Source organism: Myotis yumanensis, unplaced genomic scaffold, assembly GCF_028538775.1.
Source record: "Myotis yumanensis isolate MYYU_CA2020_CCGP unplaced genomic scaffold, mMyoYum1.0.hap1 SCAF_18, whole genome shotgun sequence".
NCBI lineage: Eukaryota > Metazoa > Chordata > Mammalia > Chiroptera > Vespertilionidae > Myotis > Myotis yumanensis.
Window position 1 is genome coordinate 8,473,479 of NW_027223769.1, and position 70,843 is coordinate 8,544,321.

Consider the following 70,843-nt stretch of genomic DNA (forward strand, 5'->3'; position numbering starts at 1 on the left):
GAGGGAGAATTTTTGGTTTTCAGATCTGAAAAGCCCAGCGCATGTCTGCTTTGAAGGGACATGCAGTTCCTGGACTTGGTGCCTTGCCGTTCTGCCTTCCTTCAGGTCAGCTTCAGCCTCGTTCCTCAATGTGACCCCCAAAATGATGGCCAGCATTCAATGCAGGTTCAGCTCAGTGGAAGAGAGGTTCTTTCTCCTAAATGGTTGAAAGAGAATGGCTGGGCTAACTTTCCTTGGCCTAGAATGAGACAAATGCACATGTGTGAACCATTGCTGTGGTCAGAGGGAACTAGGCTGATGGCCTGGATTCTGGGTCACACAGCTACTCCTGGAACATGAAGTGGGGAATGTGGTCAGCTCCACCAAACCACATCACAGAGGTGGGGTGCTTTCAAGAAGGCCAAAGCAACAAATGCCCACCTCTAATTGCTGGCTCGTTCTTGAAAGGGGATTGCAGTGCACGTTGTAATAAAACTATAATCTTCAAGTGCACTGATCAGTTCTGTCTTCCCCCTCCCTCTTGAGCACTCTGCACCCTGCCCCAGTTGTGAGGTTCCCACATGGGAGTGTGTTGTAAAAGCCAGAGCTAGGCTCTCAGTAGATTTCCTGTAAGCCATCAGCTCTCCAGCCAAGTGGGGGTGGGGCAGAGCCTCTGCCAAGTGAGCTGGTTAGAATCTCAGAGCAGGATTTTGCAGGGAGGTTGGAGTTGCAAGAAGGATGGAGTGGTGGATTGAAAATGCATGTTTAATATAATTTTATTTTTGCCAAGTAATACTTGTTCAATGGAACACAGCTGCAAACAATTAGCAACGTGTCAAAAAAGCATGCATTCAATGGCTGTGAAGTGCTGGTTAGGGGTGTGCTATCTTAAGGAGAAAGCCCTCACATAACTTTTCATAAACTAAATGACTTCACGTCAGAGGCCCTGTCCAGTGGAAGCTCACCCTCTCCACCATAAACCCGAAAACCAGAGGGAGCTGAGGAAAACCTTCCTTTTTGCCCCCTAACACAATGCTCCCGGAACCACTTACTGTATTTACCAGCAGGTGTAACAGTCATTAACAGTCATTGCACTGAACTAGATTATATGAACTCGATGTTATCAAGTACTCTAGCAACAAAACTGAGGCTTTGTGATACCCCCCTTCCAAAATAAAGCACGCAAAGTATATTTATAACTTTTGGCCTCACAAGCTTTCTTTAACCTTTGCTGACAAGAATCAAATGTACAGGTTTTTTACAGGATAATATAGGGCAAATATAATTAGTATTGAGCGAGCCTTCCCCTCCTCCAGTTCATACAGTTTCTAAGATCAGAAATCCTAATTATATTTTGGATCAGTACACTACCACCTAAATGTAGATGAAGTATTCCTGCCCCGTAAAACAAGAAGAAAACTCCAGCCTAGCCCGTGTGGCTCCGTGGTTGAGCGTCAACCTATGAACTAGGATTCCAATTAGGGCACATGCCCAGGTTGTGGGCTCAGTCCCCAGTAGGGGATGTGCAGAAGGCAGCTGATTGATGATTCTCATCATTGATGTGTCCATCTCTCTTTCTCTGCCTTCTTCTCTGAAATCAATAATAATATTTTTTTTTTAAAAAGAAGAAAATCCTGACTAGCATAAGGTGCTGAATACTCTGACTGAGCCAAGCATTATATCTTGTCCATCTGAACCAGTTTTGTTACTCTTTATCTCATGACAGAATAGTTCTAGTTTTTGTCTCTGATTTAATACATCAAAAAGCTTTACATTTGACCAGGCTGATTTTAAACCACATCTCTGGAAGTTTAAGCAGCATTAAAGATTAACTCAAAATTTTGAATCATTACAAGCTTATTCACCAGGAAGCAAAATATTTTCTATAGTACATGCAATTGTGTTCAGCAGAACAAGCGTAGTCTATCATGTCACTAGATCGGCTACTCACAAGCTTATTGATCTTAGGGTCCCTTCATACTCTTAAAACTTAATAAGTACCCCAAGGAGTTTTTTTATGTTTATGTAGGTTATAGCTATTGACATTTACCATATTAGAAATTAAAACAGAAAATTCAAAAAATATGTATTATTTTAAAATAATAATCATAAAAATCATAATATTAATACAAATAACATTTTTTCATAAAAATAACTAAAATTTCAAAAACTATTGAGAAGAGTGGCATTGTTTGACAATTCTGTAAGTCCTCTTAATGTCCAGAGTAATAGGAGGCAGATGTGTATTCTCATATCTGCTCTGTGTTCAGTCTTTCGTGATATCACATCAGGCAGCCTCTGAAAACTCCACTGTGAATTCAGTCGTAAAAGAATGAAAATGAAAAAAGCAATTAGCATCTTAGTACCATTATGAAAATAGTTTTGACCTCACCGATCCCTTAAAGAGTCTCTGGACCCCGCAGGGGTCTTCATACCACACTTGGAAAATTGCTGTACAGGTTTCACATACCTGAATGTCTTCTGAATTGGTTTTCCTCAATGTGTGGTTTTTAAGGGAAGAAGGAAGAAAGGGAGGGAGGAACAAACAAAGGAATTCCTAACATTAAATTGTCTAAAATAACCACTAAAATAATAAAAACAGAGTATATAATTTCCAGTCAGCCATGTGAGAAATGTATATGAAAATATGAGAAATGAAAAGAAATAAAAAAAAAACTTAACCCCAAAGGAAGGCAAGAGGAGAAAAAAAAAAATTAAGATGAGGAAAATTGAAAGCACAGAATAAGATGGTAGATGTTTCATTTTTTACTTTTTACTGTGATGATTCATTTGGCCAATACAATTGTTATTTGGCCAAGTATAGTATGTATGAATATTTCAGTATGTGTTTATGCTTCAACGGAAGTGTTTAACAATAAAATGGCAGAAATAAATTGATTTGAATAAATAAATTGAAAATTATTAGTATATAAATATAAATGAATAAAATGTTATAATTAAAAGACAAATACAAATTGTCTGACCAGATTACAAAAAATCCAACCACTCTATATACTGCTTATTAAAAGACGCATTTAAAACATATGGATATAGGAAGTTTGAAAGTAAAAGTATGCAAAGATATGCTAGGCAAATACTAACAAAAAAGCACAACAAAAAAAACAAATTAATGTGGCTATATTAAATATCAGAAAAAAATAGTTTTTAAGGTAAAAGGAATGATGAAAAGTTTGATTCACCAGGAAGACAGAAGTACAAGAAGAAATAGACAAATTTACCCTCATAGAGGAGCATGTAATACATGTTTCATGTAACTGATAGATCAAATAGACAAAATAAATAAAGGTTATAAAGATTTAAATATCACAAATTAAAAAGTTTGATCTAAGGCACATGGAGAGAAGACCAGAACACAACAATTGCTGAATCTGTATTCTTATCACACCTAGAACATTAGATTGACTATATCCTAGGCCCGTGGTCGGCAAACTGCGGCTCTTTGGCCCCTTGAGTGTGGCTCTTTCACAAAATACCACGTGCGGGCACGGGTACAGTGAGATTGAAACTTTGTGGCCCATGAGCACAAGTCGGTTTTTGGCCTGGGCGAGTCTATTTTGAAGAAGTACTGTTGATATTTGGCTCTGTTGACTAATGAGTTTGCCGACCACTGTGTGACCTAGGCTAAAAAGTAATTTTCAACAAATTTTAAAGAACTGGTACCATTCAAACAATATTCTCTGACCATGGTGCAATCTAGTTAGAAATGAATAACAAAAGGATCAAGAGAAAAAATCCATATGCTTGGAAAATTAAGAAACATTTCTAAACTCAAGAGTCAAAGAAAAAATTTTATGGAAATTAGAGCTGATTTAGAACTCAAATAATGAAAATTATGCAAATCAAAACTTGTAGTATTCCACTAGAACTGCTCTTTGAGGGAGATCTATAGTCTTACATACTTATATTAGCAAAGGGGGAAAATTAATGAGCATCCAACTTATAAAAGTTAGAAAAGGAACTGAAAAGACTCAATACAGTAGAAAAAAGCAAACAATAAGATAAAATTAGACATTAATAAAACAGAAAACAAAAATAAATGCTAGAGAAGATCTTGTTTTCTTGAAAAGAAAAATTAACAGACTCTGGCAAGGCAGATCAAGGAAAAAAGAAGACACAAATACAGAATGTTGGGGATTAAAAATGACATAACTACTCAAAAGTATCCTGACTCAAATTTCTTTCTTTCTTTCTTTCTTTCTTTCTTTCTTTCTTTCTTTCTTTCTTTCTTTCTTAAAGCAAATATCCTCTTTGGATTATATATATATATATATTCATTTTAGCGAGAAATAGAGAGGGCGAGGGAGATAGAAACATCAATGATGAGAGAGACTCGAGGATCAGCTGCCTCCTTCCTACACGCCCCCTACAGGGGCTCAAGCCTGCAACCCGGGTATGTGCCCTTGACCAGAATCAAACCTGGTACCCTTCAGTCCAAAGGCTGACGCTCTATCCACTGAGCCTAACTGACTAGGGCCTGACTCGAATTTTTCACACTAGCACTGACTCTTCTCTCAAGAACTCTTTCTCCTCTTGCACGTTTTATAGACCTGAGCCAGCAATTGCTTTGATTGGGGGGCTGGTCCTTGGGGCTCATGTGCAGGATTCTGTCTGGCTCTCCAGACTCTTGACTATGCTGGACATTCAGACCCAGTATATGGAACCCACCCCAGCAAATCAGGGCCAAGGATATACGAATGAGCTCTGTAGTAGATAAGTGAATGCTAGTATCTTATTGATACTGAGTGGGGAAGATAAAGAATTCCAGGACTGGGATACTCCAGGATAACAGAGCTTGTGGCTTACCATGAAGCAGTTTCAACCATAAATAAGGAAATGTGATAAACTCCTGGGAATAACATGAAAACACCCACCCAAATGAATGAGTTGGATTTGAGATGCTCACTGTTCTTCTTTGCTTCTTAAACTAGGCACAGGAGAACTCGACCCACTTGTTTCATTGTTCCCCCTTTTTAGCCTTTGTAAGGAAGTAACAAGTTTGTAAATTTAGTCTACTGTGAAGCTGACATTGGTCAGACTTAAGCTCCCATCTCTTCTCTTTGCAGATGGTTCCCCAACTCTTATCCTCTGGCACATTGACAGTAAGGCACCCAAGCTCTGTAGCTTCTGTAGCCTTTCATCAAAGGCTTTGTGGACAGCTGAGGAGGAAAAATAGGAAATCAAGGGGCTGATGCAAGTATCAAAAGCACTGAAGCACTGAGCAACACCTCACATACCCACCAGATTTGACTTCTCATCGGAAGAACCCCGTCAAATGAGACACATTGTAGATCCCCAAACAGACTGGGAACTTGAAGAGGGTCACAGTGGCCAGCCCCATGGCTCTCCAGCACTCCCAGGTATCCAGTTGGGGCAGGGAGAGCATGCTATGCATGAAGTACCAGTAGCAGAAGATGGTGACCACCATGGGGATGAAATAGAGGGCAAGACACAGCTCCAACCTCCCAGGAAGCACCACATCAGCAGACAGGGAGGCCTTTGGCATCACTCATCCCATTGTTGGTTGGTAAGTTATAGGGAAATGATCACAATGCTACAGGGTCCAAAGGACGAGGTCCAAAACCTGAGCAGCAATTACTCCATGCACAGGCCAGCGGAACAGCTTGTACTGCAGGGGGAAAGCCGTTTGCGGGTAGCCATAGTCAGTGAGGGCACAGAGCGTGTCCCCCAAAGGTCAGAAGAAATCCCATGCAGCCTCAGCAATTTTGAAGTGCAGCAGCAGCAGAAAGCCCACCAGTGTCAGGCTGGGCAGGAGGATGTGCACAGGTGCAGGGTGGGGCTGGTGGAACCGCCCCACAGATATGATGTAGACAAAGAGAAAGCCCAAGCTTCAGAGACTTGGGGTCATCCTTTCTGAACAAAAAAATGATGGGTCAGAATCCTCTCTGAGCATGGGTTTCCCAGCCCCAAATCAAGGTGAGTCCATTCTCAGCTTCACTGTATCTCTTCTTCTTGCTCCACCGAGTGTTACATTCACCCTTTCCCCCTGAAGAAAGCATATGTACATGAGATTTATGTCACTCAAGAGTCACCTTTAATCTTCTCTAAGTTATCATTAAGGTAGACATTTAAAATAAAGCTTTGAGTATTTAGCCTGTTACTGGTAACAAATGACTGATGCCCATCTGTCCAGCACATTCCTGAATTGGAGCTTCTTATAGAGGACCAAGTGAAATAGAGAGGTTCCCGCTCAGCTGGGACTGAGTTCACCTTTAGTCTTCCTCCTGCTCTCACCAGTGCCCAACCCTCACCAGCAACATCTCTCCATTGCCTTGTCCTTGCCACTTTCCAGTTTCTATAACCTCTTCCCTCATGGAGAGTAAACCCCACACTGCTCCATCTTCCTAAGTTTATCTACATGCATTCCTTCTAAGTCCAAGTCTTTCTAGGGTTGTAATCCCAATTGCCTCTTCCCTGAGCACAAGCAAAATTAGGTGCCTTGTCTTTTCCTCCAGGCAGATAGATGGCTTTTCAAATACAACAGGTCATAGAAGCAAATTGAACCTTATCCAACTGGACCACCTTTTCTCTTCCATGAACAACAGGCTTTTATACTTAGAGAAGAGTCACATGTTTAAAAAGAGGAAGGTCAGTAGTTGAGCTCTTTATAAGGAAGCTTGGCCCTCTGGGTATCCCTCCAAAGTTTGTCCTCACCAAACTTATTTTTCCCAGAATCCAGATCTTTTGAGCTTCCTCCTCTTTCTGCATTCCAAGTAATCTGTTCTCTTTCCTTTCCCTGGACACCTATTTCTAGCAATTTTGCACATGCATCCACTTCCTGCTTTCTGCTCTTTCTTCTCCTGTTCCCCCATCTTTTCTCTCAAGGACCCTGACTTCTCACTGGTAACCTCACATCAGCTTGTGTAGGGTCCACATTGTTCCATGATGGTGTCTCAAGGCAGACACATGAAGATACGGACACAGAGGATGCTCTGTCTCTCCTCAGGGAATGTGAGTGTCTTGCTACTGACTGCCTAACTCTGCCAACAGAGACTCTTGTTCTTTCCCCTGGAAAGTGATTTTCAGCCCAATTTCTCCAGAAGAAATGATCTCTTCCACTTAGCTCATCACTCTCCACCTTGGTACCCAAGTGGTACATTCCTGCAGTGGCCCTCCCTAACCACATAGTGCCTGTCCTAAAATGTGCACCCAGCAAGTGGTTTTGACGTTTGATATGCATGGAATTAAAGCAACATAATAATCTTTTGCTCTCTACCAAATTACTTTGTGCCATTTTACTGCATGCATTTGATTGAGGAACATAAACTTAATGGAAAGGCGGAGATTGCTGGATAAGGTTGCTCTTACTATCTTAAAAGGTTAGGGAAGGAGCCACTTTTATCCATCACCACCCACAATCATTCAGAACTGATTCCCAGAACCCTCTCTTCTAGCAGGTGCCAGGACCATGGGCAATTTCTAAGGCTAAGGAGTCTCTCAATAAGTCTCCTGTCAGATTGGAAAAAGGCAGGGACCCACCCCTTCTCAAGAGGTGCTAGTGTTGAATCTAGGTAACGTTGGTTCTTCCGGAAGTAAGTGTTTTGAAGTTTGTCCTTATAAAAAACCTAGCATAGTCCCTTGCGTATAATAGACACTTGAATGCAAGGGGTGAAAGGATGAAAGTTGAAATTACTTGCTGATACAAGCAAAGAATATGTCAGAACCTATGCTTATTGCCTTCTCTCTTTATCTTCATTCTGTCAGCCAAGTTAGTAATGGGACATCCTTGGTGCTGGGGTCCTAGGGTCACTTGGGTAGAAAGGGGAATTCAGACTAAGATGTCTTACAGAATCATAAGGCTGCATTGACCTCACAAGCAGCTGCATCATGGGAGTGGGCAGTGCAACCTCCCAAGTCTAATGCATCTAAGTCAAAGTTCAGATTTATTTGCACTATTTATGCATGTGCGCTTCCTCTCCACAATGCCAGACCTTTCTCCATCACTCTGCTTCCCATTCATCAAGTGCCCTGAGCCCTTACTCTGGGAACATGAGTGAATAAGACAGATAGTAAACAAACCAACCAGGCAATTTCAAGTGAAGGAAGGAAGCAAAAAGGGAAATCGAAATAGAAACTAGCAAGGGCCTTTTTTTTAGAGAGAGATGGCAAAAAAGGCCTGGGCTGACAAGGGACATTTGAACTGATGAGTAGGAGCTAGCTGCATGAAGAGCATTCAAGGTGGAGGGAACAGCAAGTCCCAAAGCCCCGTGGTGGGAACAAGCTCACTGTGTTAGAGGAACAGAAAGGCAACCAGTGTGGCTGAGTAGAAGGCAGGTCAGGCTGCTCAGCCTGTTGGACTGTCGGGAGAGGACACAGGAGTGAGCTTGAGAGAACTGACTTTCATCTGGAGTTGGTTGACCTCAAATGATGGCTGTCTCATCTGTTGATTTTATCGTCTTCTCCTAGTCTTTGATATGTCCTGATAAGCTGCTGCAGCCAGTCAGAATCTGACAGCCCCTTCGTGGTTCAGAGCCCTCCTGATATATTGACAACACAGAGCCTTTGCTGTCCTCTTCAGCATCCTGCAACAACAGATGAGGAGAAGGCCAGACATAGGGATACTAAAAAGGGAATGACTAGGAAACACTTTAGGCTGATAGGGAACCGAGGTGTCCAGCAACACATACAGCAGCATGCAATGATGGGAAAGTAAAGAGAAAGGAGGGACGAGGGCCCAACCAGGGAACTGGGCTCGAGGTGGTCACTGCTCTCATTTACCCATTAGCTGGGTCCACTGCAGTTCAGCTGTACCTCTTTGAAACCACACAAACAATCTAACATCAAGACAACTTACCTGTTAGGAAATTGTACTGCCCTCCACCAGCTACTGCCTCACCAGCCCCACACTTCCAACATCTCAGGAGTGGAGTCCCAGGTAACACAGGCTTTGCTTTCCCATCCTTTCAGCTGCTCCGCCCCAAGACCTGAGAGGTATCTTTGACTCTTCCTCTGTCATTTACTCCATCAGCAAATCTTTAAACTAGTATATCCCAAATCCAACCACTCCTCACTCCACCTACTGCTACCACTCTCGTTCAGGCTATCATCACCATCTCTCACCTGCATTCCTTAATAATCTACCTTGTCCACTTGCTTCTGCTATTGCCCCCTTGAATGTGTTCTCCACACAGCAGCCAGAATGATCCTTTAAAACACAAGCAGGTGGTGGGAATGCAGACTGGTGCAGCCACTATGGAAGACAGTATGGAGTTTCCTCAAAAAACTGGAAATGGAACTCCCATTTGACCCTGTGATCCCACTTCTAGGAATATATCCCAAGAAACCAGAAACACCAATCAGAAAGGATATGTGCACCCCTATGTTCATAGCAGCACAATTCACCATAGCTAAGATCTGGAAACAGCCTAAGTGCCCATCAGCAGATGAATGGATTAGAAAACTGTGGTACATCTACACGATGGAATACTATGCTGCTGTAAAAAAGAAGGAACTCTTACCATTTGCAACAGCATGGATGGAACTGGAGAGCATTATGCTAAGTGAAATAAGCCAGGCAATGAAGGAAAAATACCACATGATCTCACTCATTCATGAATAATAAAGACCGTTACAAACTTTTGAACAATAATAGATACAGAGGCAGAGCTGCCTCAAACTGATTGTCAAACTGCAGTGGGAAGGCCAGGGAGGGTTGGGGGGCAGGAGGGAGGGGGGTAAGAGATCAACCAAAGGACTTGTATGCATGCATATAAGCATAACCAATGGGCATAAGACACTGGGGGGTAAGGGAGGCCAGGGGATTGTCAAGGGCGCGGGGCGGGGGGGGGGGGTTGGAAAGGACACATATGTAATACCCTTTGTAATACTTTTAGCAATGAAAAAAATAAAAAATAAAAAAAAATAAAGACATTACTATAAAAAAAAACACATATATTTTCAAAAATCAACTCTGTGTTTTGCCTACTCACAACTGTAAACTTAGTTTATTCTTGTATTACCATTTATTAATTATTGTATTATTTTCCATATGAACAACTATAAACCTACTTTTGCTTCACCCTGTGTATATAAATAGCAAGGATGTATATTGCAGCAATGTTTGTATTAGAGACAAACTGTGGAGGACTGAAATACCTATCAATATAGGACTAGTTAAATGAAATATGGTATGTTTATGTTAAGAAGTGCTAAGCAGTCATTAAAAATAATGAAGTAGACATGCTGACATGGAAAGATGTTCATGACCTATTGCTAATTCTGAGAAAAATAAGTTGCAAAACAATAAAATGCTGTAATCCCCCCCCCCCCAAAAAAAAAAAAAACACAAGCAGGTCACATCCCTCCACTACTTAAAATCCCATAGTCTCCCCATATCTAGTTAAAGCCACAGTCCTCAAGTGGCTTACAGATCCACTGTGTCAGCTTCCTGCCTCCCTCCCCGCCCCCACCCCGCCCCACCCCCAGCCTCATCTCCTACTCCTCTATCTATTTCCCTGTTACTTGGACTCTTCTCTGGGGTGCAACTTGGTGATATCTTTCAAGATTAAAAAATCCTACGCTATCTGACCCAGCTGACCTTTATGAGTTTATTGTATAGATAGACTGTTGTGTTCACAAAGGAGAACATTTACCACAGAGTTTTCTCTTTGTTTGTTTGTTCTGTGATAGTACAAAACTGGGAATAACTTATATTCACCAGTAAAGGGTTTGGTTAAATAAAAACTATGGGGCATCCAATAGTAGAAATACTATGCATCTGTTACAAAGAATGAGACAGATCTACATAGACCAGTGGAGATCGAACTCTGAGATGTATTGTTATATGAAAAAAGCAAAGTATAAGAAAAGTGAGTTGTAAGAGAAGGGGACATATACCCGCACGTGCACCTAGTGAGGACTTGCAGAGCAGCCCCAGGGGACAGTGCTCACTGATGCTGGGCAGCCAGCATGAGCAGGGCTTGCTGCATGAAGCCGATGGCAATAGATTGAGAAACATACACAACATCAGGCCAGGGGAAGACAGAGACTGGAAAAGCAGAGTATGGGACAAAGAGTGAGGGCAGTCTGAGAAGGCCTCTCAGAGGAGGTGATGTTGAGCAGAGACTTGTAAGAAAGAAGATTTTGAGGTGTGAAATGTTGTGGGCATTCAGTCAAGGAGGTCAGGGAGGCCAGAGTGACTGCAAGGGACTGAGTGAGGGGACAGTTGTGGGAATGAGGTCAGGACAGTCAGCAGGGACCAGATTGTGGGGCCTTGTGGCCGTGTCAGGATGTCGAGTGACATCCGGAGTGCGATGGGCAGAGGTGTACTGTAATTTGCTTCACATTTCCAAAGGAGTGGATTGGGCCCGCAGTGGTTCTCAACCTTCTGGCCCTTTAAATACAGTTCCTCATGTTGTGACCCAACGATAAAATTATTTTCGTTGCTACTTCATAACTGTAATGTTGCTACTGTTATGAATCGTAATGTAAATATCTGATATGCAGAATGGTCTTAGGCGACCCCTGTGAAAGGGTCGTTGGACCGCCAAAGGGGGCGCGACCCACAGGTTGAGAACCACTGAATTGGGGGAAGGAATACCCAGGAAACTGTTAGCAGTTTGTCTTCGAATAGCCTGTTACACAGTTAATTTTTTTTCCTGAGTATATGTGTGTAATCTTGCTCAAAAAATAAATTAAAAGCAAGAAAAATATTCATAGCTAACATTTATTGAGCATTTATTATGAGCTATCTTGCTCATCACAGTAGTGAACACCTAGAATTAAAGTGAGATAATTCGTGGAAGTGACAGTGCAGTCCACACGGCCCAGCCACAGCCTTTTCTTCTGTTGGGTGGCCCAGATGGGAGAGTTGATAGGGCCCAAGTAGACAGAAAACAAGAAAAAAGGCAGAGCCAGCAGCCTTGCAGCCATTGGAGCTCTGAGCCATACTCCCACCCATACTTGGCTTTGTCTGGTTTCTGGGTGTTTGCCAGTTGATCGGATATCAAGCAATGTTTCTTCGCTGTTTTAATGCATCAAAGAGATTTCTAATGGGTTGAGCATCTCTCATTAGAATGCAGGTTTTCTTAGCTCATAATCATTGTAATGGTTTTAATTGCAGCAACAGAAGCCAACTCTGGCTAATTTAAGGATTATATGATAAAAATGTTATGGCTCAGAGATCTTCCAGGAAAGCTGAGAACCAGGCTTGCAGAATAAAGGAAGCTGCACAGCCAAGACCACATAGAAGTCATGCCACTGACACAATCCAATGAGGACACAGCGGCCCCTCCCCCGCAAACATGCACACACTGACCACTGGGCCTTAGAGCCACATTCTACTGGTGCTACTACTGCCACCACTAGAATTAATTCTCTACTGTCCCAGCTTCTTGTACCATTTTGTAGCTTCAGATTTAGAATTTGGAGAGATGCACCTGAATGTGTAAACATAGGAGGGATGCATGGAAAACAAGGTCCAAGCATTGTCAGCTTCTCTAGTGGGAGCTGGGCTCTGTTCCCACCAAGGTTCGGAATTCATACTTGAGCAGTTCCCTAAACATGGGAAAGGATTCAGGTGCTAGGCAACCAAAGGATGACCAATGTCCTTAGAGCAGGGCATCTCAGAAGTCAGGCCACTTCTATTTTTTGAGGTTCCTAGTATATGAAAAAAAGTGATGAAATGCTAAAATGGGATTATAATAGTAGAGCAGCATTCTTAACATGAAATTGTACTGTTCTGAAAATAATTTTAGGGTTATATTTCCTTGTTTTTTGACAGAATTCATTGAAGTGTAAAGTCGGAAATGAGCCACAGGTCTGAAGTTGGGACCTGTCAGGATATCTCTGCAAGTCTACGAGTCTACATTTAATCTTATCTGGTGATCATGTCCAAAGAGTAATTGTGAGGCCTGGGCCAGGTGCCCTCCAGGCCTGTGCTGTACCAGACCCTGGTGTGGGCAAATGATCCAGTGCTGCCAGGCTTGGATCCACTCTCGGGCAGCAGCCCCTCTCTACATCTGGTCGTTCAAAAGCCAAGAGCTGCCCTGGATGTCATGCAGATGCTAAAAGCCAAAGAGGCAAATGACTGCACCCTGAGGCCATCTAGAATCAAATATAATCATGCTATTGAATGAGCTGGACTTGACAAGATTAAAGTACACCCTAACTTTATTCTTCCCTTACACCCTGTCAATCTGCAGCTTGGATGCTTGGGTGCCATGGCTTTTTCAGACACCCTTTGACAATAAAAAGACCAGTCCAGCTTAATAGTCACACAGCTCCAGGCCAGTGTTACATCAAAATTCCCAATTCTATTCCAGTATCGTGTCTCCCTTCCGGCTCTGCAATGCCTCGGGCTCGCAGCCTGCGGAGGAAGGATGGCCACTGGGATTTCTCTTTTTTGGCTCCATCTCATCTCATTGTCTCTCCCACTCTTTAGCTTTTATTTTGAACCCACATAGGGCTCCACCCTATGGGTAGAGAGTAGGCATGAGGGGCAGGACTAGCTGGCCTGGTACAGTTATGACCTGAAGCCGAAGTCCTCTGGTCGAGGCAGACATCTAGTGCCGGCTCATTCTCCCATGAGAACCTTACAGGTTCTTGGACTTCCCACTGGCATGGTCTCTGTGCCTTCCTTGGATGTGGAGTGTCTCCTCTGCTTGGCCACATCTGACACTCTCAGCTCCTGGGCATTCCTCATTGGATTGCATTGCTCCTCTAAGCTGACCCTTGGGAGGTATCATTTTTAAAATGACTCTGGGCTGGCTCCTCAGCAAAGGGCCCTTAGTTGGTCCAAGGGAGCTACACACCTTTGTCCCATTGTTGGTGGCCCAGCAGCTCACTCTTATTTTGCTCTGCCAGACCCAGTGAGCCACGTTCTGATTCCTCCCAGCAAGCACCTGGCAGAAGCCGTCACCGCTGCTACCTTGGAGTCCCTCTATTGCGTTCTCCTCGCCTTCCCACTGGGGTCAACACAGTGCACTCCAGAACAGTCCTCCATGTCTGCCTCTTCCACTTCCCAGCTCCTTGTATTTGGCCTAACTGGGGTCTTGAGCGAGTGCTGACAGAATTCGTTCTCAGAGTCCGCATGGATGGTCCAACACCTCCCATTCGTTCGGCTGTGGTGGTGCTTGGTATCTGTTGATTGTTCTTGGCTGAAACTAAAACAGCAAAGGTTCCCTTTTCACACTCTGTATTCATTTCACAGATGTAATCCTCAGTGCTGTCATCTGTAAAGACAGCAGGATGGTGCCAACCCCTCGAGATTATTTTACAAGTTAAAGAGATCATCTGTGGGGGAAATCTTTGCTGAATTGCAAAGCTGTCGACCAGTTCTGCTGCACGCTTGTCTCACAGGCCACAGCGATGGTCTCCATCTGTGTCAGCCACAGTGTGCAAGAGGAAAGGCGCTCCCAAGTAGGACGCCTGCCTTCACAGAAGCCAGTTTTGCGCAATCCCCAGTGCACCAGTTATCACTTCACCTCTTCTCCCTCACTGAAGAAAGCTTATGAGCCAGACTCTTGGTGCTACAGGGACAGCCTTGGCTCTGTGCCATTTTTTCCCTAAGTTACCATTTTAAATTTTCTTTCTAGCTGTTATGATAGGAAGCTCTTCCCCAAAGGGTATGACACTGTACCTCAAAGGCTGTTGTCATGTATCTCAAGCGTCCACAGGAGCCCTCTAATTTGGGAAAATCCCATGCCTGCTTTTGGAGGGTGTCTGGAGACCAGTCTGGGGAGAGACTGATAGAGCAGTGCCAGAAATCTGATCATGTTTTGAACTCACTGCTGATAATTTCATGTGACTCCTCACAGGAGACCGGTCAGATAGGGCTTTGTCTGGGTGTAATTATTCTGATAGTCAACCTCGGGGTGTGTTTTGTTGTTAATCCTCACCTGAGGATATTTTTTTATTGATTTTTTAGAGAGAGTGGAAGGGAGGGAGGAAGGGAAGAGAGCAATAGAGAAACACTGAGAGAGACATGGATTGGTTGCCTTCCGCATGCACCCCCACTGGGACCCAGGATCAAAACTGCAACCCAGGTATGTGCCCTTGACTGGGAATTGAACCTGAGACCCTTTGGTGTTAGGGCTGATGCTCTAATCACTGAGCAACACCAGCCAGGGCTTGTGTACATTTTTTATCTTATATCAGTGAGAGAAATGGCAGTGTCCAAGGGCATGTGCTGGCCCTACCCGGGGGTGGGTGGGAGCGATAAGACCCTCTCACATATATTCTGTGCCTCTGCCCTGGTGGTCATTTCTTGATGGTGTGTTCTGCTCACATTCCCCCACCTCACGGGAACACCACCCTCATTTTTCTTAGAGAAGACACTCTCTGTTTTCAATGCCTGGGATTTGAGGAATGGGCACTTGGAGGCCTGACGGTGTTAAATGATTTATCCTCATTATCCCAGCTAATCTCACAGGATCTCTCTGATTTTTCATGCAACTTAAATCTCTGTGCCCTCTGTTCTACCTTGGTCAGAATCAAGTTGGTGAATGTTCGTCCATTATAAGTGCTTTAATTTTTTAAAATTGTGTAATAATGCACAAAGATATCTCTATTATAAAATAATACAACAATAGAAAGTAAACTGTGAAATGCCACTTTACTTCTCCCTTTCTCGAGGTAATCTCTCTTTTGTTTATACCCATATATGCACATCATAAATATGTACTTTTAAAAAATGCATAAATGGAATAATACTACATGTATTGTTTTGAAAATCTATTTTTCATCTGGGGGTGATCTTTCCATGTTAGAATATGCAGACCCAGTATATTCTTTCTAACAGTGACATGGTATTTTGTTGTTGTTGTTAATAACCTCACCTGAGGGTATTTTCTCCATTGATTTTTTAAGAAAGAGTGGAAGGGAGGGAATAGGAGGAAGAAAGAGAGAGAGAGAGAGAAATATCGATGTGAGAGAGATACATCAATTGGTTGCCTCCCGAACATGCCCTGATCAGGCTGGGAATCAAACCTGTGATCCTTCAATGTGCAGGTTGATGCTTCTTAACCACTGAGCACCACCAGCCAGAGCGCTACATGGTCTTTTATTTTAGGACCATCTTATCATTTATGCAACCATTTAGGGTTGGTTTTCATAATTCCCAGTTCCTTTGCTGTAATAAATAGTGCTTCAGTTAATATCTAGCTAATCATTTATCTATCTATCTATCATCTATCTATCTATCTATCTATCTATCTATCTATCCATTTATCTACATGTGAGTATTTTGGCTAGATAGATTTTTACATATGTAATTGATATAACTGCTGGATTAAAGAAATATACTTTAAAATTTTTGATAGATATTTCCGTATTATCTTCCTGAAAATGTTCAGTAATTTACATTCCCACCAATTGTGCATGAGAGTACCATATCTATGCACCTTCTCCAACACTGGATATTTTGAATCTTTTATGTTTTTGCTAGTAAGATAGGTAAGATGATGATACCTTGTTGTAGATTACATTTCAAGAACTCTTTTTTTTTCACTCCCATTTCTTTTTTAAAATTATTTATTAGTTAAGGTATTACAAATGTGTCCTCATCCCCCCCATTAAACCCCCATCCTCCGCACCCCACCCCCCCTCATGCTTTCATCCCCCTGTTGTCCATGTCCATTGGTTTACCTTATATCCATGCATACAAGTCCTTTGGTTGATCTCTTCCCCTTGCCCCCTCCCTCCCCTACTTTCCCTCTGGGGATTAATGTCAAGAATTCTTTCTAATTAAGTGATCCAAATCTATTTCAGTCAGTGTGGGAAAAGATGGACTATTCAATAAATAATGTTGGGATAGTTGCCTCTTCATTTGGAAAAGTGTAATTAAATAATGAAAGCAAAATCCAGGTGTATTAAATATCAAATATATTTTTTAAAACTATAGAAGTTGTATAGATATTACATAGAATTACTTTTAAGCCTTATAAATGAGGGGTTTTTTTCTAGCATTATGTAAATGTAAGAGTCATCAAAGAAATAACAATTTTGAGCATATAAAAATATGTTATGGAAAAAAGTATTATTAACAAAGTAAAAGACCACTATGTTTCTACATATACAACTGATAAAAGTTTCATTTAAAGGTTCAAAGAATTCCAGCAAATCAAATAAAAAGGAGGCATAGTATAGGAAAAAAAACATAACTATATATAATATGTGAATATTTTCTACCTGACTTACTATCTGAGAAATTAAAGTTAAAATAGTACTGAGTGCATGGTTAATTTTATGTGTCAACTTGGCTGGGCCACATTGCCCATATATTTGGTCAAACATTATTCTAGATGTTTTTGTGAGGATGTTTTGGATGAGATTTACATTTGAATTAGTGGTCTTTGGGTAAAGCGATTTCTCTCCATAATGTGGGTGGGCCTCTTCTAATCAGGTAAAGACCTGAATAGAACAAAAGGCTGACATCCCTGAGCGAGAGGGAACTCCCCAGCTGACGGCCTTCAGAACTCCTCTGCGACTCTTTTGTGTCTCCAACCTGCCAGCCTCCTCCATCAGATTTTGGACTCTCCAGGCCACCAGAGTGAGCCAATTCCTTACACCAGTCTCTTTCTAGGTATATATGCATCCTATTGGTTCTGTTTCTCTGGGGGACCCTGACTGATACACTGAGATACTAAATTTTAAATATCAACTTAAAAATTAAAATATTATACTAGTATTATCCCTGTTGGCAGGGTAATGGAGTTTCTTACAGACTGTTAGGGGAGAGATGGTTGATTTAGCTGGGGATGGTACTTTTTCAGTATTTATAAAAATTTCACATGTATATACCATTTAATACAGCAGTACCACTTTTAGGGGATGCACACCTGCACAAGCATTTATGTAAAAGGGTGTTCCTGTAGCAGTTTCATAATAGTGAAAAATAAGAGATACTTTTTCTTTTTCATTCGCTTGTTTATCAAATGACTATTCTTTTTTTAAAATATATTTTATTGATTTTTTACAGAGAGGAAGGGAGAGGGAAAGAGAGTTAGAAACATGGATGAGAGAAAAACATCGACCAGCTGCCTCCTGCACACCCCCCACTGGGGATGTGCCCGCAACCAAGGTACATGCCCTTGACCGGAATCGAACCTGGGACCCTTGAGTCTGCAGGCTGACGCTCTATCCACTGAGCCAAACCAGTTAGGACTCACTATTCTTTTTTTTTTGTATTGTTTTAGGAACCTGGGTAGGTAGTAATGAATAAAACAGACGTGGTGACCGTTGTCAAGAGCTTCCCAGTCAAAAAGGAGGAATCACATATTAAGCAAATGAACAGACAAATATATGATTCAAACAGTGGAAGCTCAGTGTAAGATAATATCAAGGGGGGAGGGCTACTTCAGATTGGGTGATCAGAGAAAGCCTATCTAAAGAATGACGTGGGTGGAGCGATCACTTGGTAAGTTATATAAAGGTGTAATCACTATGTTGTACATCTGAAATTAATATAATGTATTCAAACTGTAATTGAAAGAAAAGTGTTATTTAAAGTAAATATATATAAAGATTGTTTATATATATATATATACATATATATATATATATATATCCTATCTAATAAAAGAGAAACATGGTAATTAGCCCTACCTCTACTACCCTTCCCATTGGCTAATCAGGGCGATATGCAAATTAACTGCCAGCCAATATGGCAGCCGGCAGCTAGGCAGCTTGAAGTGAACAGGAGGCTTGCTTGCTTCAGTGACGGAGAAAGCCAACGTTCCCCACCTGCCTTTGCCGGCCTCTGAGCTTGCAGTTTGAAACATTGTTACAAATATAGAAGCTAAACAAAACCTCAGAAACCTGCTTTCAGCCAGCCGGGATCTCAGAGCTGGAGTTGAAACACTGTTTCAATTATAGAACCCAAACAAACCAGATACCTGCTTTCAGCAGCCAAGGCCTCAGAGCTGCAGCCAAGCCTCAGGCTAAAGCTGGCCCAGAATAAAAAAATAAAAAGAAAAAAAGGAGCGGTTGAGAGGTTCAGTCACCCGCCAACCTGAAAACGGCCCTCAGCCTCTCACCCAGACTGGCCAGGCACCCCAGTGGGGACCCCCACCCTGAAGGGGGTGTGACCAGCTGCAAACAGCCATCATCCCCTCATCCAGGCTGGCCAGGCACCCAAGCGGGACCCCCACCCTGATCCAGGACACCCTTCAGGGCAAACCAGCTGGCCCCCACCCGTGCACTAGGCCTCTATCCTATACAGTAAAAGGGTAATATGCCTCCCAGCACCGGGATCAGCGGAGCCGCTAGGCCTCCCGGCACCAGGATCAGCTTGACAGGGGGCAGTGCCCAAACCCCCTGATCGCCCTGCAGTTCTGTGTGTGACAGGGGGTGGGGCCACAACCTCCCTATCCGCCCTGCTCTGTTTGTGACAGGGGAAGGCACCCCAACCCCCTGATCAGCCCTGCTCTGTGCCTGATAGGGGGGAGCTCCTCAACCCCCTGATTGCCCTGTGGCTCTGTGTGTGACAGGGTGCAGCACCCCAACCCACCCCCCACGGGCCCTGCTCTGTGTGTGACGGGGTAGAGCCATAACCTCCCCAACGGCCCTGCCCTGAGTGTGACAGGGTGTGGCGCCCCAGCCCCCTGATCCACCCTGCTCTGTGTGTGACAGGGGGTGGTGCCCCAACTCTCCTATCGGCCCTACTCTGTGAGTGACAGGGGGGAGCTCCTCAACCCCTGATAGGCCCTGCTCTGTGCGTGACAAGGGGGAGCTCCCGAACCCTCTGATCGACCCTGCTCTGTGTGTGACAGGGTATGGAGCCCCAACGCCCCTGATGGGCCCTGCTCTGTGAGTGACAGGTGGCAGCGCCCCAACCCCCTGATCGGCCCTGCTCTGTGCGTGACAGGGGGTGGCGCCGCAACCTCCCTATCGACCCTGCCTTGGGTGTGACAGGGGGCGGTGCCCCAACCCCCCAATCGGCCCTACCCTGAGAGTGACTGAGGGTGGCATCGCAACCTCCCAATCCACCCTGCTCTGTGCATGACGTGGGGCGGCGCCCCAATTCCCCAGTCAGCCCTGCTCTGAGCCTGACCGGGGCTGCCCCTAGGGATTGGGCCTTCCCTCTGCCACCCGGGAGCAGGCCTAAGCCAGCAGGTCATTATCTCCCGAGGGGTCCCAGACTGCGAGAGGGCACAGGCCGGGCTGAGGGACTCTCCCCTCCCCAACCCCCGGTGCACAAATTTTTGTGCACCAGGCCTCTAGTATATATATATATTTGTAAAGAGTGACATTGGAGACAAAAGCTGAAAGAAGAGGTGAGCCAGCCAGGTAAAGTGTGGAGGAAGCAGTGCCTGCAGAGATTGAGAGTGTGGCCTGCTTGGGGCCAGGCCAGCTGAGTGATGTCAGTGCAGTTGGGATGGCCCTAGTGGACATGGCAGAGAGAGGCAGGGAAAGATGGCACAGAACCTGATAGGCCATGAAGAGGGATTGCAATGGGAAGCCATAAAAGGTTTTATTCAGGGCAATGACATTATTCAATTTATGTTCTTAAAAGCTTCCTCTTGCTATGGGGTGAACTGATGAGGATGAGGATAAGAAGAAAAACCAGGTTAGAAGCTTTTGCAATAGTTCAGGTGAGATATAATGGTTGCCATGGAGTTGGAGAGAAACAGATTTATGTAAGATCTCTTCTGGAGACAGAAGAAATAGGACTTTATGGTAAATTGAACATGGATAGTAAAGAAGAAGGCATTAGGAATGGCTTTCTGACCACTACACACTTATCAGAATGGCTAAAGTAAAAACTCTAACAATCAAGTGCTGACGAGGATGTGAAGCAATCGGACCTCTTGTATATTCCTGGAAGAAATGCAGAATGGTACAACCACTCTGCAAACAGACCAAAGGTATCTTAGAAAGCCAAACATACAATTACCATATGACTTAGCCACCCCTCTTCTGGATATTTGACCTAAAGAAATGAAAACATATGTCCAGACAAAAACCTGTGCATGAGTGTTTAAAGCAGCTCTATTCATAACTGCCCTAAACTGAAACGGCCCAAATGCCTTTCAGTGGCTGTATAAACAAGCAAATCGGGTCCAGTCATACAACGGGACAAACGACTCAGCAATGAAAGGGAACAAATTATGATACAATAACGAGGATGTATCTCAAAGTCATTATGATTCCATTTGTGTGACATTTTTGAAAAGATAAAACTGTCCTGATAGTGGATCTGTGGCTGTCAGCAGCTAGAGGTGAGGGACAGTTGTGACTGTAACGGCTCTTTATCTTGATTGTGGTGGTGGTTACAGGAAATGGTGTTGAAATTCACAGAACCGAATATATTAAAAAGTGTACAATTGAAAAAGTTCCTTTTTATTGTGTGTTAATTTCATTATTTATATACTTATTTATTTATTATTTATTGTTGGCAATATTACAGATGTCTCCCATTTTCACCCCCTTCCATAAAAACACATGAATTTTTTAAAAATTTTAATCTAGATGGCTCAGTTAGTTGGAGCATCACCCCGTACACCAAAAGGTTGTGGGTTCAATTCTGGGACAAGGTGCTTATGGGAGGCAACAGACAGATATTTCTCTCACGTAAATGTATCTCTCTCTCTCTCTCTCTTTCTCTCTCTCAATAAAAACAACCTCGAGTGAGGATTTAAAAAAATGATGCCAGGGTTTCTGTCCTGGGCAGCTAGGTAAATGGTGTTACCATTTACAGAGCTGGACTAGGCTGGGAAGCATGGTCAGATTTGGGGGAGAAAATGAAGTTTGGTTTGAATTTGTGAAAATGAGATGTCCCTGTACACAGTTACTGTAATGGATTACAACAGCTGGGGAGCGGGTGTAGAACCAGAGCGAAAGGGGACAGCCTTCCAGAACGATGCCTCCGGAACATGGGGGTGGGAGGAGGAGCCCAGATGGAGAAAGGGGATCCTAGAAGCTCCTCTCCTCTGCCTGGCTGCATCCTTCAGAGACCTGCCCTGTGGCTCTCAGAGAAGGGCTGTTGGGGTGGGCAGGGACTTTGAAATGAGAGCAGGGACTGGGAGGAATGATTTTCTAAAGTCATCAAAGGTATCTGTGAGCTGTGCTTATGACAAAAAGACACTAACTTTTGCCTCCTTTCCCACCCATCCCAAACATCTGAACCTCTTCAGCTTCCGCTGCTGTGGAGGCCACATGAGACGACCCGCACCCTCAATACTTACACACACACAATACAGAAGCAGTTGGCATTGGTTGTCAGAATATAAGATGTTAAAGCACAATAACAGCTGGATATTCAACTGGAAAGACCAGAAGGTATGGCAGCATTGAGCCCACGGGTCTGCCAGGAGTTAAATTTATGTGAGCCATGCACTCTCCAGTTGGCCATGGTCCCACTGCTTCCTGCAGATCTCCAGCACCAGGATAAGAGCTAGTTGCCATGTATCACCCGTTTTTACCATGGTTTCTGCCATTTTGTGTAACCTGGAGTATCCCACGGCAGACCCAACTTCTGCAGAGTGGCACAGCAAAAGCAGGTACCTGCTTGGCTTGTTGAAACTTGGGAAGATTAATTGATTATTTTATTTTTTAAAAATATATTTTATTGATTTTTTACAGAGAGGAAGGGAGAGGGATAGAGAGTCAGAAACATCAATGAGAGAGAAACATCGATCAGCTGCCTCCTGCACACCCCCCACTGGGGATGTGCCCACAACCAAGGTACATGCCCTTGACTGGAATCAAACCTGGGACCCTTTGGTCCACAGGCCAACGCTCTATCCACTGAGCCAAACTGGTCAGGGCGATTAATTGATTATTTTATGTACACCAAGGGGATGGGCACTGAGATGAGGTGACACAGCTCTTTTTAATCACCTTTTTAAAAACTGAGGTTTAATTTATATATAATAAATGCACCTACTTAAGCATAGTTTGATAAGTTTTGACAAATGTGTAGCCCTTACCTCAGTCAAGTTGTAGAACACTTTCATTACCCTAAAATGTCCCTCTGGCATCTTCCCAGACAACCCCTCCCCTTGGCAACCACTGATCTTCTTTCTGTCAGTAAAGAGGTTCTGGTACCAATTCCAGTCTGGGGTGGTGTGGTTTCTATCACACCACCCAGCAACTCTCTGGACACTAGCTAGATGTCCTACAATTTAACTCAATTCTGATAGAGATGATGCCATATCTATCTACCTAGAAATGGCATCAGCTCCCACAGGTTAAGGGTTCAGTCCTACAAAACTGCCTCCACCCCCTTAAACTCAAGTCCCAAGCTAGGTTATTATCTGTGCTTCGGACTGGACTGGCTATAAATCAGAGGTTCCGATGATCCCCTTTTCAAGTTCAATTAATTTGCTAGAGTGGCGCACAGAACTTAGGAAACATTTTACTTATGAGATCACTGGTTTATTATAAAAGAACTCATGACCCAGTGCATGGATTCGTGCACATTGAAAGGAAATTAGTTAGAAGGTGTCCGGCAGGACTGGAAGAGATGGGCTGGACACACCCTGGAGCCAACTTCCCATGGTCCCTCCCCAGTTGGCCGGCTGGCCACACCTGGGGTAGCGCTGTGGTTCAAAGGGTGTCTGTGGAGTGAGCAGGGTCCCTCCAGCAGGTGAGGTCCCTCGGCCTGGCCTGTGGGAATCGGGCTGAAACCAGCAGTCTGACATCCCACAAGGGGTCCTGGAGTGCAAGAGGGCACTCTGCAAAGTTGCTGTTGCACAGGGTGTGGAACACAAACGCAAGTGTGCAGTAAACCAGATTCAGGGCCGACAGTGCCCCAGCAACAACATAACCCACGGCCGAAGGTGGAATCACATGGCCCCACGAAGAATTGGGCTCCCTCCTCTCTGGTTTTGAGGTGCATAACCCAAGAACTGCCACTGTCAAGAACTGCGACTGCTCGGCAGCTTCTGCTTTGAGCAAATGCCCCCTGGTGGTCAGTGTGTGTCATAGCAACCAGTCAGACGGTCAGACACTTAGCATATTAGCCTGATAGATAGATAGATAGATAGATAGATAGATAGATAGATAGATAGATATAACTGAAGAACAGCTAGGTGGAAGAGATGCATAAGGCAAGGTATGGGGAAAGGGCACGGAGCTTCCATGCCCTGGCCAGGTGCCCCACTCTCCCCAGATCTCCAAGTGTTCACCAACCCAAAAGCTCTCTGGGGTTTTGTGGAGGTTTCGTTACATAGGCACAATTGATTAAATCATTGGCCACAGGTGATTGATCTCAATTTCCAACCCCTGCCCAGAGGTCTGAGAGTGCCACGGAAAGTTCCAACCCTCTAATCACATGATTGGCTCCACTGGCAACCAACCCCCATCCTTAGGTGGGTCCAAAAGCCACCTCAATAGCATAACAAAAGACACCTTTGTTGTTCTCACTTAGGAAATTCCAAGGCTTTTAGAAGCTTGGTGCCAGAACCAGAGACAAAGACCAAATATATATTTCTTATTATGAATCACAATATCACAGTTAGAGGTTATACTGTTAACTCTGTCAGCAGTTTGTTATTTTATATTGCAGAGTCATATTCCATTGCATGGCTATATCTCAAGTATCCATTCTCTCTCTCTTTTTTAAAAAAAATATTTTTTTATTGATTTAATGGAGGAAGGAAGAGAGAGAGAGAGAGATAAAAACACCAATGATGAGAGAGAATCATTGATCAGCTGTTTTCTGAATGCCCCCCACTGGGGGTGGAGCCCACAACCCGGGTATGCGCCCTGACTGGGAATTGAACCAGTGACCTCTTGATTCATAGGTAGTCACTCAACCACTGAGCCATGCCAGCTGCGCTATCTATTCTCTTTTGATGGATACTTGGGCCATTTCCAGTTTTGATCTATTATGATTATAGCTGCTATTGAGACAGGTCAGTGAGCCAGGACAAGTGGATAGGGAAACGGAGACAGATGCTGAACAAACTGCAGAGCGACTTACAGCAGGTACAGAAGGTCACCTCCCTACAGGTAACATCTAGGCCTCAGTTGTATTTTAGCTCCAGACCCAGAAAAGCAGCAAAACCAGGGAGTGACACCAGGACCAGCTACAATGACTAACAAACCCCTGCCCTAACACGGATGAACCAGTGAAGACCAGGCCCCTGAAGAAGCACACCTAGAAAACTGATGAGTATTGTGTTGAAACCCTTCCCTGAGGTCTCCTCTAAGATATCTGCCTGCAAGAGAGAAATAAAGCTTCAAGACAAAGGACCCAGCACATCCTCTCCTTCTGGGGAGCAGCCACCTCCATTCCCTTTTCCTCTTATCTTCCCCCACTTTTTACCCACAGGTATGCATCTCCTAAACCAGTGATGGTGAACCTATGACATGCGTGTCAGAGATGACACGCGAACTCATTTTTTTGGTTGATTTTTCTTTGTTAAATGGCATTTAAATATATAAAATAAATATCAAAGATATAAGTCTTTGTTTTACTATGGTTGCAAATATCAAAAATTTCTATATGTGACACGGCACCAGAGTTAAGTTAGGGTTTTTCAAAATGCTGACACGCCGAGCTCAAAAGGTTCGCCATCGCTGTCCTAAACCATAAAGGGCCTCAAGAAGCTTGCAACCAGGGAGGCAATGGACAGTGGCCCCTCGTCCCTGGCTAACCCCTTAACCCAGCGGTTCTCAACCCCTTTAGCTGTCCAACAACCCTTTCACAGGGGTCACCTAAGACCATCCTGCATATCAGATATTTACATTATGATTCATAACAGTAGCAACATTACAGTTATGAAGTAGCAACGAAAATAATTTTATGGTTGGGTCACAACATGAGGAACTGTATTTAAAGAGCCAGAAGGTTGAGAACCACTGCCACCTGACCCCAAGGCTCCTTTTCTCTGACTTCCCAGAGAGCTAGGGTAGCCCAGCCTAGACTCTCCTGTTGCTTCTATATTAAACCCTCTCTTGTTGTACTGTTCCCAGCTTTAAAAACATTTCCTCATAGTCATCTGGAATCGTACTGTGAAATGTTTCCTGCACAAAGTCAAGAACCCACACACTACCGGCTGGCCTGAGGCAGACCCACTAGGGGCGAGGTCCTCTTTCCAGTAACCCTATGAATCTTTGCTTACAGTCTCTGTGTACAGGGATGCTCTCATCCTCCTGAGTAATACCTAGAAGGACATCACTGGGTCTTAAGGTCAAAAGTGATGTTTGCATGGCCCTCTTGTGTTTCTCATCTCAGAGAACCTGGTCTGATTTCTCACCACCTGGCTGGGTATGCGGTCAGCTTGCAGCAGTAGGAGCCCTGCTGGTACCCCAACCAGTGCCCAAGCTTGCTGGTCTGTTTGTTTAGTTCACTCTGCAGGTAACTTTCCTGCTTACATCTTTTCCAAGTGACTTTTTTACTCACAGTAAGTAATTTAATTACTTTCCAAAGGATAAACAAACAGGAAGTTATTTACCATATTCTATGGTATCAGAAAGATGAGTGTTGTAAGCATAGGGAACTAAAAAAAACAGTTATTATAAAGGGAGGCAGAAATGGAGGGAATCAATAAACAGCAAGCTTATTGCGTGTGTTAACTGTAAGTAGTAAATTAGCATCCAGGAACGCATGTCCTCACCTTCATGTGGGCATTATGTACGCTATAGTGACTCCAAGACAAGATGACTGGGTAGATCGCCTGGTTCTAAGAACACTGAGCAGGATCAAGGACCCTTCCATAGGACATCTCATGATCCACCCATTCAACCCTCTCTTGTTTTCATGCCAACTAAGGTCCCATAATAAGCATAAACATTTTTAGGTGGTACTTGGCCTTAAAAGGGTCCCACCCAGTGGGTTTGTTTTTTGTTTTGTAATGTTGTTGCCATGCGGCCATAACCAGTTCACTGTCAAAAGCCTGCTTCTCAGTGAGAGGAGTCACGACATCTTGCTGCTAGAGCTACTGACTGGAACCATAAGAAATCTCCCAAGTGCAGGCATAAGAGATAAAATGAACACTAAGATTTCATAGCTCCTACAAAGAAAGCAGTTGAGTTTTAAGATTCCAGAATCATAAAATAATTTAAAGTAAGAAAATAGGTCATCAGGTAGGTCGTAGTAGAATATAGGATGCTTCGAAATAGACTTATCCATTATAGTTAGGATGCATTTGGTTGCAACTTAGAGAATAGGCAACAGCAAGGCAAACATGACGATGTATATTAACAATGAGTTTGGAAGTGGTAGTCCCAGCTCAATAAGGTCATTGGGGCCCAGGGCCACCCTTAGCTTCTTAGCTTTCTTCTTCAACTTTGTGGCCTTGTGGCCCCAAAATGACTGGTACAGCTCCAAGTATCACATACATAAAAGCTTCCAAACCAGGAAGGAACAGGGCAGCTCCTCACAAAATCTTTCCCAGAGGCTAGTAGACTTCATACTTTTATTGGCCAGAATTGGGTCATATGTCTATCCTGAGACCAGTCACCTTAATAAAGGGGAACAAGATGATCATGATTAGTGCCAATTACAATTTGACCCCACAACAGGGGATGACTGATTGGGTCGTCTCACTGAACCTTCTAGTCTAAATCCAGTAAAATCACCCCCTTCCAAAAATATTTTTGTACCTCATTTTCTGTTCTGTAATATTTTCTCTCTCCTAGTTCCAATTGTCCGTGGGGGGTAGGGGGTGAACTCTGTGCACCTTCCTACTTCCACCAATGTTTATTAGACTTCATTCCCTTCTATTCCATTCTTTTTTTTTTTTTTTAATTTTTATTGTTCGGATTACATTTGTTCCTCTTCCCCCCGCCCCCATAACTCCCCTCCTTCCAGTTCCCACCCCACCCTCCACCCTCACTCCCCACCCACTGTCCTCATCCATAGGTGCACGATTTTTGTCCAGTCTCTTCCCGAATCTCCCATTCCCCTTTCCCCCCCGAGAATAGTCAGTCCATTCCCTTTCTATGTCCCTGATTCATATAAGCACCAGTTCATTCTGTACATCAGATTATTTATTCACTTGATTCTTAGATTCACTTGTTGATAGATGCATATTTGTTGTTGTCAATTTGTATCTTTACCTTTTTCTTCTTCCTCTTCTTAAAGGATACCTTTCAGTATTTCGTGTAATACTGGTTTAGTGGTGATGAACTCCTTTAGCTTTTCCTTCTCTGTGAAGCTCTTTATCTGACCTTCAATTCTGAATGATAGCTTTGCTGGATAAAGTAATCTTGGTTGTAGGTTCTTGGTATTCAGCACTTTGAATATTTCTTGCCATTCCCTTCTGGCCTGCAAAGTTTCTGTTGAGAAATCAGCTGACAGTCGTATGGGTATTCCCTTGTAGGTAATTGAGTCTCTTTCTCTTGCTGCTTTTAAGATTCTCTCTTTGTCTTTTGCTCTTGGCATTTTAATGATGATGTGTCTTGGTGTGGTCCTCTTTGGATTCCTTTTGTTTGGGGTTCTCTGTGCTTCTTGGACCTGTAAGTCCTTTTCTTTCTCCAGGTGGGGGAAGTTTTCTGCCATTATTTCTTGAAATAGGTTTTCAATATCTTGCTGTCTCTCATCTTCTGGCACCCCAATAATTCTGATATTAGTCTGCTTGAAACTGTCCCAGAGGCTCCTTACACTATCTTCACACTTTCGGATTCTTTTTTCATTTTGCTTTCCCAGTTGGGTGTTTTTTGTCAAATCTTTGGTTTGATTCTTGTGCTCCTCTGGTCTGCTATTGGGTATAATATTCTTTTTTTTTTTTTTAAATCTTTATTGTTCAGATTATTACATTTGTTCCTCTTTTTTCCCCCCATAACTCCCCTCCTTCCAGCTCCCACCCCACCCTCCACCCTCACTCCCCACCCACTGTGTTCATCCATAGGTGCATGATTTTTGTCCTGTCACTTCCCGCATCTCCCACACCCCTTTTCCCCCCAAGAATAGTCATTCTATTCCCTTTCTATGTCCCTGATTCTATTATAATCACCAGTTCATTCTGTACATCAGGTTATTTATTCACTTGATTCTTAGATTCATTTGTTGATAGATGCATGTTTGTTGTTCATAATTTGTATCTTTACCTTTTTCTTCTTCTTCCTCTTCTTAAAGGATACCTTTCAGCATTTCATATAATACTGGTTTGGCGGTGATGAACTCCTTTAGTTTTTCCTTATCTGTGAAGCTCTTTATCTGACCTTCAATTCTGAATGATAGCTTTGCTGGATAAAGTAATCTTGGTTGTAGGTTCTTGGTATTCAGCACTTTGAATATTTCTTGCCATTCCCTTCTGGCCTGCAAAGTTTCTGTTGAGAAATCAGCTGACAGTCGTATGGGTATTCCCTTGTAGGTAATTGAGTCTCTTTCTCTTGCTGCTTTTAAGATTTTCTCTTTGTCTTTTGCTCTTGGCATTTTAATGATGATGTGTCTTGGTGTGGTCCTCTTTGGATTCCTTTTGTTTGGGGTTCTCTGCGCTTCTTGGACCTGTAAGTCCATTTCTTTCTCCAGGTGGGGGAAGTTTTCTGCCATTATTTCTTGAAATAGGTTTTCAATATCTTGCTGTCTCTCATCTTCTGGCACTCCAATGACTCTGATATTGGACCGCTTAAAGCTGTCCCAGAGGCTCCTTACACTATCTTCACACTTTCGGATTCTTTTTTCATTTTGCTTTTCCAATTGGGTGTTTTTTGTCGAATCTTTGGTTTGATCCTTGTGCTCCTCTGGTCTGCTATTGGGTATAATATTCTTTATTTCAGTCCGTGTATGCTTACTTTCTAATTTCTTTATCGTAGCATCGAGGGTCTCATTAGTTTTCGTGAGGCTCTGCACAAATTTATGGCAAGCCCTCAAAATTGCGATTCTTAGCTCCATATCCTCCATTTCTGTCATGTTTTTTTGTCTCCGCATCTTTTATGCTTTCTTGGTGCACCCCCTTGTGGTCTCTGTGCACAGTCTTGTTCTAGCCAAGCCTTAATTGTTGTAGTTAACACTAGAGGGATTTGACCCCCAGGCCGACTGGCTATAGGAATCAGCTGTATGGAAAACATCTGCCTTCTGGGGAGGCGCTAATCCAGCCTTTGCCTGAGGCGATCGGCAAATTGCTGTGCGCAGGGTTTGGGCGGGGCGGGATCAACAGGGCGGGGCGGGATCAACAGGGCGGGGCGGGATCAACAGGGCGGGTGGAGGGAGCAGTTATGGCCACGCTCAGTCCCGTTCCCAGAGGCTCTGCTTCTCAGAACCCCGGCAGCCGCTGCAAACCTCGGAGAGAAAGCTGCCCTCAGGTTCCAACTGATGCCGGATAATCCCGCTTCTCCCGTTTGAGTCTGGGTCCCTAGAGACTCGCCCGGATCTGGAGCCCAGAGTCTGAGACTCACTCCCGACAGAAAACGACAACCGTGCCCTCAGCCACCAGCCCGCTTTGCGCGCGCACCTCGGTACCTTTGTATTTTTCACACTGCGCTGCCTCTGAGCCTCGATTTGCTGTTCTCTTTCCTTCTAGTTGTAGAGTCTCTCTTCAGCCAGCCTTCCTGTGGTTCTGGGTGATGTCCGTTCCGTCTTTTAGTTGTATTTTTGAAATGGTTGTTTGCGGCAGCGGTCTCCGGTGTTTACCTACGCCGCCATCTTGGTCTCCCCTCCGCAACTTTCGGGTATAATATTCTTTATTTCAGTCCGTGTATGCTTACTTTCTAATTTCTTTATCGTAGCATCGAGGGTCTCATTAGTTTTCGTGAGGCTCTGCTCAAGTTTATAGCAAGCCCTCAAAATTGCGATTTTTAGCTCCATATCCTCCATTTCTGTCATGTTTTTTTGTCTCCACATCTTTTTTTTTTTAAAATCTTTATTGTTCAGATTATTACATTTGTTCCTCTTTTTTCCCCCCATAACTCCCCTCCTTCCAGCTCCCACCCCACCCTCCACCCTCACTCCCCACCCACTGAGTTCATCCATAGGTGCATGATTTTTGTCCAGTCACTTCCCGCATCTCCCACACCCCTTTTCCCCCAAGAATAGTCAGTCCATTCCCTTTCTATGTCCCTGATTCATTATAGTCACCAGTTCATTCTGTACATCAGGTTATTTATTCACTTGATTCTTAGATTCATTTGTTGATAGATGCATATTTGTTGTTCATAATTTGTATCTTTACCTTTTTCTTCTTCTTCCTCTTCTTAAAGGATACCTTTCAGCATTTCATATAATACTGGTTTGGCGGTGATGAACTCCTTTAGTTTTTCCTTATCTGTGAAGCTCTTTATCTGACCTTCAATTCTGAATGATAGCTTTGCTGGATAAAGTAATCTTGGTTGTAGGTTCTTGGTATTCAGCACTTTGAATATTTCTTGCCATTCCCTTCTGGCCTGCAAAGTTTCTGTTGAGAAATCAGCTGACAGTCGTATGGGTATTCCCTTGTAGGTAACTGAGTTTCTTTCTCTTGCTGCTTTTAAGATTTTCTCTTTGTCTTTTGCTCTTGGCATTTTAATGATGATGTGTCTTGGTGTGGTCCTCTTTGGATTCCTTTTGTTTGGGGTTCTCTGTGCTTCTTGGACCTGTAAGTCCATTTCTTTCTCCAGGTGGGGGAAGTTTTCTGCCATTATTTCTTGAAATAGGTTTTCAATATCTTGCTGTCTCTCATCTTCTGGCACTCCAATGACTCTGATATTAGTCCGCTTAAAGCTGTCCCAGAGGCTCCTTACACTATCTTCACACTTTCGGATTCTTTTTTCATTTTGCTTTTCCAATTGGGTGTTTTTTGTCGAATCTTTGTTTTGATTCTTGTGCTCCTCTGGTCTGCTATTGGGTATAATATTCTTTATTTCAGTCCGTGTATGCTTACTTTCTAATTTCTTTATCGTAGCATCGAGGGTCTCATTAGTTTTCGTGAGGCTCTGCACAAATTTATGGCAAGCCCTCAAAATTGCGATTCTTAGCTCCATATCCTCCATTTCTGTCATGTTTTTTTGTCTCCGCATCTTTTATGCTTTCTTGGTGCACCCCCTTGTGGTCTTTGTGCGCAGTCTTGTTCTAGCCAAGCCTTAATTGTTGTAGTTAACACTAGAGGGATTTGACCACCAGGCCGACTGGCTGTAGGAATCAGCTGTGTGGAAAACTTCAGCCCTCTGGGGAGGCACTAATCCAGCCTTTGCCTGAGGCGGCTCTGCGCAGGGCTTGGGCGGGGCGGGCTCAACAGGGCGGTGCGGGGGAGGGAGCAGCTATGGCCGCTCTCAGTCCGTCCCCAGGGACTCTGCCTGTCTGTCCCCGCAACCGCTGCAAACCTCGGAGGGACCGTAGCCAGACAGTCCCGCTTCTCCCGTTTGAGTCTGGGTCCCTAGAGACTCACCCGGATCTGTAGCCCAGAGTCTGAGACTCCCTCCTGATTGAAAACGACAACCGCGCCCTCAGCCACCAGCCCGCTTTGCGCGTGCACCGCCGCACCACCGTACCTTTAAATTTTCCACACTGCGCCTCCTCTGAGCCTCGGTTTGCTGTTGTTTTTCCTTCTAGTTGAAGAGTCTCTCCTCAGCCAGCCTTCCTGTGGTTCTGGTTGATGTCCGTTCCGTCTTTTAGTTGTATTTTTGAAGTGGTTGTTTACGGCGGCATAGACGGTGTTTACCTATGCCGCCATCTTCGATTCTCCTATTCCATTCTTTTTTTGGAATGTGATCCTAGCATCCTTTTTCCAGAACATGGGCCACCATCTTGATGCCTTAATCTCCCTCCATATGGATTGTTTTTCAGAACTAGCTTACAGTCAGCAGGCTTCTCACAGACCTTGCAAAGTTTTAGGGGCCACAACTACCTGTATGTATCACTTGTAGCTTTTTTTTAAAAACCATACTCAGTCCTATCAGAGAAAAGAAGGTTAAAAAGCTCAGTGCTTTCTCACATTATATCACTCTGTTTGTTTCCCCACTCAGATTCTGTCTCCCACCTCTTTCTCCTCTTCCAGATCTATGGCCTGACTTTTCTTCCATGTGCCTCTTTACCTTTATTATTGTTCTGCTCCCTCCTTTTGGATGATTCTCACAACGAACTTTGCAGACTCCCAGACCTCTTGCTTATTCCCAACTGTTCTTCACCTCTCTTCCTCCTCCCCCAACCTTGACCTCCTCTAGTGTTTGCCCCTTCCCAGGATCCAGCTGAAGCAGATACACTGCTCTTGCTTTGCGCACAGCTTTCCCACAAGGCACATATGCAGATCCAAAGGCCCTGGCCACAGCTGGGGAGAAGGCATCAAGTTGGCTGGCAACCTGTGCTGGGTTTCCTCTCCACTTCCTGCCTCCACCTCCTCTAACTGACCCTGCTTTAGGAGTGGTCTGAGCTGGTCACAGCACAAGCCTGCAATAGTCTCATCACTCACTGTCGTCCACCAGGCCGCAGTGAACCATCTTTGCAGGGTTCCTTAATCACTTCCTGGGTAGCTTTGCTAGGTTTCCAGTCACACTTGGTGATTTGAAGCTTCTAGCCAACTCCCTCTTCTCCTATAAACTGAGACTTGACCTGTGGCCCAGGGAACCTGTGTCAGGGGGCTGAGGCTCCCCTACCTCCTGTCCTTCTGGGTTGTGCTGCTCTAGTTTTTAGTGAAGGAGGCCCTTCATTCTAGGAGGAAAAAGTTTCTCCTACTTCATGGCCAACAATGAGTTCTTTTTGTACATCTTTAAAAACTTACTTATTAATTTTAAAAAGTAGATTGCTGAGCAACCTTGACTGTTTGAAATCAAATCATGTCAGTAAAAATGAAACATCCCCCTGCTACTAGGAAGACCCAGGCGGGAGCCTGTGACACACAGAAGCAGCCTTGCCTTTAGCCCCCAGGGCTTCAGATAAGGAGTTTTCAGATGTAAAATTCAACCTCTGTCTTTATTTTGTATCTTTCCATAGAAATGGGATCCTGACTCTTCTTCTATGTCAGTGGTTCTCAACCTTTCTAATGTCGTGAGCCTTTAATACAGTTCCTCATGTTGTGGTGACCCCCAACCATAAAAATTATTTTCGTTGCTACTTTATAACTGTAATTTTGCTACTGTTGTGAATCGTAATGTAAATATCTGATATGCAGGATGTATTTTCATTGTTACAAATTGAACATAATTAAAGCATAGTGATTAATCACAAAAACAATATGTAATTATATATGTGTTTTCCGATGGTCTTAGGCGACCCCTATGAAAGGGTCATTCGACCCCCACAGGGGTCTCGACCCACAGATTGAGAACCGGTGTTCTAGGTCCAGGCCTGATATTGCTGTCTTTATGTACAGCTCTGCTTTGCTGTGAGCCTGTCAAACGTGGCTTCACTGAAACTTCACCTAAACATCACCCTTCCCCCAAATTCTATAGTAATCCTGTCCCTTCTTTTGTGAGATCGCTCACACTCCCTCTGTGGAATGTGGTGTCTTTTGCTCCTGAGAGAATAAACTTTGTTTGGTACAGTTGTGTGAGACAGGCTTTATCACTATTGGATACAACCATTTCTCTAACTTTTGCATTCTCAGTGAGGCAATATTGCCCCCAAAGGAGGTGAAAATTAGTTCTGTGGAAGCAAAAAAAAAAATCTTACAGTGGTTTGTGCACTTCTGAAGGGCCACACCCATGAACAGATATATAGCATATCTGTTGTATTAAAATGTCATAGGCAAGGTGCCAAGTAGGAAAAAAATATCTTAAAAGGCTCCTTAGGGGACAATGATACAAAAATGTTTGAGAAATGGTGTTTCAGCTAATATTGAGTAGCTTTTGGTATCCACTGTGAGTCAGGTGCCCAATGGTTGGCTCTCTTTTGCAGAATTGAGTTCGTTTGACCTATGTCATGGTAGGTCCAACCTGGTTTGACTTCATCTTGCACCCCCCAGAACCTTCACTCATGCTTGCAAGCCCCTCACCAGTGAGAGACACACCTACTTGTTCTGCCAAATGGCAAGAATGCATGATGCCCCATCACTTGCGCATACACCCCCACCATCTCTCTACCAGTTTCCTTTACCCGCTTAGATGGGCACAGGGCAGCATGTAGTTCTATGTCTCACTGTGGCCTGTTGACATTTGTCCTGGCCAGACTGCCTCCCTGACTCTGGAAGATGGACTGGCCCGATCACTGTGGTAACGCACAGCTGGAGGGAGAACAGCAGAGTGGGTGAGGGGCATGAACTTCAGAGTCAGCTAATCCCACCTTGAGGTTTTAGTTTAATCACTTACTGGCTGTAGGATCTCAGGTAAGAGACTTCACCTCCCTGGGCCCATTTCCTCATCTAGAAAATAGAAATTTTACCTGCCTCATGGTTATTGAGAGGATTGAAGAAAATAACATGTCGGCTATTATTGTTATTCCTCCAACCCAGATCCTCTCCCAGCATTCAGACATCTTATTGTTTAGTCCTTTCCCTTCTGAATCCTTCTACCCACCAATTCCACCTGACACATGTGCACCACAAGAAAACAGAATAAGGAAAGACTTTTGCTTGCTATCAAATTTATTCAGGTAATTTTTGTTCTGTCATTTTTTCATAGATGTCCCTGAAAATCTGAATTTATTGAACAATGGAAACTTTCTGGAAAAGTCCATGTGAGAGCAGGATGCTCCTTCGTGCCTGGATCCTGTGTCCCACTCCTGACTTGCCAGGTCAGTGGCTCTGAAGGGTAGATTCTTCTCTCTTGTCTCAAGTCACTGGGTAGCTTCCTCGGCCCTGGACACTGCTCTCAACTCCTCTTTTACACTTAGAAAAACACCGGAGCTGGCTGCTGTCACCGAGAGCTCATTTTTCTCCAGAGCTCTCTCACCTTGACTACGTCCTAGGCCTAATCCACAGCGTGTGGGGAGATGGGAAAGGAGGGCAGTGTGGTGAAATCAAGAATTGGGCTTTGGTAAGCACATCCTTAGGAAGGCTGGGTGCCTGCTCTGCTCCGACTGCATCAGTCCCCAGCCTGCCACTCCCAGGTCCCGCCTGACTTGAGCTAGGAACTGCCCTGTGAATGAGATGTCTTTCAGTTCAGGCCACTTGCAACCTGCTCCACAGCCCTCTTAGAGTCCACTACCTGTTCTCTACATTGGACAGCTCCTGAGGTTGCTCCTCTTCATTCTTCAGTTTCAAGCAGCTCTCCTGCCTCCAGAAGCCCCAGACCCCAGGCAGCCTTTGCAGCAGCCTCTGAAAGTCAGCCTGGAACCCAGATGATGAGAAGTAGTAAACCAAGGGATCAACACAAGAATTCAAGGTGCTGAGGAGTAGCACGTAATTTCTCCACACTGGGCTTTTACCCTGGAGGTAGCCCACAACATGAGAAATGTTGTAGGGCCCAAAGCAGATGAGGAAGTTAAGCATCGTGGCTGCCACTAGCCCTGCCACCCTCTTCCGCCGGTGGCTGGCTCCCCTCCTGAGTATGCACACCAGGCGGCTGTAGCAGTAGCTGGTGATGAGCAGGGGAATTCCAAAAAGGACCACAGCCATCTCCAGCCGGACAGGCAGGAGAATGGCCAGCTGCTCCTCCTGGAATTCCAGGTAGCAGGTGTTGTAGGAAGAGTTTCCTGAGAATTCAGTGATAAAGACCACGCTGCAGTGCCCAGTGGCCAGGAGCCAGCAGGCCCCACTGACCAGGCCAGCCTGTCGGAGCCTTGGCCGGGCCTTGTACCACAGCGGGTAGGCCACGCTCAGGTAGCGCTCGATGCTCACAGCTGTCAGGAAGAGGGACGTGAGATAGATGGTGGTGAAGAAGAGGAATTTGGTTAAGGGGCAGAAAATGAAGGGCAGCCGCCAGTGCATGCCGCTGGCCGCCTCCACCATGCGGAAGGGCAGGAAGAGCAGCAGGAGCAGGTCTGAGAGGGTCAGGTTCAGCAAGAGCACGTCCACGGCCACTGGGCGGCGCTGCAGCTTGCGGGCGAAGATCACCAGAGCCACCAGGTTGAGTGGAAGCCCCACCAAGAAGGTGAAGAGGTACACGGAGAAGTACAGCCAGTGATTGCCGGGGAAGAAGGATGGGTCCAGGCTTGTGTCCATGGTGATGGCCACTAGAGAGAGAGAGAGGTTGTGAGACAGAGAGGGAGAGAGATGGCAGCGTCTCAACAGTCCACAGAGAACATCGTCACCACCTCACTTTCTCATGCCCCCTGACACCTTCCCCACTGGGGTCAGCCTGTCTCCTATTGCTTCCCCCAGTAAAGTAAGCACCAAGTGGCTTCTCCACATAGTTACTCAGGGCCCAGCACTCACCTGCTTATTTAAGAATCCAAGTGCTCTGCCACTCGGCACCTTGCTGGTTCCTCCAGAGCGAGTGCATTTAGCTATTAATCTGACGGAACTGATAAAGATCTGGCAGTGCCTGTGATGTCACTCACTGCTGAGCCATAGCACAAAAGATGCCTTTATCTCTGTATGCAAAATGAAGAGCAAATTCCACAAGTGGAGGCCTGGCTCCGAGGGCAGCCTCCAGTGGAATGCCCCCACCAGGCCTGAGCAGACGTCATCTCTCCTTCCCCCATCCTCCACTTGCATTTTATCTGCTTTCTACATAGCACTTGTCTAGTTTGCCTTGTAAGGACAGGAAGCAGGATGCAGTAATGGTAAGTATGGCCTGGGTCCAATGTCGGCTCAGTCACTTATTTACTCTGACTTGGGGCAAGTGATGTAAACTCTCTGAATCTCTGCTTTTTCATCTAAAACAGAGATGATCACAGTACCAATCTCATATGTTATTGTGTAGATTAAAGCATTAGTACATATCAAATGCTTAGAAGCGAGCCTGACATGTTAGGATGAGCACTTAACAGGTGTTAGTTGCCATCATCCCAGTCACTGGTATGGGCTTGTCCCTGGGGTGATGGTAATAATAATATTAATAATAATGATGATGGTGGTGATGATGATAGCAGCTACCTTTTAGGTGGCATATAATCTATAGCAGATACTCTGATTCTCAAGGTACCACCATTATGTCTTGTGCCTCACTGTGCAGAAGTGACTTGCTCCAGGTAATCACCATCAGAATTCAAACCCAAGTTCTGTCCAGCTTCAGACATTATTTATTTATTCATTCAAATATTTATGGAACACAACGAGATACCATTTTATTCACATGCTACTGGAATGGCTATAAGTAGAATACAAACAGATAATGTCGAGTGTTGGTGAGGATGTGAAGAAATGAGAATCCTCACACACTGCTGGTGAGAATACAAAATAGTGGAGTCACTTTTAAGCAGTGTGTCTTTAAAAGGTAAACATAAACTTACCATGTGACCCAATTCCCTTATAAGTAGGTATCTACTTAAAAGAAAGAAAAACATATGTCCACACAGTCTTGCTCATAAATGTTCAAATAGCATTAGTCGCCCAGCCAGTGTGGCTCAGTGGTTGAGCATTGACCCATGAACCAGGAGGTCACGGTTCGATTCCTGGTCAGGGCACATGCCTGGGTTGTGGGTTCAATCCCCAGTAGGGAGCGTGCAGGAAGAAACTGATCAATTATTCTCTCTCATCATTGATCTCTCTCTCTTTCTCTCTCTCTCTCCACCTTACTCTCTCTGAAATCAATAAAAACATATTTAAAAAATAACAAAAAATAAATAGCATTAGTCATAATAGCCAAAAAATGGAAACATCCATCTGTGACCTATCAGCTAGTGAATGGATGGACCAGGTGGCATATCCATACAATAGAACACTACCTGCAATAAGAAGGAATGGAATACCCATGTGTACTATAATGCGGATGAACGTCAAAAACATTATGCTAAGTGAAACAAGCCAGACATTAAAGACTGAGCATTATATGTTTTCATTTATATAAAATGTCCAGAATAGGCACAGTTATAGAGACAACAAGTAGATGACTGGTTGCCTGAGGAATGGGGGTGGAAGTGGGAGTTACTGTAAATGAGCATGAGGGATCTGACTGGGATGATGAAAATGTTCTAAATTGGATTTAGTGATAGTTGCACACCTCAGTAAATTTACTAAAACTCATTGAATTGTACATACCAAATGGGTGAATTTTATGATATGTAAATATTATCTCAATAAGTAGTGGACAAAACAAAGTTTTTGCTGTTGTGGTGCTTACAGTTCGTAATGAGAGGATTGGAGGGTTGAGTGGTGGGAGGATAATACAGAGGCAGAGAACCACTGGAGGAAACACTGCAGGCAGAAGGAATGGCAGGTGCACAGGCTTGACCCACTGGGGGAACTGGTAGAAGGTTTAGGGTTCAAGGGCCAGGGGTCAGGAGATGATGCCAGGGGAGGATCATGCAAGGCCCATGGGCCCCAGGGAGCAACTGAAATCTCCCCTATGAGGATGAGGCACAAGTAACAGGAAGAAGTGGCCCATCAGCAGGTGCTGCAGAGAGTAGGAGAGAGAATAGTCTCTGGCATTATGGGAGGGGCAGGGGGCCACCTGAGCTATTATGGGAACCTCTCTGGAATCACCACAGTGCAGGGAACTAACACGTTTCTGCCTCCAACAGAGCCTCCAGCAAGTTACTTCTCTGGCCTGTTTCCATGTTTATAAAACAGAAAATAAAACTTGCTTTGGAGGGCTATTGTGAGTATTCACTCATGCAGCAAACATTTACTGAGAGCCTACTGTGTGCTAGGCTCTCTTCTAGGTGCTGGGGATATGTCAGAAAATAAAACAAAATTCCTTGCCCTTGTAGACATTTAAGCATGAAAAAAAATAACTTGTATAAATCAGTTCACGCATGCTGGGCACATAGCTACCACTTTTGGTGCTCCTATATGTTCATGGCACTGTCAGCATCAGAAGAACAAATCTGCTTTCTACCCCTGGCCTGGTCAGAGCAGATGCCCAAGTGTCTGCCTCCTTTATGGCCTCTCTCTTCTGCCTGCTTTCTTGTGGGTTCAGGGTGCCACCATTCACCTTTGTAAAATGGACCCCAAGGATAGGCATTAATCCAATACCCTAAGTTTTCAAAATGTCCCCTGACCTTGGGGGCCCTGCCTTGAAAGATCACATCCCACATCTACCCCTTCCTTGCTGTAGGGCCTTGGGAAAATTTTTTCTCCCTGCAAAATAAAGATGATAATGGCTTCAGTTACTCCCTGGGGTCCTTCAGCTGGGCCTGCCCCTTTCACAGTCCGGGAGCCCTCAGGGGCAGGAGGCAACCTGGTGATCAGGGGGAGGCAATGCCCCCATCACACCTCTGCTGCTGCCACTGCCAGCAGCACAAGCCTCAGCCAGCCCTGGTTACCTGAGCCTCGGGCGGCCCTGGGTAGCTGGGGGGCTAAGAGGACTGGAAGACTCCAGAGGCAGGTGTGCAGCAAGGCGGGCCCAGCGGTGCTGAGGGGACTGGGCGCCACCATCTTGTGGCTGTGGGCACTGTCATATTTGAGGGCGTGGCAGTCAATTAGCATGTTCCCTCCTTATTGGCTGTGGGTGCCACCACTTTGAGGGTGGAGCAGTCAATTAGCATATTCTCTCCTTATTGGCTGTGGACGCCACCATCTTTGCGATGGTTTGTGGGTCAATTAGCATATTCCCTCTTTATTAGATAGGATGCTGCTTCCCCTGGATAGAGGCCCCCCTGTGCCAGGCACATGGCTTGGTGAGCAAAGCACAGGCTAGAATTGAGTTAATGAACAACCTGCCCAGCTGCACGGGTGAATCAAAGGACTGTGTGAGGATGAAATGAGACAACACTAGTCAAGCACTTGGCATGGTGACTGGCTCGTATTAGAGGCTCTGTATTTGTTTGCGACTATTTCTGGTGCTGCTAATATTTTCCCTCCCCCTGCTGAAGCATCTCTTCTCCCCAACTTCCTGTTCACAATTCTAATGCTGCCCTCTTGTGAGTTTCCAGTGTATTACAGTGTCATTATTTTGCCTCCTGTCTCAGTCAGAAATTAAGTTGTTCTTTCCTAGGAAATGACTTTGGAAATACATCTCCCAAAATGTATCATCAGAGTGGCAGTTCCTCTAGATTAGAAGCAAACTCCCCTCCTACTTTCCCACTAGTAAAAGGCCTCTGCCCATAACACTGGCAGGCAGGCAGGTAAGGACCAAGGAGAGGAGAGACAGGTGCGGAGAGTCCGCTGCTGTGTGCAGAGGTCAATTTACCTTTCTCCTGTGACCAGCTCCTGGCCTCCATTCTTCTCTCCAGGTGGGACGATATCTTGCCAGACTCAGTTCTTCCCATAAGTGGCTCCAGGGGTGCCCCAGGGCAAGGCCACCCTGCAGTTCCTTTGGAGCAGCCCCCACCAGAGGCTTAGAGAGGCAGCGGGGTTCTGCTGCATGTTCCTGCCCCCCAGCAGAGGCTACTACTTCTGAGATGTACCCCCTTTCATTCTTGTCCCACATGATGTCCCCCGGCCAATCCCCCTTCCCAAGTAGCCGGTCACCAATGGGTTGAGCACCACGCTCCAAGCACCTGTGAGGAGCCCCAGCTTCCTCCAGCGGCCTCCCATGTCGGGGTGCAAGAAGCCAGCCACATTGGAGGCGTTGTAGGGTCCCAAGCAGAGCAGCAGTGTGAGCAGTGCCCCGCCAGCCACCCACGCTGCTCTTAGTTTCCGTCTGTGACTCAGGCCTGAGCTGGCCAGTGCCCGGAGGCAGCCCACGTAGGAGAAGGCTGTGATGGTCAGGGGCAGAAAGAAGAGCAGGAGAGAGAGGCTGAGGCGAGCAGGGCCTGCTGAGGCTGGGTCCCAGGCCTCCAGGCAGACTGGAGACCCATTGACTGGTGTGTTGATGCCTAGGGAGCTGGTGGTATTGTGCATCCAGCCTCCCGGAGCCTCCAACCCAAAGACCAGCCCCAGGTGACAGAGGACAAGGGCCCATATGGCCACACACACGCCCCAGGAATAGCAGGGCCTCCTAACAGCTTGGTAGCCCAAGGGGAAGGCGGCTCCTAGGTAACGGCCAGCACTCAGGGCAGCCAGGAAGCCGCCACCCGCATAGAGCGGAGCAAAATGGGCCAGGGCAAAGGCAGGACAGAGCGGGGCCGGCAGAGGCCAGGCTCCCGCAGCCAGGGCCTCCACCGCCTTCAGGGGAAGAGAAGCCGCCAGCAATAGGTCTGAGCAGCCCAGGTGGAGGGCATAGACAAGGCTGGGAGTGAGGCGGAGCCGGGCGTGGGCCACGGCGCCCCCAATGGCCAAGACATTGAGTGGGAAGCCCAGTGCAAAGGCAGCCACGTAGAGGGCAAAGGAGAGCTGCGGGGGCAGGTCCATGGGGCCCGATGGCCCAATTGGCTCCTGTGCTCACTGTTCCCTGCCCTCAGCTCTCAGGCCTGAGGAGGGAAGCTCTGGAGTCACAAACCGCTCAGGGTATTAGAAGCCTTCTGCAGACGGAGGCCCACAAAGGGAGGTGGCAGCCAGTTAGCAGGGGAGCCCGGATGATAAGCGACACCGCTAGCCCTCAGTCCTCTGCTTTCTTTCCACTGTATCACCTCTTAAAATACAGAATGTGATCGAGGATTGACAAGAGAAGACAGAACGAAAGCGTGCAGGTCCCAGAAGAGTGAAGGCTGCTTAATTTCTGAGACTCTGGGGAGAGAAGGGGGAGAAAGAATTCAAAACAGAGTTGGGCCCCACAGTATGTGCTTTTCTTAGGCATGGAAGTTAGACTTCTGCTTTCACTCCCCTGCCCCCAACTCCCTAGGAAGAGAAGTGGCTGTTCCCCCACCGTGGACCACCTGTCCAGCAGTGGAGGGTTGGTGTCAGCTCCTAGCCAAGGGAAGGAGAAGTTGGGGTTTGGGTAGGGTGGAGGTTGTGGCAAAGGGCAGCCAAAGGGTCCCCCCAGCAGAGAGCTCAAGGGAAGCCAGGGCCCATCGTGTCCACGGGAATGTCCTCTCTGATTTCAGGGGCACCCTAAGCAGGGGGATTTGGGAGTCTGGGGAATAACTGTTGGTGTAAAGAGGAGCCACAGAAAGAAGGACTCACCTCTTAGTGCTGCCAGATGTCTCTGAGGCTCTGGCGTCCCCGTGCTGGGCTGAGGGAGGGTGCCTGGGATGGGCAGTGGGCCGGAAGGGAGAGAAGGGTGGGGTGGCAGGGCCATTAGCTCAAGGCACCAGCAGCCTGGGTGAGCAGCTAATGGGGCATCGCCTCCTGGAGCTGAGGCCAGATGGAAGGAGGTAAGGGTCCAGGATGACGTGAACACAGGAAGGAAAGAGGGCAGAACTGTGGGCTTTTTCTGAGTAGTGAGGAGTGCACAGCCAGCACCTTGGAGGAGCAGGATTGGTGACACACAACCAGAACACAGCTTTATCTCCCCCGCCCCCACCCAGCCTGCTCAAACCTGCTCTCCAGTCCTGAGGAGCTGCTGGGCAGGCTGCAGGCTCCAGTCGCCTTAGTCCCCTCACTGTCTCCAGCTGGTCACTCATATGTGGGATAATTACATAACTACATCAAGGTGTGGCCTGTGCCCTCCCCCCCCCCCCCCCCCCCCCGCCACTGTGCACAAGTGTGGGCACATGCTGTGGCGAGCACTCCTCCATTCTCCCTCTCCTTTCGCTCTGTTTTCTGCCCCTTCCGGTGTTGGCAGGAGGAGGAGGAGGAGAGACAAGGTCTCATTTGGCAGCACTGGAGTAACGGGGCTGCGTGGATGTCAAAGGGGACTCTTCCTTGGGCACTTGTAAGGGCACTGGCCAGCACAGTGCTGGCCCAACCAGCTGCTTAGCTTTCCTCTCTCAGCCTCTGGGAATGTAGCCATTTACCGCCTGTCAGCAGGAAGACCTCCTCAATGAGATTCAAAATGGCCCCAAGTTGTGTTCTCTGTCTCTCTATCTCGGAGTGTGCACGTGTCTTCCTGTCTGTCTGTCTCAATCTCTCTGCTGCCTCAGACTGACAACAACCTTCTGACTTCAGTTTTCTTGGGTGTGTGTTGCTCACCAAGCTACTGTGCCCCTCCCACATTCGAAGTCTCTCTAAATAAGTAAATCAGCTTCTTTGGGTGGTTTTCTGGGAGTGCTTCTCACCAGGCCTCAGGTGAGGGCTGCATATCAACAACTACCTCCAAAAAAATCTAATTTCCTTTTATCACTTCGGTCACTAAATTGATTCCAGGTTGCCTCCCTTGTAAGTCCCCCGGATGTTGTTCAGCCCCTCTCTTGGAATGTAGAAGAATTTGCCACCTGTTGAATAGTATTTTCTCTTTGGAAATCACTGAGAAATTGACAGAACCAAAGGAAAAAGCAAGAGGAGTGCCATTTCACCTCCCTCCCGTAACAAGCGTTTGTGAGAAGAGCAAAGCTGGGCACAAAGGGAGACAACAGGTCTTCAAGATCTCTACTCTGGCCCCGCCCACCTGGCGGTTGAGGTCTCTGGCCAGTGCCACCTTCTTAGGGGGCCTTCCTTGATCCCTCCATACAAACAGCCCCCTCCCCTGCTCCAGTCTCTCAGCATTCCTCTTGTTTTGTGCTTATTCACAGCACTCACTGTTCTAGACATCAGATTTGCTAGCTCCTCTGCTAGAATGTTGGTCAGTGAGGGCCAAGATTTCTGTCTGCTTTGTCTACTGCTCTTTGCACACATAATAGTGGCTCAGGGAGTTGGAGAGTCAGTTGTCTGGGCCCTGGGAGGGTGGTGAGATCTGCAGCTGGATAGCGGGCTGCCTGTGGTCCAGAGTCTGGGGAGTCTCCAGGGGGCTGCGGCCTCAGAGCTCCCCAGCAAACTGCTGTACACACCTCAGCGGTGCCTATTCATAGTCACATCTCCTGGTCAATTGATCATGAAATAGATTTACGTCAGTGACCAGGCTCAGGGGCAGGAGGAAAGGAATCCACTGGTTGCCAGGAAGCCTGTGCCAGGCCTCATCAGGCTCAGGGCTAACTCCAGCTTCTTTCAAGGGGCCCTGCCCTAAAACCCTTTGGGTACCCCAGAGATTCCCCCAAATTAGGACTGTGTCATATTTTTTCTGTGCCCCAATAACTGGCTCTGTGCTGGATGCATTGACATGTGCTCAGTAAATGTTTGTTGAATGAATGGTTGAATGATACTGGGCCTCATTTTCAACAAGGAACCCCCCAATCCCTTCCCTTCTCATTTAAGCAGTTCTTGGGGTCTCTTCTTCCTCCAGAAAAAATGAAGGTACTCACAGGAATTCAAAGAGGACAGTTCTTGAGGAAGATGGCAGCCAAATAAGCAGACCTTTCTGGCACCCCCTCTCAGGGCCAGGCTGGAAATACAACTAAACTGGAGAATATTCACCCAGAATTACCAACTGAGGCCCAGCTGAGGAAGAGACTTATATCAAGGAAGGACAGGAAACACCTGGAGACTGGTCGGAAGGATGAGGTGGTGAGAGGAGCTGACCCAGCTTCTGCAGGTGGCAGGCCAAGAATGAAGAGGGATCTTTCAGCTATGGGAGCATTATTCCCTGAGAAGATCGAGGCCTGGAATCCAGGCTGGGCCCCCTCCCACCCCCCCACCCCCACCAAGCCAATGGCCACTTTTCCTGAGAGACTATGGCCCATTCTAGTAGCCACAGCTCAGGAAAACGAAAGCCCTGCCCTAGGTGGCACAGCCTGTCACACCCTCAGGAGCCCTGCCTGCCACACCCTGCATCTTGACCTTTGCAGAGCAGACAGCAGTAGAGGCCAAGTTTTTAATAGTCTCAGGAACCAGTGACTGGATTAGCGATGGGGCTGTGCACCCTACTATCCCGGGAAGCTGCCTGGTGCTTCCCTCTCACAGGAGAGCTGATAGAAACTCCAGGTTTCCAGCTGTTCCCCTGGACTGCATATAAGGATCTCTGCCCAGCTCAGGGCAGGGAAATATTGGATCACTCTCAGAGGAGTAGCTCTGGAACAGGGAAACACACCCATCACTTTCCCTGACATCTGAATGGCACCTCCCCCTCAGGGGAGACCCAGAGGTCCAGACTCCTGATTCTGCCTAAAGCCCTTTCAGAAACAGACTTTTGAGTGATTAAGATTGACAGCTGGCTGGCAGGTGAAGGCAGGCAGAGGTAGAGCCCGGTAACCTGGGGAAGGTTGCTGACCCATCACTGGGCCCTGCACTGCTAATGGAACTGGCCTTAGAGTGCAGCTTGGCCCCTCCTGCGAGCAGCCAAGTCCTGGGGAGAAAGACACAAACTGTGGATCCCTGGAAATTTCAAACAGGTTGCTGACAGCCAAAGGAGGACAGCTCCTGACAGTGGTTAGCACCTGAGTACCTCCTTGGGAAGCCCAGCATTGGCAGACAGAACAGCCTTGGTCATCAGAAGAGCAGGATCCAAAGGGACCTCCCAGGAGGCACTGAAGTCTGCTGAGATCAATGCCACTTTACTTTTTTTTTCTTTATCTTCTGTGTCTTTCTTCTTTATTGATTATTGTTTTAGTCTCTCTTTTTTCTTTTATAGATCTAATTTTCCCTTCCCCTTTCTTATTCTATTTTTTATTCTTTCTCTTTCTATTTGCTTTTCCTTTTCCTATTATTTTGTCTACCTGCTTTCTTGTCTATTTTCCTTTATGTAATTATCTTATTTCTCTTTTCTTTTATACAATTTTCCTTCCCCTATTCTTTATTCTTAACTTTTTTCTTTCATCTTTGCCCTTTCATATTTATTTTTCTTTTCTCCTTTTATTGTACTTTTTCTTCTTTCAAATTTTCTCTTCTTTTGTGGTTGCTTTTGTTGTTGTTTAGGGGCCTTTGTATGTTTTTATTTTGTTTTATTTTGTTTTTATCTGCCAGCACCTAGGCAATAGCTTGGATGATGTGGTTGGGGGTGAGCCTCACAGTCAGCCAACGTCAGAGGAGATTCTTCCCAGAAATGGGACAGCAGCATTCAGGACCCATTTATAATGGGAGAGCCCAAGTAACACACAAGTAACCAGCTCAGGGGATTTAATAAACTGCCCCACTGGGTCCCATAAAATATTTACTACATAAGGCCACCCTGTGAAGACTGGGAGGCATAGCAATTTTCTTTAATACATAGAAAAAAAATACAAAGGAACAACAAAAATGGGAGACAAAAAACAACCCCCAAATAAAAGAAAAGGAGGACACTCCAGAAAGAGAGTTAAACAAAATGGAGGCAAGCAATTTATTAGATATAGAGCTCATAGTAATGATAATGAATACACAAGGAACTTAGCGAGAATTTCAAGACACTTAGTGGGACTTACAACAGTATGAAACAAGAAATAGAAACTATAAATAAGACCCAGAGACACAAAAGCATGAACAGACTGGGAAGGCAGGGGAGGGTGGGTGGGAAGAGCTCAATCAATGAACTTGTATGCATGTATGCATAACCCATGGACACAGACAATGCAGTGTTGAGTGCCTTGGGATGGGGGAGGGCGAGCAGGATGAAAGAGGATAATGGGGGGGAAAGGAGAACCTATGTAATACTTTCAACAATAAAGATTTTCTTTTTAAAAAATCAGTTGGAAATGAGGAATAACATAACTGGCATCAAGAATACATGGGAAGGAATAAAAAGTAGGTTAAATGAGGCAGAAGAGTGAATCAGTGACTTGGAGAACAAGGTAGAAAAAACACAATCAAAGAGCAGCAAAAAGAAAAAAAAATTATGCAGGAGGACAGTTTAATGGAACTTTGGGACATGCGACATAACAACATTTGCATCATAGGGATACCAGAAGGAGAAGAAAGTGAGCAAGGATAGAGAACCAGGTTAAATAATGACAGAAAACTTCCATAATTTGTTGAAGGAAAGTCACACAAGTTCAGGAAGCACAGAGAGTTTCAATCAAGATGAACCCAAAGAGACTCATTCCAAGACACATCATAATCAAAATGTCATAACATGAAAGACAAAGAAAGTATCTTAAAGGCAGCAAAAGAGAGACAGAAAGTTACCTACAAGGGAGTACCCATTAGAATGTCAGCTGATTTCTCAACAGAAGGGATTGTCATGAAGTATTCAAAGTAATGAAAAACAAGAACCCGAACCCAAGACAACTCTATCCAGCAAGGCTATCATTTAAAATTGAAGGAAAAATAAAGAGCTTCCCAGACCCCCAACCCCCCCAAAAATGCTGAAGGAGTGAGTACATTACCATCAAACCAGCATTGCAGGAAATGTTAAAGGGAGTGCTTTAAGAAGAAGAAGAAGAAGAAGTAAGAGAGAGAGAGAGAGAGAGAGAGAGAGAGAGAGAGAGAGAGGAACATAAGTAGAAAGAAAAAAATGGCATATATAACTACCTATCAATAATAACCTTAAATGTAAATGGATTAAAAGCTCCCATCAAAAGACATAGGGTGACTGAGTGGATAAGAAAACATGACCCATATATATGCTGTCTACAAGAGACCCACCTCAGAACAAAGATTGACACAGATTGAAAGTGAAAGGATGGAAAAATTTTTTTCATGCAAATGGAAATGAAAAAGAAAAAAGCCGGGGTAGCAATACTTATATTTGACAAAATAGACTTCAAAACAAAGGCCATAAAAAGAGACAAAGATGGTCATTACATAATACAAAAGGATATAACTCTAGTAAACATATATGCACCCAATATAGGAGTACCTAAATTTATAAAAACTCTGTTGGAGAACCTTAAGGGAGACATTGACAGGATTACAGTCATAGCAGGGGACTTTAACAACAACACTGACATCATGCATATATCTTCCAGACAAAAAGTTAATAACAACAAAAACAGAGACCTTATATGACACACTAGAACAGATGAATTTAATTGACATTTACAGAATATTCCACCCCAAAGCTGCAGAATATACATTCTTCTCAAGTGCATATGGGAAATTCTGAAAGATTGACCACATATTAGGACAAAAAATAAATCTCTACAAGTTCAAGAGTATAGAAATCATATCAAGCATTTTCTCAGATCATAATGGCATGAAACTAGAAATTAATTACAATAAAAACACTCAAAAACATTCAAACACATGGAGGCTAAATAGCATGTTATTAAACAATGAATGAGTTACCAATGAAATCAAGGAAGAAATAAAAGAAAACTTCATGGAAACAAATGAAAATGAACACACAACAACCAAAAATCTATGAGACACAACAAAAGCAGTCCTGAGAGGGAAGTTCATAGCATTACAGGCCTACCTCAAGAAACAAGAAAAAGTTCTAATAAACTATTTAACACAACAACTAAACGAATTAGAAAGTGAACAACAAGAAAAGCTCAGAGTAAGTAGAATAAAGGAAATAATAAAGATCAGAGTGGAAATAAATGACATAGAGATTGAAAACACAATAGAAAAGATCAATGAATCCAATAGATGGTTCTTTGAAAAGATAAACAAGTTTGATGAACCTTTAGCTAGACTCATTAAGAAACAAAGAGAGAGGATCCAAATAAGTAAAATCAGAAAGAAAAGAGGTAAAGTAACAACTGTCACCACAGAAATACAAGATTGTAAGAAAATACTATGAACAACTCAAGCCGGACGACATGGACAAAATGGACATATTTCTAGAAAAATACAATCTTCCGAAACTGAATCAGGAAGAATAAAAAAAACCTGAGTAGGCCAATAACAATTAATGAAATTGAAGCAGTACTAAAAAGGTCCCAGCAAACAAAACCCCTGGTCAAGACAGATTCACAGGGGAGTTTTACCAAGCCTTCAAAGAACAACCAACACCTATCCTCCTCAAACTATTCCAAAAAATCGAAGAGGAAGGAACATTTCCAAACTCTTTTAGGAGGCCAGCATTATCCTAATTCCAAAACCAGATAAAGACACTACAAAGAAGGAGAATTACTGGCCAATATCCTTGATGAACATAGGTACTAAAATCCTCAACAAAATATTAGCAAATCGAATTCAGCAATATAATAAAAGATCACACACCATGACCAAGTGGGATTTACTCCAGGTATGCAGGCTAGTGCAATATTCTCAAGTCGCATAAAAAAAATTGAAAGACAAAAATCACATGATCCTATCAATAGACACAGAAAAAGCATTCGACAAAATTCAGCATCCATTTTTGATAAAAACTGTCAGCAAAGTAGGAAAAGAGGGATCATACCTCAACATAATAAAGGCCATATATGACAAACCTACAGCCAACATCATACTTAATGGGCAAAAAATAAAATCATTTCCCCAAGAACAGGAATAAGACAGGATGTCCACTTTCACCACTCTTATTCAACGTAGTACTGAAGTCTTAGCTACAGCAATCCGGCAAGAAGAAAAAATAAAAGTTATCCAAATTGGAAAGAAGGACGGAAAATTGTCATTATCTGCAGATGACATGATATTGTACATAGAAAACCCTAAGGACTACACAAAAAACTTCTAGATTTAGTAAATGAATTTGGCAATGTAGCAGGGTACAAAATTAACACCCAGAAATCTATGGCTTTTTTATACACCAATAATGATCTCTCAGAAAGAAAAACTTAAAAAATAATCCCATTTACTATTAAAACAACAAAATTAGGAAAATTAGAAATAAACTTAACCAAGGAGGTAAAAGACTCAGAAAACTAAAGGACAGGAAAAAAGAGATAGAAAAAGATATAAAGATGTGTTCATGGACTGCTAGAATTAACATAATTAAAATGGCCATACTACCCAAAGCAATCTATAGATTCAATGCAATCCTTATTAAAATACCAATAGCATATTTCACAGAGCTAGAACACATACTCCAAAAATTTATATGGAATTTAAAAAGACCCTGAATCGCAGCAGCAATCTTGAGAAAGAAGAACAAAGTTGGAGGGATCACAGTATCAGATATCAAAGCCACTGTAATAAAAACAGCCTGGTCCTGGCACAAGAACAGGCATATATACATCAACGGAATAGAACAGAGAACCCAGAAATCAACCTAAGCCACTATGTTCAATTAATATTTGACAATGGAGGCAAGAGAATACAATGGAGCAAAGATATTCTCTAAATGGTGTTGCGAAAACTGGACAGGTACATGCAAAAAAATGAAACTAAACCACCAAATTACACCATAGACAAGAATAAACTTAAAATGGATAAAATACTTAAATGGAATAAACTCAAAATGGGTATAATACAAAGTCATGAAACCATCAAATCCTAGACAAAAACATAGGTAAAAAAATGTCAGACATCTCATGTAGCAGAATTTTCACAGATACATTGCCTAGGGGCAAGAGAAACAAAGGAAAAAATAAACAAATGGGACTATATCAAACTAAAAAGCTTCTGCACAGCAAAGGAAACCAGCATCAAAATGAAAAGGGAACCCACTTCATAGAAGAACATATTTGCCAATGATACATAAGGGGTTAATTTCCCAATATATAAAGTACTCATACAACTCAACAAAAGGAAGACAAATAATCCAATTAAAAAGTGGGCAGACGATCTGAATAGACACGTCTCCAAAGAGAACATACAAATGGCCAAGAGACATATGAAAAAAATACTCAACGTCACTAATCATCAGAGAGATGCAAATTAAAATGACTATGAGGTACCACTTCACACCTGCCAGAATGATTATCATCAATAAATCAACAAAAAACAAAAGCTGGCAAGTAAGTGGAGAAAAAGGAACCCTTGTACACTGAGAATACAGACTGGTACAACCACTATGGAAAACAGTGTGGAGTTTCCTCAAAATATTAAAAATAGCCTGGCCAGTGTTGCTGAGTGGTTGAGTATTGACCTATGAACCAGGATGTCACTGTTTGATTCCAGGTCAGGGCACATGATGGGGTGTGGGCTCCATCCCCAGTGCAGGGCAAGCAGGAGGCAGCTGATCAATGATTCTCTCTCATCTTTGATGTTTCTATTTCTCTCTCCCTTCCTCTCTGAAATCAATAAAATATATTTTTTAAAAAAGTAAAAATAGAACTGCCATTTGACCCAGTGATCCCACTTCTAGGAATATATTCTAAGAAGCCTGAAACACCAATCAGAAAGGAATATATGCACTCCTATGTTCATAGCAGCACAATTTACAATAGCTAAAATCTGGAAACAACCCAAGTGTCCATCAGTAGATGAATGGATAAAAAAACTGTGGTTCATGTGGTACACAATGGAATACTATGCAGCAGTAAAAAAGAAGGATCTCTTACCCTTGAGACAGCATGGAGGGACCTGGAGAGCATTATGCCAAGTGAAATAAGCCAGTCAGAGAAAGACAATTATCACATGATCTCTTATATGTGGAATCTAATGAACAAAATAAACTGACAAACAAAATAGATCCAGAGACATTAAAGTATGCAACAGACTGAAGTATTTCAGAGGGAAGCCGGGAAGTGTGGGGGTGGGGGTAGGATGTGGGGGAGGGATAGGAAGAGATCAACCAAAGAATTTATATGCATATATGCATAACCCACGGACACAGACAGTAGTGTGGTGAAGCCCTGGGGAGGGGGTGGTAATACTTTCAACAATAAAGATAAAGTACAAAAAAACAAAAGTAGGCTGATAAGAAATCAGTGCCTCACTCTGTGTAATTCTGAGGATGAGCAGAACCTCCTCTTCTCTTTGAGAGCTTTCAGGTATTGAGCAGACAGGAAAGGGGACAGGGAAGAGAGGTGGATTAACCACACGTTCTTGCTCCTATGGAGAATGGGCCTTTGCCCGTTGGCATAATGGGAGAATGGGAGGGGAGAGATCAAATCTGACAAGTGCAGGGAAGTTGCAAGGACCTACTGGAAAGTCGGAATTAGCGAATGCAATAGGGAACTGGTGGGGCGACTGCGGGAGGTAGAAAAGCTAAGGTTTCTCAGGGCAGCGAGCCTTTGAGGAGCTCTTAGGCAGCTTGGATTGTAAAGGAACTTGGCAGGGTCACTCTTGAGAATAACTGTGAGTAACGGGTTGGCTTCCCCTTTTTGCATTCTTCAAGAGATGCAAATAAGATGGGACTTTGGTTTCGGGGACTTTTGGCTATTGCATAAGGCTTCTCATAACTGGACTCAAGCAATGTAAGATTATACAGCACTTCCTACACTGAACCACTTGCACAAAAACTGAGGCTCAAATAAGCAGATGAACTTTGCCCAAGATGGCTTGGCTAGTAAAGCAGAGGGGGCAGACCCAGTGGGCTCTTTGCAACAAGATAACAGACTTTTCAGTCTCCTGACTTAATCATGAAATTACCTTGACTCCTGTCCCCTTTCCTTAAGCCCCATCCATGAGGCCATCCCACATCTCTGTCCTACTCTGATACCACAGACCAGGATTAGCTCACTGATTCTTTGAAATAATACCAAAACATTTTTATTTTGCAACTCCGTGCCGTTACATGTTTGTTCACACAGGTGTATGTCTCACACCACCAGCCCCTGAGGTGGGCTGCAGCCGCGTGATCCTCTCCGTGGAATGCCTCGCTGACATAGAGAGAAGTCAGAGCCAGGTAGTTCCTCTTCCTACCGCATTTCTGTTCCTTTCTCTGGACTTTGCTCCAGACAGATTAGGCATAAGATTAGTGAGTGGGGCTCTCAGAGTGGGGCGGGAGGGCGGGGTGTTAAGGAGATGGGGAGGGAAAGAGGAAAAGCTAGCGACCAGCTGATCTCTGCAGGGAGTGGGTGGTGGCAGACGGTTGGGGAGGGGCAGGGGGATTTGTACAGTGCAGGCTAGGTGTTCAGATGATTTTCTGGGACAGAAGGCGCGTGGGACAGGACAGGGCCAGGCCTTTTGGATGGTTGAGGTTACAATGCTGAGAGGGAAGACTGTCTCATGTCCAAAGTTCTCTGTACCGACTGGGGTGCAGTAATTGTGTGTGTACGCACGTATGTGCGTGTGCGCGTATGTGCGTGTGCGTGTGTGTGTGTGTGTGTGTGTGTGTGTAAGGAGAGGTTGTGTAACTTCTCAACTGAGCAACAGGGACTGCAGGGGCCATGACTATCCCCGACAGCCCCTAGGCACCTCCAGCTCAGCCACTTGGACCCATTAGTGCTTTAGGGTCACGTACTCCACTCCTTCCTGTCTCAGAGGCCGCTCCCCAAGCCCCAAATGAACCAGCTCCGAGTAATGTATCCCATCGTCTTCTGGAACATCTGGAATCACGTTCTCATAGTCGCCCTGAGAAAGCCACATCATGGTCAGCATGGCTGACCCACTGTTTTCTCTCCTTGACTCCACAGGGGAGAGGGGGTCAAGAGCCCAAGCAGGAGCATTCTTGTTCAGAACCGGCTGCCTTTGGCATGTCGGAGTGGGAGGTGCTGGCCCTGTGCCTGAGCTGCCTCCCCAGTACCCAGCCTTGACACCGCTGAGACCACCCAAGCCTCCCCACCTGGGGCTCACAGCTGGGGCCAGGTCCTCCACTCCCCCCTCCACACCCTGCCCTCTTACCACTTGACGCTTCTGCACCACAGAGTAAGTGACCGTGTTGTCCCTGTTTAGGGAAGGTCTGTGCACCTCTGGGGTCCCTGCATCCCTGAGAGGAAAGGCAGATAGGTGACCACAAATGAAGCATTTCTTATGAATTCTGCCCCTTCTTTTAACTCCCCTAGACCTCAAGAGCACCCCAGCCTCTCAGCCCTTTATGTGTACGCCTAATGCTCACAGTAGGAGCTAATTTGTCAAACGAGTGAGTACCACAGCCTTAACCTAGGCCAGTGATGGCGAACCTATGACATGCGTGTCAGAGGTGACAAGTAAACTCATTTTTTTGGTTGATTTTTCTTTGTTAAATGGCATTTAAATATATAAAATAAATATCAAAAATATAAATCTTTGTTTTACTATGGTTGCAAATATCAAAAAATTTCTATATGTGACACAGCACCAGAATTAAGTTAGGGTTTTTCAAAATGCTGACACGCCGAGCTCAAAAGGTTCGCCATCACTAACTAGGTGATAGAGACTGACTCTGGGCATACATTCTCCTGGCTTTAAGGAGCAGGTCCAGTTCCTGAGACCATTACTTACCAAAGGGGGTGGGTTGTCATGGAGCTGGAATGAGGAAATGGGAACATGGTGGTGCTTGGCATGGGCTTGGCACAAAGATGGCAGGTGAGACGTGGGCTTTCCCTCCCACAGACCCCCCAGGGTGCAGATGTCATCCTCCCGGTCCCCTCAGTACCCAATCCTCGGTGTGTCCGTCTCGCCGACAGGAAAGCGCAGCGTCGCATAGCTGATGGAATCTTCCATCACCGGATTGTAGCAGCCCAGGGACTGGGGGTCTTCAGGGAGGGGGGCTCTTCTAATCTGCATGAAGGACAGGGTCTCAGCTCTCACCCCTCTTTTCCCCACCACAGTTCCCTTCCCCGGGAGGCTGACGGCCCGGGCTTCTCCACAGCACTCTTCATGGCCCCCTTCACTTTGCCTGACTTCAAGGTCGGCCTGCACTTGGTCTTTCTTCCATCCTACCTTGTTATTCCTCACAAAGAAGCTCTGCCCACTGGAATTTTCCTGAGGCCCTTGCTGGCTCTGAATCCTCTTCCAGCTAAGAAATAAAGACCCGCTCAGTGAGGAGCAAGGGATGGGGACAGGACCCTGTGGAGTGGGTGAGCTGGGTCCTACAGGACTGAGTAACTGGAGTTACTCCCTGGAATGGGCTGAGGGACAGAGGAGGGAAGGCAGAAGGAAGAGAAGGGGGGGGGGGGGCAGTGTGAGGAGCTCACCTTCCCTGAAACTTGACTCCCAAGAACGCCAGGAAGAGGATGACCAGGCACAGCCCCAGTCCCAGGGCCACTCGCCGGCTGATGGTCTGTGGACTATCTGTGGGGAAAGGAGGACCCTCCATTGAGGACATTGTCTCAGTCAGATACCAGCCCACTCTGCCCTGGACATTCGCCTGGAGGGCATCCTGTCCTTTCTCCTGCATGATCTCCACCAGTGAGGACACAGTGTAGACGAACAGAGAGAAGCTAGTCCCTGCCCTCTGGACCTGCCGTTAGGAGGTCCTGCTTGTGACAGGCAGGGGTGCACACGAAGCACGGAAGCCTCATAAATAAGTACCACTTCTTCAGAGGGCGCTTGGCTTTACTATGAGAACTTCACAAAACTGTCCTGCACCCAGCAATTCCACGTAGGAATTTATCCTGCAACTATCCTTGCAGGGGTGCCCTGAGCAAGAGACTGCACACGCGTGAGAAGGGCACTAAGCAGCACTCACACACCGGAATACAGCGTGGCCTTCAGGAAAAGAGACAGGTCTCCAGGGGAGGCCAGGGACATGCTTTTAGACAGTGTTGCATTTCAAAGTAACTCGCGCAGGCTATTTCCTTTTAGTGTGCCCTTTTGCAGGCAGTAATCCTCTAAATTTAAAAACATAGCTCAAATCATAAATCTGAACAAAGCATAATAAATAAATAAAATATCTTCCCTATGTTTCCAGACACCCGCTGTATGCACTCTCCAAGTGGTGTTATTACATTGGGGGGGGGGGGGGGCGGAGCGGGGAGATTCAGGGCAAAGTGTGAGCCCTGCTACCATTTGTGTAAGGAAGGGTGTGTAGATACCGATGGACAGAGGCACTCTGTGCACATACAGAATCCTCTGAGGAGTTGTAGACCGCTGCCAACAGTGAAGGCTTTGAAGAAGAGGACAGAGTTCTCAGGGAGCAAGAAAGGAGAGGTATTTCCACTATGTACCCTTTCATGATGTTTTAGTCTTTTACCATGTACTTGTATGGTCTTAAAAAAACACTCAAGTTTCAAAAGATAAAAACAAGAGTGAGACAGAGAAAGACAGAGAGAGGGACCCCGTGGGAGCTCAGGATGTCTGGAGGGTGGAAGCAGCCTGCCAGGGAATCCTCCTGGAGAGAGACAGGAGAGACTGGGCGGGAGGAGGGAGCCAGGGAGCTGTGTGCAGCAGGGTGTGCCCTTGAGCACACGGGTTGGGCTGGCCTGGCAGGATAGGGAGGGAGAGGAGAGGGAAGAAGGGGTAGGTGGTCTGGAATTCAGTCTCGGGGCAAAACCACAGGAGTAGCCAAGGCCAGAGAAGAAGAGGGAAGGGGCCTTACAGTAGACAGTGAGGGTGCTAGGGGGCGACCGGTCCACACCCAGTCGGTTGTTCCCCTGGCACCAATAGGCGCCTGAGTGCTGGACCTTCACAGGATCCAATCTCAGCGTCTGATGATCATGGTGGAGGTTCTGGTTATTCCAGTCAAACCAGGTGTAGCGGGAGACGGGAGGGTTGGCATCGCTCTCACACGTCAGGACTGCTTTCTTCCCCTCCATCACACTGTCTTTAGGGCTAATGGACACCCGTAGCCTCCTAGGTGCATCTGTACGAAAAAGCGAAATCAGGATCCAGGTGGCCAGTTACCTGCCCTTCTCTGCTCTTAGGTCCAGGCCCAGCCACTCACACAGCACTGGGAGCTCCCAGGCCTCGGATGTGCTCTGTCCTATGGAGTTGCGGACCACGCAGCTGTAACTTCCAGCGTCTTCTGGGGAGATGGAGCCAAAGCTCAGTTCTCTTCCTTCCTTCAGAAAGATCCCATTCTTCTTCCAGAAGAAGTGGACGTCCGTGGGACGGCTGCTAGAGAAGTTACATCGGAGGAGGACTGCGTGTCCGGAGTGAATCTCAGAACGGGGACTAATCCACAGGACCTTGACATCTCTGGGGGCATCTGGAGAGCAAGGGCCTCGGTCTGACTTCTTGGGTCCCATTTTCTCCTCCTGCCCCAGGAATTCCTCTCCCCTTGGTGCTGAGGCCTGACTCTTACCCCCTCAATTCTCTGTAAAGACTCTCGTCCAGGCTTCTGCCTCCTCGCCCTAGAGCCCCAACTCCCACCCAAGCCACCTCCCAGATGGCCCTGCCCGGGTCACTCACACTGGACCTGCAGGCTGACAGGTTGAGCCCACGAACACCACAGGTTACAGGCTGCACAGGTGAATGGCATGGCATTCCAGGCAACTTTTTGAATCATTAGCACCCCAGGTTCTAGCTCTTTCCAGGAGCCAGGGGGACTCCATTCATATCTGGTAACGCGGGGGTTACTGGAATTATAGTTACAGGACAGGGTCACATTGTCTCCTTCTCGAATTGGTGTGGGATTTTGAATCACCATGGTTACCTCCTTGGGGGAATCTGGGAGGAAGTGAGAGAAATGGGTGAAGAAAAGTCAGCGGGTCGTAATACCTATTCCTTCCAGCATTCACGTAGTTCCTAAACTAACCACAGGAAGGCTCCTGTTTCCTTCCTGCATCTGTGTTAGGACAGAAACCCTCCCCTTCTTGTCTGGCCTGGCTGTGGTTAGAGGCAGGATGGAGCAGCGGTTAGGAGCACAGCTCTGACAGAGAACATGTGGTGCTGTTTGTGGGTCTTTGCAAGGGTCTGGCACACACAGCTGGGTGGCTGCAGCATGAGTATTAGTAAAAATGACAACAACATTGACCTGACCGGTTTGGCTCAGTGGATAGAGTGTCGGTCTGCGGACTCAGGGTCCCAGGTTCGATTCCACAGCACTGGGAGCACCCAGGCCTCGGATGTGCTCTGTCCATATACCTTGGTTGCAGGCACATCCCCAGGGGGGTGGGTGCAGGAGGCAGCTGATCGATGTTTCTCTCTCATCGATGTTTCTAACTCTCTATCCCTCTCCCTTCCTCTCTGTAAAAAATCAATAAAATATTTTAAAAAAAGAAAAAAATGACAGCAATAATAATAATCCTATATAATAAAAGCCTAATATGCAAATTGGCCCCTTGACCAGGAGTTTGGCCAAGGGGTGGGGCCAGCGGCTGCAGCGGCAGAGGTAGGCAGCTGGGGGAAGGGAGGCGCCCCAGCCGGCAGCCACAGGGACCCTACCTGTGCATGAATTTCATGCACTGGGCCTCTAGTAATAATAATAATAATAATAAGCACAGCTCTGAAGCCAGGCTGCTTGGCCCTACCACTTAGAACTGTGTGACCATAGACTGCAAGACTCAGTTTACTTATCTGTCAAGTGAGGTCCTAAGAATATCTAACCTCATGGAATTGTTGCCAGGACAAAATAAGATGATGTCCTTAAAGCAGTGTGGTGTGTAGTAAACACTTAATAAGCATTGGTGCCACTGCTGCTATCACATATCAGGAGATATATCTAGATGTTCAAGATCTGGGCATTCCCATCAGCATATTTGGTCCAGATGATTATGTTCCAAGGTCCAAGGATGAAAACTATGGATTCTCTTTGTCCTGGGCTTGACTCAGTGACAAGATTCACTGTGTTAAACGAGGTCTGATGATGGAGAGGTAATGACACGTGTTGCCTCAGTTCTCCTTGAACACTTCAGAACCCCTTCTGGGACACAGCCACAGCCACTGCTTAGTGATGCCAAGTCTCTGTGTCCCTCAAGGGGCCCTGGCATCGAGCAGTTTATTCGTTCAACAAACATCTACTAAGCACCTACCACCAGCCAGACCCTGTTCTGGTGCTGAGAATACAGCTGTGAACAACAGCAGAACGCCCAAGGAGCTTACATGTCAGGAGGCCCTGGCTTCTGCTTGCTGTCCACCCCAGGACCCAGGAATGCCCTGCACTCATCTGCTTCCTCCTCCACCCACATCCCTCTTCTCCCTCTAGGACCCAAAGGCTCTGACTACTCACATTGGACATCCAACTTAGCATTCTGGTCAGGGTGTCCACGACCAATACTGTTTTGTGCCACGCAGTAGTAATTCCCAGCGTGCCTGAGGCGGACCTGTGGGATCTCGAAGGTCTCATCTGTCCCTCTCCAAACTTCATAGTTATTGTGATACCAGGTATAATTTGTTGGAGGAGGATTGGCCTGTGATATACAAATCAGCTTTACACTAGTTCCCTCCTTAGCTGGTGAGGAGAAGATCTGAACCTTGGAAGGTTCTGGAGCATCTGGAAAAAGGAGCAGAGGCAAGTGTGGGAGTTGAGCAGAGGCCTCTGCTGCTGACCTCTTAAGGGCCTTGGTTCCACCCCACTAACTCCCTGCCTGCCCTTCCACAGCTCCCAGGAGGCTCACAGTGCACTTGGAGGACCACTTCTGATGTTGCTGAGCCCACATCATTGCTGGCCTCGCAGTGATACTTTCCACTCATCTGTTTGGTCACTTTAGGCAGAGTTAGCTTGAGAATCTTCTGCTCCCTCTGCAGTGTCTCCTGCTCTGTCATGGGGATTCCATCCTTGAGCCAGGAAAGAGTATGGTACTCTGGGTAGCTGCTGATGACCTGGCACGTCATGGTCACAGGTTTATCCTCTGTTACACTGGCTTCTTTGGGACTGACCTTCAACTTTGGGGAGTCTGGAGGAGCAGAGGAACAGTGAGGGAGGAGACAGGGAATTCTTAGAGAGTGTAAAGCAGTGAGAAGTTGTAGAGCATAAAGTTGTATAGCCACTTCTTCTGATAAAGCAGTGGCCTGTGTATAGTGTGTGGGGTGTGCAGCCTTGTCAACAAGCATGGGCTGGCAACCATCACAGCCTCCTAACTCCTGTCTCTGCTCCTCCCACTCCCAGTCCCTGCAGGTCTGGTCTCCCCAGCAGCAGCAGCATTCCTAATACTGTCAATCAGACCTTGTCACTCCCTTGCTTGAAACCATTCAGTGGAGTCTAAAATCTGACTGCTGCCTACAAGCTCAAGTGCCCTGGTCCCTCTCGACCATCCTTTCCTACACTGGGCCCCTCAGACATAGTGCTGGGGCTCTATGGCCCCTTGTTTGTCACAGATACACTACGTTCCTACTTCAAAAATTTCTCCTCATTCTTTCCTCTTCCTGGAATCTTCTCAAAAATATCTGCCTGCCTCAGTCCCTCCCTTTAATCAAACCTCAGCACAAGTTCACCTGTGTCACAGAAGTCTCCCTCTTTCCAAGCCCTGCTTGTTTTTCTTAATACACTTAGCACTACCTACTGTTATGAACTCTATTTCCTTGTTGATCTCTTTTTGCTTGTCTTTCCCACTGCAATGCTAGCTCCACACGGGCAAGAATTTTGCTCACTGCTGTCTTCCCAGCAGCCATAATAAGGCCTTGCACCTAGTAGGTTTGCAACAAATATCTATTGAACGAATGAATGAATGATGGGGAAAAAAAATCCCTCCCCTCTCTCCAAAGAACAATAAAACCTAACCAGATGATCCCAAAATCATGTCATGGCTGGAAGATAGATTAAAATATTTTATTCTGACCAGGGATGGGAAACATCCTTCTCACAGGCTGTATAAGGCCCATGAAATCATTTGGTCTGGCCCTGCCAAGGCATTAGGGGTGAGGTAATTAAATGTTTGACCAAATATAGCAGCTAATTTTTAAGTTGATAATTTTTTATGGCCCACAAATGATGTTCTAAATATCCAAATGGCCCTCGGCAGAAAAAATGGTTCCCTACTCCTATAAGCAGATGCTGAAATGAGTCAGTTTCCAAATATACCAGAGCTGACTACAGGGATGGTGGAGGAGGGAACCCAGCTCATTTGGACCACTCCCGGCTCTGGGGCCCACAGACTGATTATGCTTCCTTCCGTGGAGGCTCATGCCACCCTGGGTGCTCACTGAAGGGCTGAGAGGAGAGGACAAGTTCCTCGTCCTTCCCATAGGAGCATTGGAGAGACTCACGCTTCACATCTAGCCACACCGTTTCCTGAGAGAGCAGCCTATTTGCTGCGTCATTCCAGACCTGGCAGGTCAGATTCTTGCCATGGTCAGACCACTGCGGCTGCAATGTGAGCTGGCTCTGGGTGAAGATAGTCTCGGTGGTCAGGGAAGTCAAGGGGACAGAGGGATGTTGAGGTGACTCTCCCAGGAGCCACAGCAACTTGATCTGGTACTCAAAGCAGGCAAAATTCAGCATGCAGGTCAGAGTGACTTCTCGGGACTCCCAGATTTCTGGAGGGAGCTCAATGCGAGGTGGAGGAGCCGTCTCTGCAAAAGAGTAGAGACCATGCTGGCAGCCTGGAAAACAGGACTGCTGCGTACCAGCCCTCACACCTGGCTTTAGATGCTTTGGCCCAAATAACCTTTCGGGATCCCCTTACTAGTCCACCCACCTCTCTCCAGGCCTGCCTTTCTCTGCTTTGAATCACTTTTGCTCAGTGAAAGCATCCTCTGAAAGGTCTTGCAAGTGCTGAACCTCCTTAGAATTACACGTCATATTTTGTGCTTATTTTATTCTACTCCCAAATGTTTGCTTTCTAAATGTTTTCAAAAAATAAAAAATAATAAATGTTTTCAAGATCGTTCGCCCATCATCCCTAAATGAATTTTGCCAGTTTAGCTTAACATGCATTTCTTAGTTTTGACAACAAGCCTGCACTAATGGCCTCGCTATTGGAGGCACAACTAACAGCACTCCTTCCGGAGGCTCCTCTGGTGGAGCAGGACGGTGGACAGCCAATCCTGGCTCTCCCGGGGCTGGGCTACCCTCCAACTGCAGGGTCTGAAGCTACATCTCTTACTCCAAACATAGGGCTGCCTAGTCCCCCCACCAAGACAGGCTATAAGACGGAGTGAGCACATGCCCCAGGGGAAGGCCTCAGATCTGTGTTTTATCTGCCCCTACACATGTCATTTATCTATGAAGGGCCAGTTAGAATTAATCACCGACATTAACACATTGCAAGATTTTACTTAAAAATCTAGAGTTTTCTCTTGAAAAATCAGGTCACCTGGCATCCAGACTGCACAATGGGCAGAAGCTGGGTGGCAAGTGGGTGCTTGAGGAGGAACAAGAGCGCATGCTCCAATTTGGCCACAGCCCCATTGTCTTGTGCTGCTGAGTCACTCATGGCACCCCCTGCCTGGCCTCTGTAGGCCACCTGGTTTTCAGGCCCTGTCCCAGGAGTCGGTGTTTCCCACTTCCCTCCTACCCTTGCCTGAGGTAGAGGACACCATGCCCAGGGCCTTACTGGAGATGTTGAGGACTATTTTCTCCATCCACTTTCCACTCTTCGATGTCATCCTCAGCCCCAGCTGACCATTGTCTTGGGCTTTTACAGGGTGGATGCGAAGCGTGCAGTTGGATTTGTTGTCTCCCAGGTATTTCACTCTTTCCGGAGAGACAGGCACCTGTGACTTCATATTCTCATAGAGGATTGTCCCACTGTAGTCCTTGGTCTTGTTGTCAAACACATAATTCTGGTACACAGTCAGGTTTTCCATGACCGTTCCATGCACTGGGATTCTGTAGCGGCAGGGAATCCAGACACAGGCTCCCTCCCAGGCATAGAGGGTGGCCGGGTGCTCAAAGTTCCATGTGCTTGAGTTAGAAAAAGCCAAGTATTCTGAAACCCACCACAATGATCAGAAAGCATTATTGAGGGACATGGAGAACTTTCAAAGGAGTAAAGAATCCCCTCTGAAGAGAGAGGGAGACACACACACACACACACACACACACACACACACACACACACAGCAGGACACAATGCCTACCCCACATTTACTCTTCTCTGCCCCAGACCTTTCCTCCTCCTCCAGCTCCACAGTCACCCCAGAACCGAAGCACCAGCCCAGACCACAATCCTTACCGAGGAGCAGGAACAAGGGGCCAAGGAGATGCATGGTGTTGTGTCTAGGCGGGAGCCTGGGGCAGAAAGAGTATGTTTTTGAGCCACCTGGTAGCTTACTTCTTCTTAGACGACTTTTCTTGCTCATTTACTGAGTTCCAACCCCTTGTCCCTGATCCCAGGAAGCCTATGTCTGGCTGCATAGAGGGATGTGGGGTTCTGGATGCACATTGGGCTTCTTTGGTATGCTATGCCTCTCTCATCAGTCCGAGATCCTTGCAGGGCTAGTCTCAATCTCTCTTACCAGCACTCCTTCCTTTCTTACATCCATCTACCCACCAATCCATCCATGCATCGTCTATCCATCCATGATTGTATAAACTTCCTGCCTAGCTCTTGGGCTTTGAATAGCACCAGACGACTGAGCACTGCAAGTACCAGGCTATAGGAAACTTGGAGCTCACTTTGGGGCAACTAGTGAAGGATTTACATAGGGAAGAGACATGACCTAATAATTAAGTATGATATCAGGGGAGCATTTAAAGGGGTCTGAGAAGACTTAGAAGTCCAGGGGTCTCTCTCAGATGCTCTAGGGGCTGGGTAGGAAACATAAATCAACCAGGTGATCCTGGGTCTAGCCAATTGTGGCCAAGTGGGAATATGGGCTCAGCACTACCTGATCCTCCACTGTTTTAAGAGAAGCCAAATTGCCATGTGAAATATCCTGCTTAAAAAAAACATAAACAAGCAGCCTGTCTGTGCACCACAGACAGTCTAAGGACTGCCAATGTTCAACCTCTCTCTCTCTCTCTCTCTCTCTCTCTCTCTCTCTCTCCCTCTTTCTGTCTCTCTCCCTCTCTCCAGTGAGCTGGCCACCACCTTACTATACTTTTACAAAGTTACATTTACATAAAGTTAAATTTAAGTCTTAATTTGCATGGCTGTGCCCTCAATGCCGTCCCTGGGGAGTCAGGCAGGATGTGTCCACAGAGTGTGTCTCCTTTCTCAGCACAGATCCGTGCCCCTCCCACCAGCCCAGCCAACATTTCCCACACATCAGTGTCCCCCACCCCCCACCAGCTATGTGGCTTCTGCCAAAGGCTGTTGGGTATGCAGTACCTGGTGTGCTGAAAGCATGAAGGGGTCTGTCCCCAGGGGTAGTGGCTGTGCTGGCTTGGCCCAGGCAGGGATTAGGGGTAAGGGATCTGAACGGGTGCAGTCTCTCCAGGCAGAGCTGACACCAGCTCTGTAGACACTAATAGTGTTACACACACACACACACACACACACACACAAAGTCTTCAAGGTCAGATCCATTTGAGAGAAACTGGGTTTAAAAAGTTAAATAAGACTTTACTGCAGGCCTTTCAATCAATGGCGGGGGGTGGGGGGTGAGGAGTCCGTGGGGGAGGGGGAATGTCATACATTTCCCAGCACGGAGTTAGGGTACATACTTCTATAGCCATGGTGACTACTTTACATTTTCCATGAAAAACTCAGCAGGGTTGCAGGGTCAGTGTTTTTAGAGATGCACTTTGGATCCCCTTTGAGTTTCCACAAGGTCTGTGGCAAGGGCCAGATTCTATGCAAAGACTAGCCTTCAGCAGCTGGGCCACTGTGCCAGCAGCCAGCATCCACCCTCTCATTGAGAACTGGCTTAATAATAAGTTCCAGGATGAATGGGAGAGGGGCTGGGTGCTTACCTGAAGGAGCTCCAGAAAGTCTCTGGGGCACAAGAAGTGGGCTCCAGGCCTGGAATTGAAAGGCTGCTAAAGCATGGTGGAGTGTGGAGGCTAGGGACAGTAGGCATTAGGCACAAAGACTCAGGACAAGGCTACACTGTTCAGGACCTCAGAGCCAGCCTCCCTGAGTTCATTCTTCCCTCTTGGACATCCAGTGACCATCCTATTCTCAGAGGCTCACCAAGCCCAGCAGGGGAGATGCTCAAAGACAGGCCTCTACAACCTGCTATAACACAGCAAGAGAGGGAGAGGGTCCCATTGTACTACCAACCCCAAGAACTGTGCCTGGCACACAGTAGCTGCTCTATACTTGCCTGTTGAATGCAAAAAAAATAGCACACACACAAACCACCAAAACAAAAATAGTTTTTACCTGTTTCCTGGTGTCTTCTCTCTTCAGAGACCCTGGCAGCATCTGAGAGTGAAAGGGGAAGCACAGTGAAGTCTTCAGTAACTAATTTTCACCCTTTGGACACACCCCCTGCCTCTTAGTGGCTCTGAAGGTGACTAAGAGGCATGCCGATCTGGGAAGGGGGGAAAAGAGGCAATGAAGGGGATATGGGCTTGGAGGCAGTTTGGAAGGAACACTCAAATGTCTGGTCAGGTTTTTCTCCGTGTATGGAGTTTCTACATCAGATGAGTTTCAGAGTGAGCTCCTCCTCAAGTTCCCCTGTATCCAGCTCTTAGGAAATGACAAGGACTCAATCCAAGCAGATTAGAACTGTCAGCCTGCTGGAAAAGGCACAGGTCAACTTGAAAGTATTTGTCGTTTAGTTTCACCATCCAATTATTCTACAGCAGTGATGGCGAACCTATGACACGTGTGTCAGAGGTGACACGCGAACTCATTTTTTTGGTTGATTTTTCTTTGTTAAATGGCATTTAAATATATAAAATAAATATCAAAAATATAAATCTTTGTTTTACTATGGTTGCAAATATCAAAAAATTTCTATATGTGACATGGCACCAGAGTTAAGTTAGGGTTTTTCAAAATGCTGACACGCCAAGCTCAAAAGGTTCGCCATCACTGTACATAGGCTTGAAAGGTAGGGAATCCGACCATGAACATTGACGTTTCAGGAACCCCCAAGGGTTGAAAAAGAGCCCACAGATATCAGAAAGGAAGAAGATAACTTATGTGAACTATGATTATATGGGAAAATCTTGGAACTAAAACCTCACCACTTTTATCAGGTGTCTAGTCTGTGAGTATTTGAAACCAGAACTGGACAATAGGCAAAGCCATGTAAATCCTACAGATGATAAGGGAAGCTTCTGCGAAATCTTCACTCTGACACTACTCTGCTGACTGCTGGGCATTAGGAATAAAAGAGGGAAGAACAAGGTCTTCAAAAGGCAGTGATGTCCTGGGAGGTTCTAGATGCCTTGATTCTAGATACTTTGCTTTAAGAATTTTTGCCAGAAATGTTTTTGCCATATAACTGGCATAAGGCAATTTTGCCATAAAAAAGTAAAATAATGAAAAATAAAAGAGAGCGCTCTCCCTCCCAGGAGCATGTCCATGTTTTTTCTTCCCCTCCCCACCCCCACGACATTACCATTAGCTTCCTCACTCCCAAGGTCCAAGGGCCCTTCCTTTAACTCTAGAACTTGTTTGCTAAGTCCATTTCTTCTAGGATTACTTTTTCTACCTCTGTAATTTACCCAATGAAGGTCTCTTACAGTTAAAAAGAAAAGAGAAATATTAAAAATAAAATCTTATATAATAAAAGTTTAGTATACAAATTGTCCCCTCGATCGGGAGTCCATCCAGTAGTTCGACCAGGGGTAGGGCCAGCCAGGGGAAGGCAGGGAGGCCCTGACTGATGGTGGTGGCAGGATGCCCCAGCTGGTAGCAGCAGGTGGCCGAGGGAAGGGAGGGAGTACCCAGCCAGCAGCCGGTAGCCACTATGGACCCTACCAGTGCATGAATTTCATGCACTGGGCCTCTAGTTAAACATAACAAATTTAAGAAGACGTTATTAAGAAATACAAAATATTTGAATGCATTTAAAATGTGTGTAGATTCATAGCAATACTGTGCAAATAACTGACGTTATTTTGTACCTAAGCACTTGTCTTTGTTCATGGGAAATGTGGGTTCAACTCTGCGCCCTCAAAGAGAGTCATTGGCCTCTTTTCCCTCCTAATGTAATGTGTTTCAAAACAGGAAACCAACTCTTGGAGCAAATAAATGCTAACTATTTTAAGACCAACACCATGTCTTCTCATCACTGTACCGACACTGCAAGGACTAGCTATGACTTATTTATAATACAAAAATGTGAGTAACTTTGTCAATGGAGAAATGAAACCAAACAAACAAATAAAAACACCAAACTGTCAATTATTTTATTTTTTTACAGTGGTTGATTGATCTATACTAATAATAGCCTAGGCCTGTCACAACCAGATGGGATGACGGAAAAGTAACAGTAACAATCACACAGCAGCTGCGTGGTGTGACCAGGCCGGCAGGAGGGCTAGTGAGGGAAAACTGAAGGACTGACCAGAAGGCTGCATGGGGTGACCAGGCTGGCAGGGGGGTTAGTGAGGGACGACCAAAGCACTGACCAGCAGGCTTGTTGGGGTGACCAGGTTGGTGAGGAGGGCAGTTTGGGGGGCGACCAGGCCAGCAGGGGTGGGCAGTTGGGGGTGATCAGGCTGGCAGGCAGTGGTGGTTAGGGGTGATCATGCTGGTGGGGGAGGCAGTTAGGAGCGATCAGGTAGGCAGGCAGGCGAGTGGTTAGGAACCGGTGGTCCCGGATTGTGAGGAGGATGTCCGACTGCTGGTTTAGGCCCGATCCCTGGGATCACACCTAAACTGGCAGTCGGACACCCCCCGAGAGGTCCCAGATTGGAGAGGGTGCAGGCTGGGCTGAGGGGACCCCCCCCCCCCACTCCTGTGCACGAATTTCATGCATTGGCCTTCTAGTTACTCAATAAAGAAATGAAACCCAAAAACACAAACAAACAAAAAAACATACAAAATATCAACCAGTTATTTTATTTTCGTGTGTGACAAAATTGCTTTATGGTCCATTAGTTCTGTTGCAAACGTGTTTGTGGCAAAAATGCCTGTGGCAAAGACGGTATGGAGAAAATACTGGACATGGTTCTGGGGAGATGAGGTAGATGTGCTTTCCCCTATTTCTTTCTTTAAGTATAACTAAAAACCCTGGACATTGTAAAACAAGCATAAGAAAATTCTGAAAGGTGTAAATAAGGTACACTAGTTAGGGACCTCAGGATCTGAGGAATAATATGGCAGTGAATTCCATTGATTTTCTTTGCCTCATATATTCCAGACTAAATTCTGGAGAAGCCAGCAACTGGAACTACCAATGAGCACAGACCAAAAAGGTTTCAGTAAAATCCCGCTCTTCTAGCCAAAGAACCAGAAAAGGGGCAGTCTAGATAGACAGAAATCTTTCAGGCAATAACTGCTCAACTACAGAAAAACCTGCAGCCTCACCCTCACTCCCTGGCAGCAAAGGCTGAGTGGGGAGCCTAGACTTTTTTAGCACGGGTCCTCAGGCCACTCCCTTAAGCCCCATCTAAGTGGTACCAGAGGAGGCTGAGTCTGGAGCTGGGCTCTCATCCCCGCGGGGCTCCCCTCCTCACTGGAGCGGTATAAGAGGAGGTCTAATGGTCAGTCAGGACTTCCACCATCACTCAGTGGTAACAAGCCCACATCCTACAGTAGAATCTGTGTGGAAGCCATATGGACTGCCATAATAAGTTACCCCTCCCAACTAGGGTGGTAATAGTGGGTGCCTAATGGGGGACCTGAACTCCCTCTCCTGTCCAAAAACAAGGAACCTTCATCCACCCCTTGCCCCCCGGGTCAAGGGAGGCTGAATGGAAAATCTGGACTTCTATCCCCACTTAACAATAGTGAGGCAGTGCCCTGCTTCATTTCATTGGAGCATTGTTGGGGAGGTTTATTATAACACAGATTTAAGGTCCATTCCTGAGCAAGATTAAAAATGGCGGTGGAGTACGTGGATGCTGCATTGACATGCTCCCAGGACCAAACTGTAATTACAACTAAAATACAGAAAAACTGCCTGAATAATCAATGGAAGACTTGCTTGTGAGAACCCTGATAACCGAGGACAGTAGGGTGGTGAAGGCCTGGGGCAGGGGGCAGGAGCGGGCTGGAGAGGGGTAATGAGGATGAAGGAGTACATATGTAATACTTTCAACAATAAAAAATAATTTTAAAAGATCCATTCCTATAACATAATATCCAAAATTCCAGGTTTCGATTGAAAAATCCCTTATCATACTAAAATCCAAAAAAGTTCTCAAACTGAATGAAAAAAATTATCAACAGACACAAATGCCAAGATGATACAGATGTTAAAATTATCTGACAAAGGCTTTAAAGCAGCTATCATAAAAATGCTTTAGTGATCAATTACAAACATGCTTGAAACATGGAAAAAAATAGAAAGTTTCAGCAAAGAAATAGAAAATATAAAGAGAACCAAAAGGAAATTTTAGAACTAAAAAAATATATTAACTGAAATAAAAACCTTAATGAATGGGTTCAATAGCAGAATGGAAAGTGTAGAAGAAAGAATTCATAAAATGGAACATAGAACAATAGAAATTCCCTGTGGAGCCACCAACCTTGTGCTCCACCAGAGGGAGGGCAGAGTGGACTGGAGCTGTGTGAGCAGAAGCCAGGATCAGGGGCTCTGGGGTTAGAGCTCAGAAGGCAGGCACCCTGGTTTCCTATGCAGAGTGATTTCCTCATGGTACGGATGTCATCTTTCTCACACAGACATCTGCTATACAGGCAGGTTTGCCTGGGGGAAAGACAGTTGACCGCTCTATTGGAAAACACCTTGCCCCATGGTGTGGAGTTTCTGAGGCCCAATAAGAGACTGAGAATAACAATTAGCCTCCAGACAGAAGCAATTGTCCACACTGTGGAGGAAAAACTCCCATCACACCTGTGCACGATTGCCTGCAGGGAATTTAACACAGAATCCTATCCGCCTGTAGGCAGAGGAGGTCTCTGGAGGCTTTGAGTCTTTGCCTGATCTAAATGGACAGTAATAGCAATTGACACTGTCCTGCACTAGAGATTGAGAATGTACTTTTCTAGGAATTTATCCATTTCATGCACATTGTCCAGCTGTTGGCATATAGTCATTCATATTATTTTCTTACAATCCTTTGTATTACTATAGTGTTAGTGGTTACTTCTCAAAAAGTATAAACTACCCCAATTCACTGAATGTAAATTAGGTAACTTGAATAGTCCTATAACAACTAAAGTAATTTAAAACCTGAAAAAGAAACTTCAAGCCCATATAATTCACGCAACATTTAAAAAAGAATTAACACCGATTCTACATAATCTCTTCCAGTTCATTCTATGAAACCAGTATTACCATGAAGCCAAATCAGAAAAAAATAAACCAACAAAACAAAGATAGTACAAAAAAAGACAAACAAATATTCCTCATAAATATAGATGCAGAAATCCTTAACAAAATATGAGCAAATAGAATCCAGCAATATATAAAAAGAATTATACAGTATGGCCAAGTATATTATTCCAGGGATGCAGGGCTGGTTCAATATTTGAAAATCAACTAATGCACTCTCATATTAATAATATAAAGAAAAAAATCACATGGTTATATAAATTATTGCAGAAAATAAATTTTATAATATTCAACACCCATTCATAATTAAAATTCTCTGAAAACTAGAAATAGAAAGAAAATCCTGCAATGTAATAGCCTATAACTAACCTACAAAAACTTCAGCACTAAAAGACTAAATACTTTCTCCCCTAAGAGTGAGAACAAGGGAAGGATGTTCACTTCTCACCATTCCTATTCAAGACAATACTGAAACTTCTAGACAGCACAATTAGGGAAAGAAAGGCAATAAAAAGCATATAAATTTGAAAGGAATAAATTAAACCATCCCTATCTACACATAACACAATGTTCTA

At 45.5% G+C, this 70,843-nt stretch overlaps 3 protein-coding genes and 1 pseudogene across 7 annotated transcripts; all 4 read right to left on the bottom strand.

Annotated features, from left to right (window-relative positions):
• Window positions 1-5,004: 5,004 nt before the first annotated feature.
• Window positions 5,005-5,866, bottom strand: LOC138997210 (free fatty acid receptor 2-like; annotated as a pseudogene).
• A 29,474-nt stretch (window positions 5,867-35,340) lies between these two features.
• On the bottom strand, window positions 35,341-41,009 carry FFAR3 (free fatty acid receptor 3). Of its 2 annotated transcripts, none has more exons than XM_070398041.1 (2): window positions 40,930-41,009; window positions 35,341-36,868 (listed from the first exon to the last, which is right to left on the bottom strand). In XM_070398041.1, exons 1-2 carry the CDS (start codon window positions 41,006-41,008, stop codon window positions 35,898-35,900), a joined length of 1,050 nt encoding a protein of 349 aa, XP_070254142.1. In that variant the 5' UTR covers window position 41,009; the 3' UTR covers window positions 35,341-35,897. The 2 variants fall into 2 exon arrangements, with proteins under 2 accessions (XP_070254142.1, XP_070254143.1); XM_070398042.1 differs by lacking the exon at window positions 40,930-41,009 and adding an exon at window positions 37,071-37,158.
• Window positions 41,010-41,107: 98 nt separating this feature from the next.
• FFAR1 (free fatty acid receptor 1) lies at window positions 41,108-42,032 on the bottom strand. Its single transcript, XM_070398043.1, has one exon. It carries the CDS (start codon window positions 42,030-42,032, stop codon window positions 41,130-41,132), a length of 903 nt encoding a protein of 300 aa, XP_070254144.1. The 3' UTR covers window positions 41,108-41,129.
• Window positions 42,033-52,965: 10,933 nt separating this feature from the next.
• On the bottom strand, window positions 52,966-65,282 carry CD22 (CD22 molecule). Of its 4 annotated transcripts, XM_070398050.1 has the most exons (15): window positions 65,234-65,262; window positions 64,822-64,870; window positions 63,140-63,195; window positions 62,519-62,893; window positions 61,230-61,535; window positions 59,642-59,920; window positions 59,254-59,517; window positions 57,495-57,752; window positions 57,028-57,291; window positions 56,683-56,946; window positions 55,340-55,436; window positions 55,086-55,161; window positions 54,799-54,923; window positions 54,066-54,150; window positions 52,966-53,795 (listed from the first exon to the last, which is right to left on the bottom strand). In XM_070398050.1, exons 3-15 carry the CDS (start codon window positions 63,171-63,173, stop codon window positions 53,664-53,666), a joined length of 2,559 nt encoding a protein of 852 aa, XP_070254151.1. In that variant the 5' UTR covers window positions 63,174-63,195; window positions 64,822-64,870; window positions 65,234-65,262; the 3' UTR covers window positions 52,966-53,663. The 4 variants fall into 4 exon arrangements, with proteins under 4 accessions (XP_070254151.1, XP_070254150.1, XP_070254152.1 ...); XM_070398049.1 differs by lacking the exon at window positions 64,822-64,870 and having other exon boundaries at window positions 65,234-65,282; XM_070398051.1 differs by lacking the exons at window positions 61,230-61,535; window positions 64,822-64,870 and having other exon boundaries at window positions 65,234-65,282.
• Window positions 65,283-70,843: the final 5,561 nt, after the last annotated feature.

What these genes read in the sequence shown, in the direction of transcription:
- FFAR3 (XM_070398041.1), bottom strand. Translation starts at nt 41,008, where the DNA reads ATGGGAAGAACTGAGTCTGGCAAGATATCGTCCCACCTGGAGAGAAGA. An exon ending in GAGCTGGTCACAGGAGAAAG is followed by an intron (nt 36,869 to 40,929) that starts GTAAATTGACCT and finishes CTCTCTCTCTAG; the next exon opens with TGGCCATCACCATGGACACA.
- FFAR1 (XM_070398043.1), bottom strand. Translation starts at nt 42,032, where the DNA reads ATGGACCTGCCCCCGCAGCTCTCCTTTGCCCTCTACGTGGCTGCCTTT.
- CD22 (XM_070398049.1), bottom strand. Translation starts at nt 63,173, where the DNA reads ATGCATCTCCTTGGCCCCTTGTTCCTGCTCCTCG. An exon ending in CCCCTTGTTCCTGCTCCTCG is followed by an intron (nt 62,894 to 63,139) that starts GTAAGGATTGTG and finishes GGTGGGTTTCAG; the next exon opens with AATACTTGGCTTTTTCTAAC. An exon ending in TAGCACCCTCACTGTCTACT is followed by an intron (nt 55,437 to 56,682) that starts GTAAGGCCCCTT and finishes CTTTCCCCACAG; the next exon opens with ATAGTCCACAGACCATCAGC.